Source organism: Papio anubis, chromosome 1 (genome assembly GCF_008728515.1).
Source record: "Papio anubis isolate 15944 chromosome 1, Panubis1.0, whole genome shotgun sequence".
In the NCBI taxonomy this organism is placed as follows: Eukaryota; Metazoa; Chordata; class Mammalia; order Primates; family Cercopithecidae; genus Papio; species Papio anubis.
The window spans coordinates 114678586-114750171 of NC_044976.1; the positions used below are offsets into that span (position 1 = coordinate 114678586).

Here is a 71586-nt window from a genome sequence, read left to right on the forward strand (position 1 = left end):
GCAAATTTGCAACGGAGACAGAGATTTGCAATGGAGGCACAGAGATTTGCCATGGAGGCACAGATAATGGCTAGGAGGAACTTTGAATGATGAGGAGAGTTGACTTTAAGGCAGCAAGAGTGGCTTTCTGAATAACATGGAAAATTCTGGATAATGTGGGAAATAGGTAAAAGATAAAGATGCATGCTTATGACTGTATCCATGCTAACCCGGGAGCACCAAAGCCAAAGAAAATTCTGTCCTTACAGATCCCTAGCTCATAGATCCCCCAAATTTTTGTGTCCTATGGAAAATGCTAAGTTGGTGTGGACTCCAACTCATATTTTAAAGCCCTTAATTGCAATGGTGTGTTTATTCAATTCAGCAAATACTCAAAGTGCTAGCATTCTTGGCTCAAAAAACTGACTTGCATCATATTTTTCATACATCTGCTGACTCTATTCACAATGACTGGAGCAACCATCCACAGTTGTGATCAAATTCTCCTCGAAGCCATCCATACTTGGCAGCCTTAATGTCTATAAATGGCTGAGTCTCCAGGACAATCAGTTTAACTGTGCCCCAAGCTAGGAGCTTGAAAAGAGTTGATAGGATAAGAAGCAGACAGAATAGAGAGTCTTTACTTTCTTCACCATCTCTTCTGGAATCGAAATTTGTCCGCTGCACCGGAATTAGAAAAGCTACCTGAAAGTCTTGCCACTATTCTTGGAATATTCAATAACAATTACTCCCCGGGCCTCAGTTTCTTCATCATAAAATGAGGGAGCTTGATGCTTCATCTGTAAAGTTTCGTTTCATTCAGAAGCCCTCTTCCAAGGGAAGAAAAGAAGGCTTTTTCTATTTAAAAAACAAAAAAAAAAAGACTTTTCCTCCTTTGGTTATCCATTTTCCAAGGTGTCTCTCTCACATCTGAGATTTCTTTCTGCACCTCAGTCTTAGTCATGCCTTACCTTTTTCTTTACCTCAAAGACTTGTGAGAATTCAAGGGCACTGTGCATCTGAAATTACTGTGTGGCATCAAAAGCAAAATACAGATTTAAGATAATGTTTCTTATAGTTTTTGCCCTTTTTTCACACCGGAACACGGATAGAACTCTGGGATCTTCCTGAAAGGACCTTCAGCAATTTTCAGTTGCCAAATAAATAGCTCTAGAGACAAAGGGAAGTGCCTTGATCTATCAGGGTTATTTTGTTGAGTGAATTAATGAGAATTTTACTTATGAAGGTAGAAAAAGGAGATCAGCTGGCAGGAGAAATCTACATTGTTCCGACTCTTGCTTTATATATTTAGTTGTTGCCACAGCACTTTTCCCACTCAGACTAGGGCCCAAGGAGTAATTAATCTTTTGTTTGTTTGTTTGTTTTATTTATTTATTTATTTTGAGACGGAGTCTCGCTCTGTCGCAAGGCTGGAGTGCAGTGGCGCCATCTCAGCTCACTGCAACCTCCAATTCTCTGGTTCAAGCAAATCTCCCGCCTCAGCCTCCTGAGTAGGTGGGATTACAGGCATGCGCCACTATGCCCAGCTAGTTTTTTTGTGTTTTTATTGGAGATGGGGTTTCACCAGGTTGGCCAGGATGATCTTGATCTCCTGACCTCATGATCTGCCCGCTTCAGCCTCCCAAAGTGCTGGGATTACAGGCGGGAGCCACAGCGCCCGGCCCAGGAGTAATTAATCTTAAAGAAGCTATCTTTAGCAAGCAAAAGCATCTTACAAAGTACAGTAACTGAGGCTATCAGTTATATTTCCGAGCATGTAAAGAAAGCATTTTCTAGAAGCTTAGAGGTGGATCCCTGAACACTCTAACCCTCTGTTGAATTAACAGCCTAGGGAATTCTGTTCTGAATTTGGGGGCTCTTCTCTAGGCAGTCAGGGTTTTGAATTCTATTTACAATTCCTCTGCTCTCCATGGCCTGGACTGATTGAACCAAGTCTCTAGATCACTGTAGGAGACATCAACCCTTAAAAATACATTCTTGAGGAAGAACAGACTCCATCCAGTAAGAAACTGTCTTCTAAGAAGGGATGAGAATTACCCTAATGATGTAACTGATAACACAGTTTCTAGTTTTTCCTTTCTTTCCTTCCTTCCCCATTTTTTCCAGCGTCATATCCATGTTTGTTCATGCTACATGAATACTTGAAGTTGATAGAGTTGGCTTTAACTTAGGAACCTTTGCTTAGAAAGTCAATATCCTGGCCTTTCTCAGAATACTTGACTTCCTGCAAATCTTGTTAATAATACTTTGTTTTTTAAAATGTTGGAGAACTTCAGCCATTGCAGCCTCTTGCTAAGAAGCAAAAGCTATAACGACAGAGAAGCCCCAAAGTGCAGTGGAAGCAGGGATATCCGGGGAGAGGGGTACTTTTCTGCCCCACCTCCCCCACCAGAGATCCCAAGGCTGTGCTGGAGATGCTCCCCTGACAGGTGGAATCGTGGAGAGGTACCTGGCAAGTCCTCAAACGCCTCCCCCTTCATTTAGCTCCTCTAGCTAAAGATATGCATTCCTTTGGGTTTCAGGTTTTTCTTCCCTAAAAAGAGAATCCCCAAACTGGGCAAGCAGGTTACATTGACACAATAGCGTGAATGAATTCGCTGGTCGCCCTTTGGATTCTCATTTTGGAATCTTGAAGAAAGAGAGGTGGTGGGAGGAGGGCGCTTGAAACTTCTGGCCATGCCAGTTCAGATCCATCCCAGCTATGACGGAGCGGGAAGTGGATAAAGAGGACCCCAAGTCAGAGGAGGCACTCTGAGAGCACCAAGCGCCTGGGGAGGCCATCCGCAGGTGGGCGCGGGGCCTGGATTCCACAGAGGGGCGGAGTCCCTCAGTCAGGCCTGGCTGCAATCACACCCGAGCGCCAGCCCCCTTCAGCATCCCTGAGTCCCAAAGGAGATCCCCGAAGCGCTGGAAAAGCCGTTCCGCCCAAGATTTCTGGTGCCGGGTCGGCGGCGATTGGGGGAGCTCAGTTCGGAGACCGTACTGCACCCACTGCGGACCTCCTGGGCCCTACATAGCAGGCGGGTCATGCAGGGCGGCGGGAGGAGGGGCGTGGGAGGGCCAAGGCCGCCAAGTCCCTGCTACTCAGCCAGCAAGAGCGCCCCGCAGCCCTCCCGGGACACGGTGGACACTCTAGTCCCAGGCCCGGGCGCCTTCCTGCCGGGAGCCGGGACTGGCCGCAGCAGGCGCTGTCCGGGCCCGTGGGCGGGGTTTGGGGAGGGGCGGAGCCAGGCCCGCTGCCGGTGTCAGGTTGCTCCGGTAACGGTGACGTTTCGCGGCGTGGGCGGGGCCGGCACGCAGGTTGCATATTTTAGGAAGTGAGGAGGAGGCGCGGGCTGGAGCTGCGGCGGGGTCTGGGGCGCAGAGCAGCGGCGGGAGGAGGCGGACACGTGGCAGCAGCAGCGGTAGCAGCCCCGGCGGCGGCAGCAACAGCGGCGGCGGCATCGGCCCGAGCCGCCGGCCGCCCTCCCTCCCGCCCCGCGGCAGCCCTAGCTCCCTCCACTCGGCTCCCCCGGCCCCGCTCGCTCGGCCGGGAGCTGCTCTCTGCTTTTCTCTCTGATTCTCCAGCGACAGGACCCGGCGCCGGGCACCGAGCACCGCCACCATGGGGAAGGGGGTGAGTGTCCGGCGCGCCCGAAGAGGGGGCACGGGGAGCCCTCCAGGGGAAGAGGAGGAAGTCGGGAGGGCGACCGCGGCCAGCGGGAGGCGGCGGAGGAGGAAGCGGCGCGGCGCGGAGTGGGCTGGCAGAGCCGCGCGGCTTAAAAGACGACGCACTTTGGAAATGGAGGGAGCGCAGTAACGGGGGGCGGGGGAAGGGAGCGCCGAGGGGCTGGAGCGCAGCATTGCTCGGGGGCGGGTGAGCGGACCCCAGGCGAGGGCTGCGCGCCCCCGAAGCCGAGCGGGCCGGGGGCTCGGAGAGGCGGTGCTTGGGAAGCCGCGGGGCCGGGAGGAGGGGGGCGACCTGCAGCGGGGCGGCCCCGGGACCGAGCCGGCATCCCTGAGCCCGGCTCCCCTCCCTGCGCCCGCCGTCACCTCCTTCTCTCTCCTTCCTTTTCCCTCCACCCTCCGTGCCCTGAGGAAAGGCGCGCTCCTCCCCTTCCCCTGGGGCGCTCCGCCGGGGCCCCTCCCGGGCCTCCGTTCCCGCCGCGGCCCCGGCGCCGGCGGGGGCAGCCTTCGGGTTCGGGGCTCCTTCTCCTGGAGGCGCTGGGGCTTAGCTGGCTCCGCGCAGAGGCGGCCGCCCTCCCCCAAGGAAAAAACTGGCTTCTCCTGAGTGCAGAGCCGGCTGGGCGGGCTGGTGCCAGAAAGGGTGTGTCTTCACTGCCCTAAGATGGCCTTTAAGGTATACTTTTGAGGGTTTTATTGGGCCACTTTCCGTAAACACAGGATGCACCGATGGCAACTGGAGTTGTCATCCGACGGTGGGGAGAGGCGTGCAGATTTTTTTTGAAGGGACGAGCCCTGAAGGATAGGCAGACCCATCAGGGCCTCAGGGTACAATAAACCCGAAAAAGGACTGAAGGCTGCAGGCAATACGGTGGTAGGAATGCTTTGCCAGTTTCCAGCGTCGCGGAAGCACCAAAGGGCGGTTCCTGAAGGAAACGAAGGGTCTTGGGGCTGGAGAGCGGCGCGGAGCGTGGTGGGAATATCATCACAACGCCCCTTTCCTGCATTTCTGAAGCGAAGACTTGATTACCCGTAGCTACTGCAGGAGACTGGGTCCCGGACCCCAAAGGAGCCAAAGTCCAGTTGAGAAAAATTTACATAAAATAACCTCGGAATTCATGGGTTGAAAGTGACCATGTCATGAGAATACAAATGGGAGAATACACTCCGTTGCCTCCAGGGTTTAGCACAGTGCAGACACTGAGTAGGTCTTTGAAGGTCCTGAGGCTTCTGGGTGTAGACAGAGTGACAGGAGCAGAGGGAGGCTGCACTCCTTGGGGACTCTAAATGAGTTTTGAAGGAGATAATTGAAAGGCTTGGACCTGGTGGGGAGAACAGGCACAAGTGGAAATGCACAACTCGCCTTGCTTTTAAAAGCATACAGCGTGGAGGGCCGGTCCAGGTCAAGTGGCATCAGAGAGCAGAGCGGAGTGCAGGGCGTCTCCATTCCCCTGATGGAGACTGGGTTAGTGCCCTGTGCTTTTACCACACCATCAAACCCTTGGTCATTTCTGTAAACAAGCACTTTAAAGCTCATTGTTTGTCTCTCCTCCCTTAAAAAAAGGAAAAAGAAAAAGTTTACTTCCTGAGCTAATTTGGGGGGGGTTAGAGATCACAGATGTGTGCCCCAGGCCTAGGAAGGTGAAGTGACTTGCTCAAGGTCAAACGGTTAACTAGTGACAGACCAGGCGTCCCTGATTCTTGAACAGCCTGTGGCCTCAAGCCTGAACATACATTTACTCTTTAACATTGAGTTCTTTATACAGAACTCAAAACTTATTCTTCAGATGAAACTGGGGTATTTGTGATGTTGAATTAATAGGCCATAGAGATGGTTTGGGTAATTAAGTTATGCCCACGCTTCTAGATGTCTTTTTTCTAACCACACACAGGCACACATGCACAGTAGTGATGCGGTAGTAACCCACCTGAATAGTTAGTAGAGCTTAAACCCAGATGTCTTACAACAAAATGTATAGTGGCTAGCAAACACAAGATTAAATTACAGCTGCGAACACTGGGATAATGAGCTGCTTGGCTGCTGGGTGGTAGTTAGCGTTTTGAGTATTCTGATACGTTGAACATTAGTTTACTTGTGTGTTTGTCCGTGTGTTTGTCCTCAGTGACTTATTGTGATCGTCCAAATGTTCAGAAGAATATTTCATGTTGGGATTTTTCCACATGGGGATTAAAATGTGGGTGGAGTGGTGACTAAAGCCCTGCTGATAATTGGTTAACCAGGAAGCCTGTGCTGGCAGCTAATTTTTAAGGTCATTGTAAATTTCTTCCCCTCCTCTCCTCAATACCCTTTGTGGCCTAGCTTTTGATGATATTTCGGGTGGTTTTATATGTCCTTAAAAGTCTAGTTCCTAAGCATTTGGTAAGAAAATGAAAGAACAGCTCTTGCTGAATCATTCCTGGATGAAATAGGATTTTGTCCCTTTTTTTCGTACTGGGTTTTATTGCCAATGACTCGGCTTAAACCTTCAACTAGGCCTACCACCCGCAACTGTTTCACTCACCAAAGGTACACACCATAACTATTGAGAAATGTGGGAAAGTTTATTTTCTCAAGTGTGTAAAAGATGAGGAGAGGGAGTCTCACCAGGTCCTTCACTACATTCTGGATTTAGTTTGAATATTAGTTACCTAAAAGATAAATCATAGCTTATGAGTCGTGATTTAAAGAGGGGCAGGGAAAAAAGGTTCCAGTGAAGGTGGCAGTGGGGGATGCACATGTCAGCAGAAATCCTGGTTGTATGGTACTGTTATCAGCTGCCCTTTTGGAGCTCAGCTTGAAAGTGTGACTAAAGCTCCTCTGGCTGCTATAAAGCTAGTACTTTAGACTTAAAGTATTGTAAGGCAGAGGCCTCAGAGTGGAAAGTTGCCCGGGCCTGGCTGGGAGCTAGTGGAGCAGTTACAGGAAGAACTAGTGCCTAGAGCTGGGGGGAGGAGAGAGCACTTGTGCCTCACCCTTTGCCTGTCAGTTGTTCAGTGTGTAACAGTTCCCTGCTTCTTGGGTTCTTTCTGTACCCTTTTATAAGGGTGTATCCCCATTTGGTAACTTACTGTTTGTTAATTTGTAGTGTTCCCTGCCAGTAAGCTTGTAACACTCTAGTGACTCACCTTCAGGTGGGAGGGTAGGAAAGGGGGAGGCCTGCCTCCTAAACCTGGGAAGATGGGGAGAGAGTGGTAAACCTGAGAGCCCAAAAAAAAAAAAAAAAAAGATGCCTTTAAACATCCAGTTGTTCAGATGAGGGCTAACACTTCAAATATACAGATTTCTGGGAACGTTATTCCTAAATTGCATTTAAAAATAAAAGTGAATTCAACATTTTATAGCACAATAGAGTTGGCACTCATCCATGCTCCATTCCAGTACCCTCAGTCATTGTTTTCTGATTATTTTAGCAACACATGAACAGATAAGTGACTTTCTATTCAAATCAGGCTATATTCTTTTAAATATATCTAAACTTAAGAATAAGAAAGGCTTTAACTGAAATAGCTTTGAAGGATTTTGTATGGTAAAGTAAAATTGGTTTCTTCACTCAAAAACAAACAGGTTTAAAAAATAAAATAAAAGCCCTGAAGCTTCGGTTTCTCATCTGGCTCTTGGATAGAATGCTCATCCTGGGGATCAAGTGAAGTAATCTATGTTATGTTTATGGAAGGAGTGCCGTGCCAGCCTGAGTTGTGGCTATTGTTATTGGGCTTACATAGGTACAGTAATTAGAGCCAAGAGAAGATCAAATCTTTACAGACTGGGTTTGCTGTTCGTTCAGTAAGTCATTAGCCCTTTCAAAATTAGAGAGCAGTTTTTTCCTTCACCGTGAGAACATACTAAGATTTGAAAATAATGGGAAATAATGTTAATTGCCCTTCATAGGAAAGTCAAGTAGAGGTGTCAGTTGACATTACTGCAACTGTTATCTTTGCTCAACAAGCAAATCTCTTGTTTAATAGCATCTTTCTGTCTACTTTCACTTTTCAGGTGAAGGACTTTGTTTGCAGTTGATGATCATTTTTACGTTTTCCAAGTCTTGCAAAATAAAATGGGCTTTTCGGCCTTCTGTGATGAGAGGGAGCCTGAACATTTGTGCTGTGCTGACTTCTTCTAGCTGCCCAGGGCTCTCTGCCAGCCAACAGGCTAGAAGAAGAAACCCGAGTGTCAGATCAGATGGGCTCACAGTAATCAGAGTGGCTGGGTTTGGACGACAAAACACCAGGCAAAATGTTTCCCATCCCTGCCAGAGCTGTCCAATTCTAGATTACACTGAAAGTACATGTCTAGTACATGATAATGTGCAGTAGAGAGAACTGTAAAACCTACTCACTCATTTTTAAAACTCTCCTTCATTTATATATTTTGGAGGAAGGATATGGAACCTAGTCAGGTCTGAACTTTCTCACGTTGCTATGAATTGAGTGTATGAGAGGAAGTGTGTATTCTTTGGCTGGAGTCAGAGAGAGACTGTTCTTTGCATATGACTCACCTCATTAGTTGTGCTGAAAACTGTTGTCAGGAATCCACAAGAAGTTCTTCGTATTTATTTGGTGTTTTGGATGGCAGATTGTGTTAGGAAAGAAGTACCCTTTACCCTACACTTTCTCTTTGGTTTGGTTTTTATTTGGGTCCTGAGCAAAGGGATTTTTCACCAATAGACTGCATTCCTTAGTTCCTTTGTGATTTTACAGTGAATCTTTTTATCTGGTTTTAGACCTCACTCACTAGTTCCTTTGTGACTTATGTTGAAATATATCTGCACGTGATCTCTTTCTGGTTTTATTCAAACCCTATTTAGTAATGACTGTTGGCTGTCTCGGTGATTTGACAAGTTGATTCATGGTAGCTTATGCTTTGTCTTTGGGACTTGTATTGTTTGGGGGCCTGATAATCAGTGTAAGATTTTATGACTCAGTGGGCCTTGCTGTGTGGATCAGTGAGCTGTGATTTCTCTTTCTAGTCTGTTACCAGGTAGGGGCAGGTCCCTAATGCACTTTGGGGGTTTATCCTCTTGTGTGTTTCTTTTATCTTCCATGTGATGCTTCCATGGCACCATATTTGTTTTATTATTTCAATTCATGTGACATTTCTTTAGGGCCTTGGACAGCCTTTATCCTTTTCAGCCTGGCAGTCATTTTCCTTCCTAGCCTAAGCTTCAGGGTACTAATTGAGGAGTGATCAGGACTTACTGGGAATTGTTCTGGTCCTCTCATAACGCATATGTCGATTATTAATCAGTTGTCTCAAACCAGAGCACTCTGGTAAAATGAAAAAAAGGCGGTAAGGTGGTCAGCAAATAGGGAGAGTTAAGGAATAAGCAGAAAGTTTTAACCCTTCATAACCCATGTGCCTAATGTAGAGGTAGAATATTCCATTGAAGAAACTGAAGTTTTTTTCTGAGTCTTAATAACTGTAAAAACAAAAGTATATCTAAACTGCACTGATTCTTTACACCTTTTAGAATTTTTATTTTTTGAATGATCATGGATATGTACTACTGCAGGTAGGGTAGGCTGTCAGACTCATTAAGAATTGACATGCAGGCAGATTGGGGAGGAAGGTCAAGTCATTTTCTTTTGGGTTGAGGGAACTTGCTGGCTAGATCTGTCACTGTTCTTTGACCCTTGCTGGCTGATGGGCTGCCCAAGTTTGGATATACTAAACTGGGTTCACAAAGGGACCTACTGCTTTGGCCTTGGTAAATTATATTCTCCAGCATGCTTATTTGGATGGGCAAGAGAAGGAATATGAAGGCATGGTGGCCCCTCAGGCTCACCTCCTCTTCCTCTGCAGAGAACTGCTGCTCCTGCAGTGATGTGCTGCTGCTGGGACTGGATAGCAGCCATGGTACTATGACAGTGTCCTCCCTCAACCCCGGCCATCCCTTAGTCCTCCACTCCCTGGCTACACAATTCCTTGCACATAAACTAAACTACTTAGTCATTTAGGAGCAAATGGAGATGTAATAAACTGGGCCAGATCATTTTTTTGACTGTTATTTTCTTTAAGTTTTCACTGATAAGATCAAATGAAAAATAATGCCAAAGGAGTTTTTTCTTCAATGGTTTGAAAAGAATTTTTGTAGAAAGTGAAAAATGGCAGTAATGTATATGTTAATTAAGACCAAGTTATAATAAATAGCCTTTGTGTAGTGCTTTGCGAATACTTTTATATACACAATGGTGTTGGATGATTTAAAAATGTATCATCCAGGAAAATGAGAAAGCACCCCTCCCCCATACCTATTATATTAAGGGGAGCCCAGACTTGGCAGCCTCTAGGGAACCAGCAGGGTCAGAGTCCATCACACAACTTCCCTGCTAAAGTGGTATTTGCCACATCGTGTCCAGAGGTGCCATTTCTACAGTCTTCTTGGCAACTCTGAAATGGGCTGCATTTGGGGCACTTCCTTTTGCTGTCCTGGCCCTTCTTGCCAGTCAAAAGCTTTTGTTTGTGGCCTTTGGAAATAGTCCAGTTTTTAGATGTTTTATTTTTCAGAGTTGATGGTTTCTTGACTAATCAGACTATGAAAATGCCTTCTTTAGGTTCTTTAATAGTTATACCAAGTATTATTCCAATTTTAGGGATGAGGAAACTGAGGCCAACAGGCAAAGGTCATGTAGCCAGCATGTGGCAACACTAGAATAAATTGACAGACTCAACACCATTAGCAGACCTGTCTGAAGGGATTGGGGGCGGGTCTTGAACTTTCAAGTACCCTCTAGACTTTTTCAGCGGGAATTTCAGAAGTCTGAAGAATTCTGAGCTCCCTGCTGGCCACGGGACATTGTGCTGATATGGTGGGGAAAATGCAGGTTGAGAAAGCCTTCACATCCTGCCCTGTTGGAGGCTGGTGTTTGGCATGGGTATGAAGGCCTTTGGTGGTGGCTGTAGCTTATACAGACCTCAAGCAATACACCTCTGGGATGGAAGCTCCTGCTTATTTTGGGATAATTTCTACATCTGTCATATCTATCCCCAACCCTGTCCCTATTAAATGGCTAACTGCCAAAAAAGAGGAAGGAACATCTTTAGCTCTAGCAGGTCTTGGGGATGTCTCACTCATTGTGAGGACTGTGAGGATCCCGTATATGTTTTTAAGTGAGTGAACCTTGTTACATGTTTTAACCTTGGTTCCTCCTGTCAATAATTTTATCTTCTTATCTCTTGGGCACCTTTTCCCTCTACCCAGATCAAATAGCAAAATGCTTAGTTAATCTTTGAGAGGATAGAATCCATGGGAAGCACAGGATGAAATGATGACGCTGTGCTAAGCTCTGTCACCGTGGGTAAACCCCTGCCCTTGCTGTGACTTTCCACTTCCTAAATTAGAATGGAAGGGGGGGAAAAACCATAACCCAACTTCATTTTTATGAGTGGCCCTTTAGAGAATGGTGTAATCCATTGAGTTTCCATTGTACCTTTCCTCAGAGATGCTCAAAGGGGCGGGGGTGCCCTTACATGGAATATGGTGAGAGTGAGGATTAATCACTCCCAGTCCTCTGGGAGGGTGGAAGTGACCTGAACTTTCTAATTGAAAAAGTAGAAGTGTGTGCCCAATGCCCAGATGAGCAGGAAGGTCACTGTAGTTGATCGAGGAAATGCCGTATTTATCATTCACCCTTCCCATGACCTTTGTTTTTCCCAAATGCCTTAAAAAATAATAAGGAAACATTGCCCTGATTCTACCACTGTTCATCTCACCCAGTGTGTACTCCCTGACTCTGAATTTTGCAGCTTTGAGACTGCGGTAATTGAGACTGATAGGGACTTAGGTAATATTTGGTTCCCACCAGGGTAAGCTAATATTAAGTTATTATTTTACTTGTGAAGAAGAACTAAATTGTATAAGCTGCCTGGTTCTTCTAGACACACATTGCCTGGTGAAAAAACTAAAATTTAGAAGAAAAAGCAGTTTCACTTGTTAATACTTACCATGTCTCACTCACAAATGGCCTCATTTAAAACTTTGCCTTACCTAGCATGAATGGATAAAGAAAAGGGAGAGTTATTAGGGAATCTAGATTCCCAACTAACTTTAGCATTGATAGTGGTGAAGCTATGGGCAAGACATTTATTTTGTAAGTGGGGGTAAAACCTTGGAACGTGTTCAAAGCCTAGCTGCTCTAGTAATCCTCTCTCTTCTGGAGTGGAAGATACTGGAAGTCTGAGAATAAGCAAAGCATCTAGATGATGAAGCTGAGGGGTTATAACTATTTCATTTATTGAAATATATTTCAGTGATATTCAACTTGCTCAGAGAGAATCTGTGAGCTGTATTTTAAAAATCAATACAGGCTGGGCGCGGTGGATCACGATCGCCTGTAATCCCAGCACTTTGGGAGGCCGAGGCGGGTGGATCACAAGGTCAGGAGTTCAAGACCAGCCTGGCCAAGATGGTGAAATCCCGTCTCTACTAAAAATATAAAAATTACCCAGGCATGGTGGCAGGTGCCTGTAATCCCAGCTACTCGGGAGGCTGAGGCAGGGAATTGCTTGAACCCATGGGCGGAGGTTGCAGTGAGCTAAGATTGTGCCACTGCATTCTAGCCTGGGCAACAGAGTGAGACTCCATCCCAAAAAAAAAAAAAAAAAGAAATCAATACAGAGTGGTCACATAAATCTTTCAGAGATCCTTAGTCAATGTCTTTAAAATGGTTTTTAAGTGTTGTGCTTTCTCATTAAAGGTATGAAGGAAATACTACTTTAGCTGTGGTTCCTTTCTGGTAGATGACTTGCCTTTTCCTTTTTGTTTTATTTGTCCATTTGTATGTGTTACTATTTTGCATTTAAACTCTGGCACCAAGAGCTGTACTGAAAGAGGCACCAACAAATGTGGTTGCTCCATAATGGAGAGAATGTCAAGAATGTTGACTATCTTTAGACCTGCTTCATTAATAGATAAGATAGAAACTAAAGAACCCACCCAGTTGGAAGAAGTTATTAGTCAAGTAGTGCTGCACACGTGACCACAGAAGTTAAAAAGGTAAATAATATGTCTCTACATGGGGGCCACACCAGTGAATTTGGAGAAGGATTTCTCCTTGGAGTCTTAAGAGCATATTTTTAAATTTAAGTGAACACTGTATTTTATTTGCAACTATATTAGTTATGACTGAAACACACATAGACTTTTTGATTTTCTTTTTTGATTTCAGCACAATAAAATTACAATCTGGACACGAGTTACTAATTACTGCTTTAGTAGCCGGTAAGGCACTTAGGAAAGTTAGAAATGAGTAAGGGAGAACCACAAAATAATAGTAATAGCACCATATGTCATGCATTTTAAGAAAACTGCTAATGTCTACTTTTTGGCCTTAAGTTGTAGTTGTGGGAGGCTGCTTCAGGGGGAGGTGTCTGGAACAAGGGGCTCTTCTGCTCCTCTCAGCTTTGGAGCACCAAGTTCAGGCTTTGTGTAGATAAGCTCAAGGATTTTCAACAGGGGTGGGGGAGTGGAACAATCTAAATTTAAACTATAGAATCAACATTTTCTTTAAAAATTGTTCCAGTTTTCGAGAGGCGTAGGTGGATCCTGTGAATTATGTGATAATGCACACGCTTTTCCTACATCCTGCTTATGTCAAAACATTTCCAGAGACTTTCATTTGGAGGTTTTATTTTCAGGCTACAGAATGGGGTGGGGGCTCCCTTTTTTTTTTTTAATCTCTTATGCAAAGAATTTTAAGGAGTCTTAGGCTGACTTTTTAGTATGAGAAGCTGGTAAAGGTGAGTGTTCTTATGTAAGCACTAAAGATATTTAAATTTGATATGTAATAATGTATTTGCAAAGCAAAGAATATAAATAATATAAAAGTACTAGCATTTAGATGTCTTGTATCATTTTAATCCTTAAAAACACAAAATGAGGTTGGCAGTATTCTTTATCTCCATGCTATGGAAGAGGAAATTGAAATGTAGGAGTTAGTAACTTGCCTAAGGATACATTGCTGGTAAGTGGTAAAGCCCAGGATTTTAACTCAAGCCTGTCTGATTGAGACTGCGGACTCATAAGCACAATATTGCACTCTAAATTAATAATGTAAAGTTAGTTTCAGTCTTTCAGTAGGGAAGATGGAAGGCTGCAGAATAGGGATTTTGATAGCAAAAATCTCATTAACCCCAAATGGAAGTGGCGCTGGCAGGGCCATTCTGAAGCCTACCGGTGGCTTTGGAGGTGTTAAGAGTTTCCCACTGGTCTTAATGCTCTTGGATGGAGAGAATGTATCTTAAGCCAATGTATTAATAGTAGATTGCTTTGCTTATGTAGTATGCAATATATGGGCATACATTTTCTTGACTATTATCTTAATGACTATTCCAAATTATGACTACCTTAAAAACTACCAAAATCCCCTGCTCCAGAATTTTCAGTTTCAGATGAGGTCATAATTCATAGCCTTACTTTTCCCATATTCTCCTACAGGTTGGACGTGATAAGTATGAGCCTGCAGCTGTTTCAGAACAAGGTGATAAAAAGGGCAAAAAGGGCAAAAAAGACAGGGACATGGATGAACTGAAGAAAGAAGTTTCTATGGTAAGTACTAGGAGGAATTTTGTATTCCATCCTTATTAAAAATCCATGATTTTTAATCCCCCAAACCTCACTGTATTCTTCAGTCAAAGAACTGCTTTATATTAAAAGAGATCATAGCAGCTGTACAGATCTCATCTTGTCGTAGAGGTTAATATTGAACATTTTCTTTTTAAAAGCTGTTAGAGGATAGGAAAAGTTAATGCAGTCACTCTGGCATAACCACAGATCAACAGAAGGAACTTAGGTTGATATCATGAGTCTTTGCTTTTCTCTGTATTATATCAAACACTGGGAAATTCAGCCTCTCCAGGCTATGGAAGCTTCCATCTACTTAACCTGTCTAGAATTGACCTAGTCATCAGAGAAGGCAGATAAGGTTTTACTAGATCCCTGAGAGCTGCTGGGTTTCTCTGAAGTGTTGCGGCAAGTAGTAATGGGCCACCGTCACTCAGCTTCAGCCATTCTCCAGTGAAGAGCTGTCAATGATAGCTGTGTGGTTGTGAAGCCACGAAGCGATGGTGAAAAGTGTACCAACTTCTGCACTGAAGAAAACATCTGCACTTAGTTTAATAAGCTTAATGATAGTAATGAGTGATGCTATTTTTTTGTCATTTTTTTATACTACACTGTTTATTTTCTTTGTTTCTGTTTTTTTTTTTCCCTTAGGATGATCATAAACTTAGCCTTGATGAACTTCATCGTAAATATGGAACAGACTTGAGCCGGGTATGTTCTAGTTTGAAGGCTGTTGTACAAAATCCTAGTTTTCCGTATTGTACTTTCCCCTGTATTGCATACAGGTCTAACTTCAGGGGCTCTAGTAAGAAAACGACAGACACATCTGCGTATCTACTATGTGACATGCACAGAGCTTGGGCTTTTATATGCTACTGTTTCTTTTCCCTGAAACTTTTTGAAAGTGGATGTTATTTTCTTCTCCCTATTTTATAGTAGTTGAGAGCCAGTAAGTGGGAACACCAGGAGTTGCAGTTGGCTTCAAAGCCATGCTTATGCCTTGACCTTTTGATGATACATTTTCCCTTTATTTTTCTACATTTGTTAAATTCAGTTGAATATTTCACCTAGTTGAATCTTCAACAGTTCACATTTTTGCACTTTTCCCAGCTAGTCCGTTGCAATGTGTTATGGTTATACTATCATTTGTTTAGTTATTCCATCATTTATTTGTAAATTGTTTTGCACAAAATTTAAAGAAACCTTTTCATAAAATACACGTTATGTATCCTTGTTATCTAGAGGATTTTGACATTAAATGTGTAACAAATGTTATAAAAGTAAATAGTCTAAGCATGTCTTATTTCCAGATAATCACTGAAAAGTCTGGGAATAACTTGAATAGCAAGCCAATATGTAGTATTTTTTCAGTAAGGCATCAAGAGCCATGGGTACTGTGGTGTTCTGATATATATTGTTTTTTGTCCACAGTTCCTGGTTCATAACCCCCTTAGCCCTTATTACAGTCTTTTGTTATAATGTTGGGTGTGTTAGACCTCGGTGTCAGGCTTCAAGAAACAGGATCTCTCTCCTGCCCTCCTTTCACCTGCCACAAGGCAAGACTCTAATCTTGTTCCACCTTTCTGATTTTCCAGGTAGATAGTGTTGGAATTGAACTGGAGGAAATCTTGGTGGTGGGGAGAAACTGCCACACCTTTGGTCACAGAAGTCATCTTCTGTGTTGATTGTTGTGGTGTAAGAGTAGAGAAGAGGCCGGGTGCGGTGGCTCATTCCTGTAATCTCAGCACTTTGGGAGGCCGAGGCTGGTGGATCACCTGAGGTCAGGAGTTTGAGACCAGCCTGACCGCCATAGAGAAACCCCGTCTCTACTAAAAATATAAAATTAGCCGGGTGTGGTGGTGTGTGCCTGTAATCCCAGCTACTCGGGAGGCTGAGGCAGGAGAACTGCTTACACCTGGGAGGTGGAGGTTGCAGTGAGCCGAGGTTGCGCCATTGCACTCCAGTCTGGACAACAAGAGTGAAACTCTGTCTCAAAAAAGAAAAAAGAAAGAGTAGAGAAGAACGTGGTTTGAGAGCGTTTTTCTTGACACAGGCACTTTAAGCTCCAAGAGGAGGCCTCGACTCGACTCAGAACAACATGCCAACAGTGACTCTGCTCACTGTGTGCCAGGCAGTCTCTGTTGCCACTTCACATCTCACTTAGGTTTTTATTAGAGTCTTAATGAAGTGTGCTCTCTCCGACCTATGCCCATTACTCAAATGCTGTGGGTCTATTTCCTTCCTTGTAAAATGAGGTTAATAATGCCTTAAAAAGGATTGTCATGAGAATTAAACAAGTTAATTAAAACACTGAATTCAGTTCCTGGCATGTAGATAGCACTCAAATGTTTGGTAACATGAGCACAAAATACAGATAAATAGATTCTTTAGACAAAAATATTTTATTTTTTTTAACTTGGTATTTTGAGAGTATAAAAGTGATCATATTTTCCTCTCTTAATGAGAGCTTATATATAATTGCCTGCTGTCAGTGAATCTTGGGTTTAAGACCCATTAGAAAAATAGCAGGCTTTAGTAGAGTAGATTTTTCCAGTGAGTACTTTTCAGTCAACAGGTTTATTGGGAGTTGGCTAAAATGCACATGGAGGTGAGCCCTTGCCTGCCAGACAAGCAAAGAATCAAGCTGTATATTTAAAACTTGGCTGTTAACCCAACGGATTTCTACAGGAAGTTTTTTCTCCTTTGATGTTTGTAGAGGGTTTTTTTTCCCCTCCCCACAGAATCAATACATAGAAAACTCAAAGCTGTTAATTTGCAAAACTGAATGGATTTGTGAAAGTAGATACCTTTTTGGCAGAAATGCAATTTGGCATTAATCCCTTGATCTAAAACTTAGAAGAAACCAGGCTGAATTCAAATTTATTGATGGATCAATTTAAAGAGTTTTAATCTGGGTGTTACGGGTTCCTTGGGAAACGTGGGCATATTGTTTGCCTGAACCCTTTGGAGGCTGGCTCATCAGTAGAATTATTCATGGAGGAATTTGCTAGGTTTTACCTTGGCTCTCTAGCTTGGGACATTTTGTTTCTTCCTTAAATCCTTATTGCAGCTGTCCAGCTATCAGATAGGTATGTTGGCTTGTAAGTGCTGGTACAGTTTGCCTTATTTATATTCCACTGCTTCTCAGGGATTAACATCTGCTCGTGCAGCTGAGATCCTGGCGCGAGATGGTCCCAACGCCCTCACTCCCCCTCCCACTACTCCTGAATGGATCAAGTTTTGTCGGCAGCTCTTTGGGGGGTTCTCAATGTTACTGTGGATTGGAGCGATTCTTTGTTTCTTGGCTTATAGCATCCAAGCTGCTACAGAAGAGGAACCTCAAAATGATAATGTGAGTTCTGTAATTCAGCACATGGATTTGTAGTACACATCAGATATCTTCTCCGTCTTTGTCTCCCACTTATTCTCAATTACCACTCCTTACTTAATGGTTATGAACACTGAGGAATAGTGTCAGCAGCTGTTGCCTTCGAGGCCCATCCATTCTTCCTTCATTTCCAGTTCCTCTCTCTACCACCCACGTTGTAGATGCTCTTACATGTGGGATGCCCACCTGCATGTGCTGCTGTCAGCAGGCAGCTCTGCTCAGGCCCTGGCCGCCACCCACTGGATAGCAGAGCACAGCATTAATGTTGGCACATCCACCTGTCCAGAAATGCTTGGTGGCCATTTTTCAAAATCCACAAGTTGGTTGAAAAACAATCTTTGTTTTGTAAAGCAGGAGAAACTGATGCATCTAGAACATTTCCAAAAGTCCAGTTAGTGGTCAAGTGTTGGTGTGACTGACTCCATTTCTGACCCTTTCTATGTGGTCTTTAGAAGGATAAATAAGAAAACATGAGTTCTATATTTCTGAAATCTTGGTTTCTCTATTAAAAATCTGTTTTTTATTCAGTCAAAAAATTAATTGAATGCCCCTAATTCTTGTGTAGAGCCACGGGCCCTAACTTGTCTTTTCCTTTCCAGCTGTACCTGGGTGTGGTGCTATCAGCCGTTGTCATCATAACTGGTTGCTTCTCCTACTATCAAGAAGCTAAAAGTTCAAAGATCATGGAATCCTTCAAAAACATGGTCCCTCAGGTACCAGACACTTTGTCCTTCCCCAGTGGATGACTTGACAGCCCCAAGCATGTCAGCCTGTGAATTAGTGTGAAGTTAAGGTTTTCCAAATATTACATGACTCCATCAGAGAGATGGATGTCTTATACTCCGCCCCAAAACAACCTGTTTTCCTTCTACCCCAAAAAGTGATAGCCTTTCTTTTCAATGTAAACTCTGAATACAGGCACACTGTTACAGCAATATCTCTTAAACTGGCGAGCAAGCTTTTGTAACTTGTGTAAATAAAAAAGTGAATAGTATAGGTAATTAGGATAATAGACCATTCTTAATTTTATTTTCTTGTTTTGGACACTACCTTCTCTTTGTTGGTATACTAACGGTATAAATGGTTTCCTTTCCAAAGCAAGCCCTTGTGATTCGAAATGGTGAGAAAATGAGCATAAATGCAGAGGATGTTGTGGTTGGGGATCTGGTGGAAGTAAAAGGAGGAGACCGAATTCCTGCTGACCTCAGAATCATATCTGCAAATGGCTGCAAGGTAGATCTTTTATTTTAACAAACCTCATGGCTAGCTCTGCTGTTTGGGCAGCTGGATTTGAGGGGTACAGTAGCCCATGATAAGGCAGTGTATTCACATGACATTTTTCTTCTTTTCCTCACATACAGGTGGATAACTCCTCACTCACTGGTGAATCAGAACCCCAGACTAGGTCTCCAGATTTCACAAATGAAAACCCCCTGGAGACAAGGAACATTGCCTTCTTTTCAACCAATTGTGTTGAAGGTAGGCCGTTTTTTGGCACTTTGAGCACTGTGTGGTATTTCTCTTGGGCATTAACAAAATCAAAACCATAGGCACAATCTCTTGTTTTATTGGCTCCATTTCTGACAACTTGTGTCAAGCACAGAGCAGAGGTGTTTTCCTAGCTGGCAGGAAACCTTGTGGCAGTTTCCCTTCCCTCCACCTGCCTCTTCTGTCAACAACACCAGTCTGGCATGGGTGTTGGAGCTGCTGTCCTGCTAATGGAGAGAAGTCCCTTTGCCAAGCAGCATGTACAACCAAAAGTCTGGCCCTTAAAAGTGTGCTTTTGTCAACTCTTTTTCTTTTTTAGCCATGCTATGTAATTGTGTAAAATCTGTGGCTTCCTTCAGGTTAGATACAATTAGGTACAGTTCTTCCTTCCCTTCTTTTTAAGGCACCGCACGTGGTATTGTTGTCTACACTGGGGATCGCACTGTGATGGGAAGAATTGCCACACTTGCTTCTGGGCTCGAAGGAGGCCAGACCCCCATTGCTGCAGAAATTGAACATTTTATCCACATCATCACGGGTGTGGCTGTGTTCCTGGGTGTGTCTTTCTTCATCCTTTCTCTCATCCTTGAGTACACCTGGCTTGAGGCTGTCATCTTCCTCATCGGTATCATCGTAGCCAATGTGCCGGAAGGTTTGCTGGCCACTGTCACGGTAAGAGGCAGGTGATGGTCACCCTGACTCAGATCAGCTTGCATGAATGTTACATTCTTCTGCTATCCTATTCTAAGGTATTGCCAACTTATGTTTTATTCTGGATGTTTGATACAGTTTTTTTGAGCCACATCATATGGTGAGTTTTGACAGTGAGAAAACCTCAGCATTTGTTTATACGTAAGATAACCCCAAAGCATACATTTTGCTTTTAAATTATCACGTGGTCCAAAACAGTGCAGTGGAGAAAGGAGAAGAACTTGGGATCAAGTAGGGGGATAGAATAGGGTAGAATCCTGTTACTGTTTTTCTTAATAGATTGCTTCTCTGGAAGGAAGGGGAAGCCTCATGTATGGGTTCCCCTTACTATTTCTTCAGACTTCAGAAGAAGGTTGGAGAGATTTAATTTTAGACTAATTTTTTCCACATTAGGGTATAGCAAGAATCTGTGTAGAATTCCAACCTGATTGAGTGAAGTAATAATCTTCCTTATATTTTTTAGGTCTGTCTGACACTTACCGCCAAACGCATGGCGAGGAAAAACTGCTTAGTGAAGAACTTAGAAGCTGTGGAGACCTTGGGGTCCACATCCACCATCTGCTCAGATAAAACTGGAACTCTGACTCAGAACCGGATGACAGTGGCCCACATGTGGTTTGACAATCAAATCCATGAAGCTGATACGACAGAGAATCAGAGTGGTAAGGCCAGGGCTACCACACACCTCAGCCACCTGCTCCACTTGGATTTTTTTTCTTTTAAGAAATTGCATGAAAAAAAAAATTTCTTTTTTAATGCTCATGACAGCTTTTTCTTTCTTTCTTTTTATCATTTAGTGAAGAGTCAAGGGTATGGGATTTTGATTTTTTGCATGTTAGCAGAAACTTTAAATTGCCCTACAAATGTGATTGAAGAATGCCTAAAATGTGATTGGTTTCATTAATTGGGAAATGAGATGTATCACTGCAAATTTCTGTAGGACTTTAATAGGAGAACTGAGAACATAGCCTTTGAAGTTAATGCATTATTGTCCTGTTGTGTTTTCTTGCCTCCATCAGGTGTCTCTTTTGACAAGACTTCAGCTACCTGGCTTGCTCTGTCCAGAATTGCAGGTCTTTGTAACAGGGCAGTGTTTCAGGCTAACCAGGAAAACCTACCTATTCTTAAGGTAGGCTCAAGAGTTAATAATGGGTTGCCTTTTGGAGGGGTGTAGACAGCACATTCGAACTGCCATTTGAGTGTTAAAAGTAGCAGATTACCTTTGTGGTCTGTGTGACTGTTCACTGTAGAACACTTGGAGTGGTCTGTGCAGTACTTTGCTATAACTTACATTGTGTTGCCTGTAGATCCTGATGTATTGTAGGACCCCGTGCTCCATATAAGTTGATTAAAAAGGGAAGCTGCAGTAAAAATCTGACCAAAGTGGGATGGGAAGAGATGGAAGACAGTCTTTATTGGTGAAAAACCTAATTCATCTGCTTTTACTACTCTGAGTTTATGTTATCACCTAACCTAGTGGACAGTGAGAGCTGAGGGCTGTAGTGACTCGATAATCGTATTTGCATATTAGGATACAGTAGATTCCAGTAAATCCTTTAAGCCATTTATTTTCCTGAAATAGCTCAGCTTATCTTATCTTATTGGTTCTTAGCTTGTTTACTAATGATGTAAAAATAAGCTCCAGGCCAAAATAAGCCCAGCCTTAGCCTGTGGAATTCTGATGCAGTTTGAAATGATTGAGATTTTACTGTGCTGCCCAAGTGAAGATGCAGTCTCAGAAGGATCGTGAATTGTACAAAGTCCTGTAGGAGAAGAAAGCTATGTGAGGCTCTCTGGGTCCCACATTCTCTGTGAAGCTGCCTGTAGTAGTTGTGGGTATAAACTAAGTTGCCAAAGGGAATGTGGCTCGGATGTAACTCAGATGCCTTCTGTGGTGAGGATAGGGTTCATTTATTCTGCAAAGGAGATTTTCTTGGCATTGAATTGATGTTGATTTGAGGATAATGTTGTTTATCTTGGGGATAAAACTTGAGATAAGTGTTTCATGTTTTTCTTTACCTCAAAGTGGAAATGTTCTAGGCTTTGAGCATCAGGTTCCACAAGTATCAAATCTTTCCTGATTAAAAAACCCCAGAAAGGTAGCAGAAGCTGTATTCCAAGTATTTCTGGAGTTGGGTCATATTGATGGCATTATTACTAAAAAGTGGGGAGGGGGAAGCAGCCCTATTTTGCTTTTATTAAAATAGCTGGCTTTTATTTAAAATGTCCCCCACTTATTTTGTGTTTCTTTCCAACCCAGCCAACTTTCTTGCTCTGTGGAGCTGCTATACTTCTGAGCATTGATCTGTTCATCTGCATATGCAACCTTAGATGTTAAAGTTCTAAAAGGCTTACCTATATAAAAGTTGTTTACAACTGAAAATGCTTTCAGTATGTCAAAATATAAGTGTGTCATCACGTATCACAGATAATATGTGTCACCTGAAGCGTGGGCTTTGACTAAAATGTTACATGGTTCGGTTTTATTACTGTTGGAGCTGGTAATAGCTTTCAGTTCACATCCTTCAGGCCCAGTTAATTTTGCGCAATTATGATTAGAATGTAAAGTCTTCTACTTTGCCCTTGACATAGGCAGTTTGTCCCCAGTCCTGAGACCCTAAGCATTTTCTTATGAATTCTACAGTAATGAAAGGTGCTATAAATGTTTAGTCTCTCACTTGGTATTTTCAGATAAGGAACCAGAAATAGGTAGTTGGGAATAGCATTGGCTTTGAGACTTTTCAGTAGGCTGGGAGAAGATAGAAGAAATAGACTGCAGTAGGTTGGAAGGGTGTGTTATACCTCTTCTAGGGAAGGTGATACCTTCGCACAGCCTTCTTTCACTAGAAGCTACTGTGGGCCGGGGAAGGACATTGGGGTTTGAGTCTGAAGCACTGTGAACAGCAGTGGTCTGGGCTAGAGGGACTCCTGTCCCACTTAACACCGCTGCTTCCTTCTTGCCCATCCTTTGCTACCTCTGACAAGATTGGAATGTGTCTTGAGTTATTTTTCCTGTTTTTCAGTGATGCCTCAGTGAAATTTTTTGGAGATAATTTATAGATGATGTCTCTGTTCACAGCGGGCAGTTGCAGGAGATGCCTCTGAGTCAGCACTCTTAAAGTGCATAGAGCTGTGCTGTGGTTCCGTGAAGGAGATGAGAGAAAGATACGCCAAAATCGTCGAAATACCCTTCAACTCCACCAACAAGTACCAGGTCTGAAGATAAATGGGTACACGGAGGGCGAGGGCAAGCTGGGGGACAAAGAGGGGAGGTACATGAGCAGGAAGAGGAAATATTCTCCCTTTGGAGTTTTATAAGCTTTAGCTTTAAATTTTACCCTTGATTACATATAGAATGTAATAATTTAGTTGAATATCAGCAGGATAAATGAAGCCTCTTGCAAAACACTGTTGAGCCCTTTTGAATACTTTTGGTTTGGGGTGGGTGTGGGCATGTGGGGTGGGTGTGGGCATGTGGGGAGGGTGCTGGAGGTGTGTGTGCGCAAGTGTGCCCCAATCCCTGTGTTCTGAAATTCTGTATGTGTTATTTTTTAATGTGAACAAGTGTCAGGAATTTATGAATACATCATAGTGCTCTTTTTTTTTTTTTTCTGTAGCAGTCAGAGTATGTTACAGGTTACTCTGAAGTAACATACAGAGTATGTTACTTCAGAGTTCAGAAAGAAGGGATCTTGGGTCTTTTATAGCAAATACTAAATAGTAAGTGAAGCTCCGTTTTCCACCATGGACTGCCACACATCCAACCATCAATGTTTATATCTCAACAATCCTTCACAGTTGTCCATTCATAAGAACCCCAACACGTCAGAGCCCCGACACCTGTTGGTGATGAAGGGTGCCCCAGAAAGGATCCTAGACCGTTGCAGCTCTATCCTCCTCCACGGCAAGGAGCAGCCCCTGGATGAGGAGCTGAAAGACGCCTTTCAGAATGCCTATTTGGAGCTGGGGGGCCTCGGAGAACGAGTCCTAGGTATGCAGACAACTTGGTAACAAAGTACCTGGGCACGTTTCTATCAAGTAACCTAGTCTGGTAGACAGTTAACAAGTGATCCTATGAACCTGTATGTCTTGTTGACCTTCCTCTGTGTCTTTCAGGGGCAATCCTCCTACTTGTTTATTTGCCCCCTATCATTTTGAAAACAGTAAGTGCTGGAGAAATGTTCAGTGTATTGGGCTGTGAGAAACAACGTCCTGATGGTTTGCTTCTGACTTGTACTTAGACCTTTGGTCTCATGCTAGTCAGTTCTGTTTGTTTTTTAAAAAAACACAATGGTGGAAGAGGATCTTTCTTATCTAATCTTTGTTGCTATGGACATAAATAATAAGCCTAATTAAATTAAAGGTAATTAATTCTTAGTGTGTCTAAGTTAGACATACTATTTCCTGACTGCTTTGGAATGGGTGTGAATTTACATGAGCAGTTATGTGCTCAGCTCAGAAACTAGACTAACGGTAAACTTTTAGTCTAAGATGCTATCTATTTTTTTCTACCCTGACAGCTACTGAGGCTGAGAAGTTCACTTTACCCATTGTCTAATGTATTTGGGGAAGTGGTATTTATAATACTTTGTAGCTTGACAGATACTACGTTCATTATTTATATAATGCTTCCTATTCTTCTTAACTTGGGTAAATCTAACTCATGGTATCTTTCGTATGTGTCTATCCAACCGAAGGATTGCGATCTTCTCTTAAGTATTTTTCACTTCACTACCTCCACCACCCCAGAGTGGAAGCAGTCTCTCTTCTTTGAGTCTACATGGCATGTTAAAGATCATTGTAACCTCATACAACATTGAAAAGAATGTCTGACATTATCTTGATTTTTGTATTAACTATACTAGATGATAAACCCCTTGGGCAGAATGCATCTGATCTGTACTTATCCTCAAAAGTAGCTAGTATGATGTCCCATATTGGTGCTCGGTAATATGTTTCAGTTAAATGAACAAGAGAGCAGAGGTATGGCCTTGATGTTTCCAGAGAAGGCAGCTGAGGCACGTAACTCCATGATTTGCCAAATCCAAATAACTTAGTGTCATCATCAGTGGGCAAGTCTAGAACCCTAATATCCTGGTGCTCAAAATTAGTGTTATCAATTCAGTCTTCTCCACATTAAACAATTTCCAATTCCTCTGAGGCCTGGTGTGATGGATTCTCTCTTTCAAATGCTTTTTTTCTTTCAGTGACTCTGTCGTTCATAAATGTTAAACAAAACCCTCACTCTGTTATAAAAATATAGACTTTAAAAATTTTCCAAAGTAAACATTCCAGAGAAAGGTAGGCGGGCTGAATAGGCTGCTGTTGTCCTTCTTACTGCCTGGCGTCACTGAAATTTTCAAAGGCTCCTGTCCTCCTCGCAGGTTTCTGCCACCTCTTTCTGCCAGATGAACAGTTTCCTGAAGGGTTCCAGTTTGACACCGACGATGTGAATTTCCCTATCGATAATCTGTGCTTTGTTGGGCTCATCTCCATGATTGACCCTCCACGGGCGGCCGTTCCTGATGCCGTGGGCAAATGTCGAAGTGCTGGAATTAAGGTAGTGCCCAGGCGCCTCCTTGGCTTCATCTCTTAGTGCCTTGGGACACCCTACTCAGTGAATGTTGCCCTTTGAGGTCCGGATGGCCACTGTTTTATCTCACCTGGAGTATTAATTTCTATCTCCAAAGCTTTACTTGCACCCAGAAAAGACCAAATAGTATTAAAATGATGGTGTAAACACACAAGAAATTAAAAATTTTTTGGAAAGCAGTTGTTTAAAAAAGAAATGTAAGCAAAGTAAAAACAGCAAAAGACTTGAAGTTTTAAAACATTGCATTATTCTAAATTAATGTACCTTATGCAATGAATGGCATATCTTCTGTGTTTTCAGTTAACTGTTTGTTAGTGAGTGTTTGGTGTCCTCTGTGTATCCGTCTTTTTTTAAGTAGCTGAATGTTACTCAAGTGCACTAATAATCCTGTTGCTGGGTATGTGATTTGTTTCCGTTTTTTACTCTCAGGATTTTATTTTATTTACTTTTTGAGACAGAGTCTCGCTCTATCGCCCAGGCTGGAGTGTCATAGTGCAATCTCGGCTCACTGCGACCTCCGCCTCCCAGGTTCAAGCAATTCTCCTGCCTCAGCCTCCAAAGTAGCTGGGATTAGCCAACACCACGCCCAGCTAATTTTTGTATTTTTAAGTGAAGATGTGGTTTCACCATGTTGGCCAGACTGGTCTTAAACTCCTGACCTCAGGTGACCTGCCCACCTCAGCCTCCCAAAGTGCTGGGATTACAAGCGTGAGCCACCACACCCGGCCTGCTCTCAGGATTAATACTGCCCTGAAAAGCTTTGTAGAAGTTATTTCCTCACCACTCTGACTACCTCTTTTTAAAGTATATTCTAAGTACAATCACTGCATCAAAAAATAATAACAATTTTGAATTCTTGTCACATGTTGCTTTTCCTCCAAATTGTGCCAATTTGAGAATGCTAGCCAGTAGCATGTGGTGTCTTCACAGTCCCACCAGCATCAGATTTTTATCTTTTTTTTTTTTTTTTTTTTTTGCTGGTTTAGTAATTTTCGAGTATTTTTATGTGACTGTGTAGAAGGAAAAATAGACATTGTATATGCTAGTGATCGTGTACCAAGATAAAACCTGAGTATTGCCTTTGTGTTTCCTTTCTGTGGATACATATGTTTATATCGTTGGCTAATCGATGTTTATTAGTTTTATATTTGCATTCCTTTACTTTTGATACTCTAAGCCGAATCATCCTTAGTATTTACTCTTGCCTACTGGATATAAGACTTTAAGGTCATTTACTTGGCAGTTGCATTCAACACATTGTCTTGTTTATTACAGGTCATCATGGTCACAGGAGACCATCCAATCACAGCTAAAGCTATTGCCAAAGGTGTGGGCATCATCTCAGAAGGCAATGAGACCGTAGAAGACATTGCTGCCCGCCTCAACATCCCAGTCAGCCAGGTGAACCCCAGGTAAGGCAGGAAGCTCAAATCACAGTCTGCTGAGCAAGTAGTGGTGGTTTAAAATCTTCAGTGTGGTTCTATAATGGTTTGCATCCAGGCTTGCTCTGAGTAGGAAATGTACCTGCACTGCCAGAAAGCAACCTTGTCATTCCTAAGGAGGATTTTAAGTAAGAGCAAGTCATAATAATTAGCATTTAGATGGTATTTACTGTTCTAAGAGCTTGATATGGTGACCTATTATTTGCAGAGCAGGGAAGCTAGGGATTCAAGAGGCTTTTGAAGTACCTCAGAACTGGTGAAGTCATATAGTAAATTCAGCAGTCTAGCTTCTGATTTCATGCTGTTAACCACTGAGCTCTACTGCCTAGCACCTAGCACCTTGACACTTTCCAGGTCCACACTAACAAAATAAAATAAGGAAGGGACAATTACTTAGGTCATTCAGGCAAACACAGGAAACACTTGGCAATGAAGTAAAATAGGTAATAGCAAATTGGTTTCGTTTTAAGGTTTAGGACCCTTTCACCCTATGTTAGGGTTAGAGGAGGGTTTGGTCTTGTATCAGCGCTGCCACTGTCTAAAACTTATATTTCTTTTTTTCTTTGATGGAGTCTCAGTCTGTTGCCCCAGCTGGAGTGCAGTGTCATGATCTTGGCTCACTGCAACCTCCGCCTGCTGAGTTCAAGTGATTCTCCTGCCTCAGCCTCCCAAGTAGCTGGTATTACAGGCCTCCACCAACACGCCCAGCTAATTTTTAAATTTTTAGTAGAGATGGGGTTTCACCATGTTGGCCAAGCTGGTCTCGAACTACTGACCTCAAGTGATTCGCTCGCCTCAGCCTCCCAAAGTGCTGGGATTACAGGCATGAGCCACCACACCCAGCTAAAACTTGGTTATATTTCAGCATGTCTTATAAAGGTGGGGAAAGAATACAGACAGGCCTGCCCCAAAGATTGTCATGAGCCTCAAATGAGATAAAATATATGAAAATGCTCTGTAACCTGTAAAGTACTGAACACTTAATAGCTTTTACATGCTGGGGAAAATTCCTTCTTTGTTTTGTTTACAGAGTGATCTGCATAAGAATATCCCTTCTTGAGGTGATGGACACGTGCTGGTGATGTGATGAGTGACTTTTTTTTTCTTTTGTCCTAATTCTAGGGATGCCAAGGCCTGCGTAGTGCATGGCAGTGATCTAAAGGACATGACCTCCGAGCAGCTGGATGACATTTTGAAGTACCACACTGAGATAGTGTTTGCCAGGACCTCCCCTCAGCAGAAGCTCATCATTGTGGAAGGCTGCCAGAGACAGGTCAGCCAGCACAAGGATCGGGCTGCTTTGGGCACTGTTGGCTTTAGGGATTGGAGTTCCAGTGGAAACACAGCAACGTTGATGGATGCAAACCTCGCTGTATTAGACTCTGTATAAAACAGGCCAGAAGGAAGCTCCCAGGCATAGAGAGGATGACTTGTTAATGGTTTAGCAGTGACAGAAGCACTTTAAAGTCCAGGTGTCCCACTGTGTCCTAGAGCTTGACCCCTCCGTGGAGTCATCTGATATGGGGTCCTAGTATTTGCAGTAGGGATGTGAGTGGTCAGGAGACTACTGGGCATGCATACAGGAATGGGATTTTCTGGAGTGCCACCCACCAGAGTCATTACTTTGAGTAGCCCTTGTTAATGCCGGGGGCTATGTTTGTTGTCACTTGTCAGTTCTGTTATTTGGTGTAGGGCCTGTGTGAATACTTCCCTATGATGGTTCTCAGGCTTCATAAATAGTCTCAGTAGGAAAGGAGTAGTTTCTGTAATGAGTGCTCAGAGGGGGCATGCGTCGCACTATTTCCATCACTAGAAACAGTGATTGGTATTAACCCATTTTCCCTTTTCTGGGGTAGGGTGCTATTGTGGCTGTGACTGGTGATGGTGTGAATGACTCTCCAGCTTTGAAGAAAGCAGACATTGGGGTTGCTATGGGGATTGCTGGCTCAGATGTGTCCAAGCAAGCTGCTGACATGATTCTTTTGGATGACAACTTTGCCTCAATTGTGACTGGAGTAGAGGAAGGTGAGAGCTGTTTAGGGTGTACACCAAGATCTTATTCAGATACTGCCCATTAGCATCCATTTCTGTATATTTCTTGGATATGTTCAGTTTCCAATGTGCTTCTCTCATAAGCTAACAGTAAAAAATCTTGCTTCTTCATAGGTCGTCTGATCTTTGATAACTTGAAGAAATCCATTGCTTATACCTTAACCAGTAACATTCCCGAGATCACCCCCTTCCTGATATTTATTATTGCAAACATTCCACTACCACTGGGGACTGTCACCATCCTCTGCATTGACTTGGGCACTGACATGGTGAGTGTCGCAACAGCCACAGATCAATAGTAGTGAGGTGTGAACTGTGTCTTCATTCACTGGCACTGTGCTCCCGGCATCCATGAGGCTGGTGTTGGGAAAAGAAATTCTCAGGACCAATATCCAGTGTGTGTCCCAATCCCCGCATCACAGAATCAGTATTACTGCTCTTCAAGGCAACAGTTAACATCAGATGGGAATCTTTATTTTTGTGTACTTCACCTAAAAGATTTTTAAATGGGAGGGCAAGAATTTTATAACAAAAGGTTCACCATATTAGCTTCCTTATTTTTAGTAATTAAATTCCTTGTCCCCACCCCTTCCCAGGTTCCTGCCATCTCCCTGGCTTATGAGCAGGCTGAGAGTGACATCATGAAGAGACAGCCCAGAAATCCCAAAACAGACAAACTTGTGAATGAGAGGCTGATCAGCATGGCCTATGGGCAGATTGGTAAGCTGCAGCCTGGAGTGGGAAGCTGGCACATCTAAGGCGTCTGAGGTGATGGTGTCCTCTTCAGGTTGTGATTTATTTCAGAGACTGCAAATCCAGGGTGACTTTCAGGTCTAGGATGAGCCCTAACAGGGTGAGCCTGTGGAGTCTCTGTAAACTATCTTCCATGTGAGAATACATCTGTTGCTGTTTGCCCAGTTACCTTTTGTGGAAACTGGTTTTCTATACTGAGCACCTTGGAACTGGTCTCAACTCTGCCTGAGAAAAGAGGATGTCCTTCCTCACTGAGCCTTGCGGAACATGAGGCATGGTTCTGAGGAATTGTGTGTGCTGACACACAGGCTGCTTTCCCTGGAGATAAACACTTATCTGTCACTCACTTGGATGGAGAGTTAGGCATTGGAGAAAGTATATGTGTTTGAGGGTTTGGCTAGTAGGTCACCACCAAAGGGTGATCCTCCATCCACCTTATGCTGGACTTCTGCCCCCACAGTGGAGCATGACTAGCTAACAGGTGGTCTAGGTGGTGGGCAATCAGCATGCCATTTGTTTTTAAATCCTCTGCCTAGGGTTCTTTCAAGAGAACCTGGTGAAGCCACCATGAATGTCTTATTCTCCTGGATTAATGGGTCACATAACTGTGAACACTTGGATAAAGTAGAACAGATTAGAACATTGTGGAAATTATGGCAAAGATTCATTAGACAGTTTTTGGCAACAAAGTGATTGGCTGGTGGCCCATCCTGACCTTCTCCAAGGAGGCCTACTTTTGAGAGGAAGGAAGACTAGGTCTCTGGTGGTATAGGATGAAACCTTGCCCTGAGGAACTTGGAGGAGTGTGGTTAAATTGGATGCCAGGGGAAGAGGGTCCTGAAGGTGTAAAGGAGAGTCAGAAGGTGCCACAGTGGCTAGAAAAATGGCAGCATGTAGGAATTTTGAAAGATGGAAAAGAAGTTATCATTTGTCAGAGATTAAAAAGTAGGGAAGTGGATTTCCCCTGAGGGTCATGCCCTTAGAAGCAGCCGGTCAAGTAACAGAGGTGGGCATTTTGAGAGCAAGGCACATGTGTCTCTGTGTAAGCTCCAAAAAGTGACTCCAAAAGCAGAGGGCCCTGAGATTGGAGTGTACCTCTGGGGTCCTCCATCCCATCCCTCATAGCCTGTGAGTGACCAGGCAGTTCTTCCCTGTGCTTTTATCAACCAGTGGGAAACACTCCTCCATATGTGCTCTCCCAGGCCCGCTGCAGTAATCAGCTAAAGGCTATACAGGTACCGTTGCATGTGAGGTTCTAGTAATTGGGATGTTTTTCCAACTTAGGTATGATCCAGGCCCTGGGCGGCTTCTTTACTTACTTTGTGATTCTGGCTGAGAACGGCTTCCTCCCACTTCACCTGTTGGGCCTCCGAGTGGACTGGGATGACCGCTGGATCAACGATGTAGAAGACAGCTACGGGCAGCAGTGGGTGAGTGGGCGCCTCTGACCTGACCAATGTCAGAGCTCCTCAAGCCCCAAAAGACTGAGGCCACACTGCCACCGGCCATGCAGGTGAAGAGCCAGAGCTCATCTTCTGCCTTCTGCATTTCAGACCTATGAGCAGAGGAAAATCGTGGAGTTCACCTGCCACACAGCCTTCTTCGTCAGTATCGTGGTGGTGCAGTGGGCCGACTTGGTCATTTGTAAGACCAGGAGGAATTCGGTCTTCCAGCAGGGGATGAAGTAAGTAATGAAGGACATGTCAGGGCCTTGGCTCAAAGAAGGGGACTGGTGATTTGTAAACCCTTTGCCAAAAACTCAACATGTGACACATATAGCCAGGTTTCTGGAATCCCTAGTTTATAGGGCAAATTTAGGAAGCAAGAAATGTAATTTTCTAGTTTTTTCACCTGACCTCCAAGTTTTCAAGTACAGCTAATACATAAAGATGTTGATCTGCCATTTTAATGCATAGCATTAAAAGATAAACCTTTATTTGCATCTTTTAAGCTTTTTCTCCCCCACTTTGATTTTAGGAACAAGATCTTGATATTTGGCCTCTTTGAAGAGACAGCCCTGGCTGCTTTCCTTTCCTACTGCCCTGGAATGGGTGTTGCTCTTAGGATGTATCCCCTCAAGTAAGTTGATCCTCTTGTAGCTCCAAAAAGTATGAAATAGTATGTGTGGCTTGTCCCCCCATTATTTGTGGTAATAGCTGTTATTTTCAGAATTTTTAGTGGTATGTACAAAAATTCCCATGGATCAGAAAACTGGGAAAGCTTTACATGTCAGTAAATCAGACTAACAAATCCTGAGGCTTCCATGATAGCAGCTAGTGCTTAGGATTTGGCCCAAGGTAAGATAAAGCCACACAGGCTTTAGCTCCATGGAACAGCAAACCACATTGAACACTCAGGTCTACTACAGCTGTAGTCCAGTTGTCTTTAGAGGCCAACTGGGGGTACCCTGGAGCTTAGGCGCCCACGCTCAAATCTTGATTTGCTTACCTAGTCACTGTCCCATTACAAGTCCTCCACCTTTCTGGGACTCTGAATCTTCTGCTCTCAAAGAAGGTTGGAGAAGCAGATCTAAGGTCCCTTTTACTTCATAATCAGTCATGGGTAGAGTTGATGAAAGGAAACACTGCTAGTCTTTGGCCTTAAACGCAGTGAATGGCTCTGCATTTCAGATAAAGTTGAATTTTCAAATAGAGGGTTTATCACAAACTCCATTAGCTTTTTGCAACATTGGTTATGTTTGGTGATACCTGGTAACTGATACCTGATTGAGGTTAAGCAGCTGCAACTTGATTAAAACATGCAAAGCCACAGATTGTGGGATCCATTTACAAGTTCCTTCGAAGCTTTTGATTTAAAGCATTAGTCTCCTTTGAATTCCCACTGTCCCCATCCTTGCTTACACCCGTCTGGACCATCTCTCAATCCCCCTGTTGCCAGCACTTCCTTTAGCTCATCTTATCCCTAAAGTAACCAGAACTCATCAGCCTCATTCACTTTCTGTGGGGTATGTGCAGACATCATCTGTGGTGCAAGATGAGACTGGCATCCAGAGTCAGTCTCATTGTCCCAACCTGTCTTTATAGCTTTATCTTGTATCCCTTACCCATCCAAGCTCATGTTAGGTGAATTCGACTTTCTTCCTCTTCCTTTGTATTTGGTAAGGATGCTTCCTCCCCACATCCCTCCTTCTGTTCCCTCCTACCCTGCCAATCCTGATAGTCCCTTCAGGGCCAGTTTCCTTAGAGCTTGTCCCTCCAGGGCCTGTGCTTCTCTGGCATTACTTGTTGCTTATCATTTCACCTCCCTGCTAGGTTTTAATCTAGAAGGCATGGGCCACAGTGTCTTTCTTCTCTGTGCATCCCTAGCTCCCTACACAAAGCTGGTGTACAGCAGGGGCCAGCATCTCCAAATTGAATTCTGTCAGCTTGGGCCATTATGTATCAAGAAGGGGCTGGGAGAGGTCACAGAGCTTTCCAAAAGGGCTGATGGAAAATCACACTGTAAAGGGGGCATTTCCATCTTCTGGGTCCTTCCATGGTGTTTTTTTGTTTGTTTTTTTTTTGGTTTTTTTTGGTTTTTTTGCCACCACCAAAGAGATTGTTCTGACAGGTTCTGCCCATTTTTGGAAGGTGGTTCAGTTATTCGGTGACTGAGTCAAATGAGGTCATCTCTCTTAGCTGCCGTGTCAGACACAGGAAGAAGAGGAGACCCACCAGAGTCCTGCCCAGGGACAGCCTTTCTCACATCATAGCAGGGAGCTGGTGATCATGGAGGCTGCCTGGAGCCTGTTAGCAGGCTGGAGACTGTGTGGCTCAGCCTCTGGGCCCCTTGGAAGTCTTTGGGCTCAGCTTTTTTCAGTCCCCAGGACTAGGACTCAGAATACAGAGCTGCATATCCCAAATGCTGTTGTCAGAGATCAAATTTGGGGAATGAATAAACTGGTTTTGACCCACACTGGCAGGTCTTTATCTTCAAATGCTGGGATATTAGGCAGATGGTCTTAAAAGCTTCTTAAACACTTTAGAAATGAAAGAAAGAAAAAAATGTTCAGTTGCTCTGGGATGTTTAACAGAAAATGTACTCTGCTCATCCTATAAACCAACTCTTATGAAACCCAAACTGAAGATGAGTAGGGATTCCATTACAAAGTCTGCAGACTGATTTCCTCTGCGTCTCTAGGCCCTGGGCACATGGAGCAGCAAGCAATCTGTTTTAAGACATTTTTATTTGTTCTGTTAATGACTCAGTAGTTAACTGTGACTGTACTTGGCTTCTCCTTTCAGACTGATTACTTCGTTGTCACTGTGGTGACGTGCAATTTCTCTTTCTTTATTTGAACTGTGTTCGCGTGCGTATAAATTGGTACCTCATTCTATTTCCAGACCTACCTGGTGGTTCTGTGCCTTCCCCTACTCCCTTCTCATCTTCGTATATGACGAAGTCAGAAAACTCATCATCAGGAGACGCCCTGGCGGTAATTATGGGCATTCTGACTTTGGTTGGAGGAGAAGCGGGGAGGGGCTGTAGTTCTGTTGGCTTTTTGTTTCCCTTGAGGTGTCTGGGCTCCCTCAGTGGTCAGTCTGATTAGCTAAGGTGATTGGACCAGCAAACTGACCATAGTCACATCTTCAGAATGTAGATCTCAGTTACAGTTTGAGGACTGGTCATGTTTTAGACTTTAAAATACAAACCAAGTATGATTTAGTGAAAATTTGTCAGAAATCTAAACCATCTTTCCAGGTAACTTGGTATTCCTAAAAAACATTTAAATAAGTACAGTTGAGGTCCCATGTTGAATTTGGATTTTAACATACCCTACCCCCGTCATCCTCAGGCTGGTTTTCATCCGTTTCCCTCTGTAATGCTGGAGCGTGGAAGATTCACTGTTGTGTGTCTTATCTGTCTCTTTGCCACCCACAGGCTGGGTAGAGAAGGAAACCTACTACTAGCCCCCCGTCCTGCACGCCGTGGAGCATCAGGCCACATACTCTGCATCCGTCACCCACCCCCTCTTTGTGTACTTCAGTCTTGGAGTTTGGAACTCTACCCTGGTAGGAAAGCACCGCAGCATGTGGGGAAGCGAGACGTCCTGGAATGAAGCATGTAGCTCTATGGGGGGAGGGGGGAGGGCTGCCTGAAAACCATCCATCTGTGGAAATGACAGCGGGGAAGGTTTTTATGTGCCTTTTTGTTTTTGTAAAAAAGGAACACCCGGAAAGACTGAAAGAATACATTTTATATCTGGATTTTTACAAATAAAGATGGCTATTATAATGGAATTTGTCTGTGCCCTCGTCACTTCTTTGGTACAGATGTCTATGTGATCTGGAGCTGTGGTTTTCAACATGTGCATCCCTGACCAGCATTTTATCAGCATCACCTGGTTGCTTGCTAGGAAGGTGGGCCCAGACCCACTGAGTCAGAGATGCATCAGCAATGTGGCTTAATAAGCCCTCGGGTGATTCTGATTTACATTCAAGTTTGGAAACCACTGGCTAAGAGGAAGCATTCTGCCCATGCTCTTTTATTTGGAGTAGGTGAGTTTACCTGACATATTTTTTCTGGCTGCTGCCTGGGGTGATAGGGCTGTAACTCCACCTGCTGCTTTCGCATCTGGCTTTTTGATGGAAAAGCACCTTGCCTAAAGGACTTCCAGAGCCTCAGAGTATAATAAACTGCAGATGAGGCCCTTCTCTTCCAATCTGAAACACAGACCTGAAGCCTTCCTGCTTTCCCTCCAGAGATCACCACCACCTCTCAAGTATGTCTAGCCCAGGGCTTATCTGAGAAGCAGAAATCTATCCCACACAGTCTGCCTGGGCATGTGTGCTGAGAAGTGGTTCCCTTCCTTCCATATAATGTGTTCCTAATTTAGCATCAATGACACAATTTCAGCAAGTGGTTATGTGCCAGCAGGCACTCAAGAAAAAGGTGAAAGAGATGTGTTTACTTCAGGGTCAAGTCTGAGAACACCTCCTGCTTTCAGAGCTGCTGTAAAAGGCTCCCCTCAGTCTCAGCCATGAGTGGTGCAGAGTGCTGTTAACTGCTGGTGCTTCTCCCAGGCTGTCATTGCCAAGTGTCACCTCCAAGCAAACACAACAAGCAAACTCCTTACCTCTGGCACCAAACTGATCGTGATCTGCCAGATGATCATAGTGTCTTTTTTCTCTGAAAAGCTTAACTCAGTCCTCATGCTTGGTTGCTGTGCATTTCCAAGCTGGGCCAATGGGGGAGAGGGCAGGAGTGACTCCTGTACACTGGGGCTGTGGTTGCTGCACCCACCCACTCCAGCCGCAGAACCCACCAGGGGCAGGTGGTCTTGGACTCTCCTTTCTTGGGGCACTTCCCCTGGGATGATCTCTACATTTGTCTGCAAGTCATCTTTAAAATGTGTCATTTGCTCAGACCAAGATAAGGAAACTAGGATGAAACTAACAGAACTAAAAGATCTTGGGATTAGAGGGTTGTGAGTCAGGTAGCAGCTAGATCCTCCTGGAAGGCACTTTACTGGCCCAGCTGTGATGGCAGGGCCAGTCACACAAGACGTCTCTTGTGAGCTCAGGCTGGCACACTGGTGGTATCCATACCTCGACTCCCTGTATGTCTACTTTTGGCATCCCTGGAGAAGACCAGTGCACTTAGCTGCTGTGATGGAGGTCGTGGGCATTTCCTGATGCAAAAGGTTTGAAACACTGAGACTTTAGCTTCTGATGAGGGGACCCCAGAGAAAGCTAAGCCAGTGTTTCTCTGACAGCTCTAAGAAGCCCTGGTCTTCTGGGGAAACCCTGGAGGGAGCGAGGCAAAAGGCAGGCTCTGAACTTCCCACTCGATTTTCCACCAGAACATTTCTGCCCTTTACTATGTGACAATCCTTTGAATAAAAAGTTTTACAGCCAAACATTTGATTTAGGAAGAGCAGGTAAGTGAGCTGCTCTTCAGGGGTAAAGCTGGCACCAAAGCCAGGCCTGCTGTGGGTTAGAGCTTTCCTAGCTTTCTAAAAGCAGGAATGCTTGGGCTGTCATTTCTACCTCTACGCTCAAACTCTCCTCCTGGCCCTGTCACTAGCAGCTAAAATCACTCCAGAGGATTCACAAGCAGCTTCTCAAAATGGCCCTCAGCACTGTCAATTCCCTACAGATCTCTGTCTCTGACCCCCCTTTTAAATGCCTTCCTAACACTTTTGACCACATACCTTTTTCAATATATGGGCCCTCACTGATATGTTCAACTTCTTAAGGTCATTCTCAGCATTTAAATTGGAGTCTTATCCCTTTCACATCCTGACCCCTACCCCTTTCTCTAGCTATCACCCTCCCTCATGGACAAACTTCTAGAAGAGTCACTGCCACTCCTAATTGTTCACCTCCCAATCATCCCTCTGCCTCTTCCAGCTCCCATGAACACCAGTTCACAGAAATTGTCTGATTGAGGTCATTCATACTGACCTCCTGATGCATCTTAGTCCTTCCTTGACCTCTGCTGCATCTCTTCCATCCATCACACACTTCCGGAAACCAGACCTCCCACCTTTCTGTCACTGTCTCTGTGCACTCCTTAGTTCTCAGCCCCCTCTTCACCGGCTTGACCCCTCGCTTCCTCAGGGAGGGCCTCCACACCTTGTCTCCCTGCTTCATACTCTTCCTGGCATGATTTCCAGCTCTAATCTGGTCCTCTCCTGAGCCCTGGATGTACAAATCCAGTATGTCCTGGACATCTGCATTTGTTCAGAAAGAGCACAGCATACTTGAGTCTTAGTACCAATGGCAAGCCTAAGTTTGAGGTTCCACAAATAAATATGCTTTAGGCAGTGATGACATTCAGCACCCTACTATTCAAGGCAGAAACCGGAGAGGTGAGCGAGCCCTCTCTTTTCCTGCTCTGCCCCTCACCCAATTACTGTGGATTCCAATGTTGTGGTAGAGAACGTAGACTTTGTGTCTTTTAACATAGACACAGATAGTGACCCATCACTGAATGACAAAGGGCACATAATTAAGCCTCTTTGTGCTTCCTTTACTCTAGAATATTTCAGAGCTGTTAAAAGGATTAAGTGAAATTATGCATAAAAGGGAGTCTCATAGTGGCTGCTGTTCAATAATTCATTCTCTCTACTGCCGGTGTCCTTTACATCTGGGTGCCTGAAGCAGCTTTTTGGTGGTATCCCTAATTTTTGCCTTTCTCTAATCCAGCATTTCTCAAAGTGTTTCTGGACCAGCAGCATCAGCATGTTAGAAATGCAAATTCTGATGCAGACTTACTGAATCAGAAACTGGAGATGAAACCCAGCAATCTGTTAGAAGCAGCTTTCCAGGTGATTCTGATGCACAGCAAAATCTAAGAACTAATGCTCTAATCCACCCTCCAAGCCCACATGGCTGCCCCTCTCCACCATCCATCTTCACACTGGACTCCAACACATAAACCCATTTCTGCTCAGCCATTCAAACTCCTGTGCAGTCCCCTAATGTGCCATACACCCTTTCTTCTGCCATCCTATAAGTCCCTTTGGCATTCTCCCAACCCACCCACCTTACCCCCAACCTTCATTCACTTGGCAAATCCACTCACCCTGTGAATACCCATTAGGTCTGGATCCTCACTTTTGCACACCTTAGTGTAGCATTTCCACTTCTGTTGATTGCCTGTTCCCAGATAGACTATGAGTTCCTAGATGACATGGACCAGGCTATATCCTCCCCAGCATCTAATGCTATGGATGTTTACTGAATGAATGGATGTATGCATATTTTTCTGTTGCCCAAACAGCCATCATTTTAACATTTAACTATCACTTTAAGTCTGCTTCTTGGCTTAGGGCTGCCACTTTAGCCAAGGGAAATCCATGCCCCGACTTGCTACCCATCTGTGAGTTAGGGCCTCTCCTCTCTCAAGACTTTGAAGTTAGAGAGGGTAAGAATGAGTCATGCATGGAATTAGGGTGTTAGAAAGTTGAGTGGGGACCCATGGCAAGCAAAGGTACTAGGTAAAGAGATCCACAAAGACAGAGACACCAAGAGGAACATCAGCCCCGGACCTGCCTGGTTCCAGAGCTTTTTAGTCTCCGTCCTGGGCCTCTAATGCTCTCACAAGAAACCCCTCCCTTCCCCCAACTAGACTGGAATCTCCCATCAGATAGTTGATAAGTACTCTATATTTCTTCAAAGAACTCACAATTCTAATTATCTATATTAGTTATGTAACTATTAATTTAATATCCCTTTTTTTTTCCTGCTAAGCTTTATGAGGTCATAAAGCCAATCTGTTCTTTCCGTGTTATCCCTGGTGCTCAGCTCAGTGCCTCACAAAGAAAACTAAGCACTTAGCACAGGGGGTCAACACTCCCTAGTGAAGGAGGAGGGCATAGAGGCTAAGGGACTTGTCCATGGTATCCTGTGGTTAAGAAGAGGAGGCAAGGCTGGAACAAGACTGGAATGGGTGGGTCTCACATTTCCCACCAGCTACGCTGTGTGCTGCCCTCCTAGATGCAAACCTGAGTGCACAGGATGTTTGGGTGTGCACAGTGGGAGGCATCTCCTGGCTGGGCTCAGGCTTGCTGGTGGGGCTACACAGGATTTGTGCCCACAGACTTTCAAGTGCTGGGTTTCCTTTTCAGCCCCAACCCCTCACCCGTGTGCCTGGAGACAGTGTAAGTCTCAGTAGTGGGTTGGGAGGCCTGGATACTGGGCGTATTAGGTGGATAATGTGGGCAAGTCATGTGGTCTCTCCAAGCCTGTCTGTAAAATGGAGGTGACCCCCGTTCCTACTTCATGAGGCTATTGTGAAGACTAAGTGAAGGAAAATGTGGAAAGGGCTAAGTACAGTGACTGGCCCTTCATCATAGTTCAACAAAAGGTCACTCACCTCCTACACCCGCCCACACACACATCTCCACCCCAAACTGTGCTCCAGATGTTTCCTGAAGATAAACCCAGGGGAACGCACTGCTATTCCCACCTAATGGAAGTAGCTACTTACTGTATAGTGGTTGTTACATGCCAGGCAATGTCCTAAACTATGACCATTTCACAAGTGAAAAAACTGAGCCTCAGAGAAGTGAAGTAACTTGCCTGAAGTCACACAGCCACAAAGTGGCAGAGTTGGGCGAATCTGCCTGAACCCAGACAGGCTCGAATCCTGGGCTCCCAACATGCTAGGGCAGTTCACTAGCAGGGGCCAAGAATAGGAGAAGGGCAGTGTTTTTATGAAAAACAACAGGGAAGGTTAGAGTTGGTGTTAAAACATAAGATCATGGAAAGTTTCTTGGAAATTAAGCACATGCTGTTGAACAGTTACTCAAATGGATTTGCCCCCAGGAGCTGCCAGGTGATCAAGCTGCAACTTGTGTAACTGGGGAGCAAGAAGGTGGGAGGCTCTAATCCCAGGCAAGCTCAGCATTGCCTCTCCTGTTAGGTGAATGGGCAGATCTGCTCCCCCAGGCTGCGGCTGTCTGCGTACAGCGATGTGTCCCTTGCCTCCTGTGGGCTGTAGAGAGGCCTCCTCTGTGTTCATGATTGTCCTTCAGCTGACAGAAGTTTTAACACTGTCCCTTCTGGCCCTGTCTTCTATAAGAAGCAGGGATCTCATCCCTTCTCATCTCTTCCCTTCCCATTTAGGACTCTGATGCAGTACAGTTAATCTGTGCATAGGAAAGAAGAGCTGTTTAAAGAGGTTATTCGGTAAATGCAGAGAATGTCTTTGTAGTATAAATCATTGTTCTATTTAAAACTGCTTGTAGGTTTTTGTTGGTGGTGTTTTTGTTTGTTTGTTTGTTTTAGAGATGTGGTCTCACTCACCATGTTGCCAGGCTGCTCGCAAACTCCTGGGCTCAAGAGATCCTCCTAACTTGGCCTCCCGAAGTGCTGGGATTATACCTATGAGCCACAGTGCCCAGCCTAGTTACAAGTTTTTAAAGTTTTGCTAAAATGACAAGCATCTGAGGACATTATTGCCAACTATATATTGTCCCAGAAACAAACATTCATCCTTTACTATAAAAATCTTCTGTGTATGGGTTCTCTCCCAAAGAATAGACAGCAAAATGCTCACAGCCAGCTCTTCACCCGATGTGCATGTGCCAGGAGAGAAGCCCAGAGTCCTTGCTGGTCACCCAATCCAGTTCCCTTATCACTGGTGCCAACAAGGCAATGTTTTCTAAGGGAAGGGAAACCAACATTTATTGAACATGTACTACTGCCTACAGCACTATTTTGGGGACTTTTTATTTCATTTCATCCTATGAAGTAGCTAGAGGTAAATACAATCCCCACTTTGCAGAGAGGGAAATTGAGAGGTTAATAGCCTGTAAGAAGTGGTTGAGAGTATGTTTGAACACATATCTATAAGCCTTAATCTTTCCACTAGATCAAGCTGCTTCCCATTAGGGACATAAAAGAACCCTGTGTTGCCACTGGAGGTTTTTACCTCAACATACCCTAAAGCCAGAGACTCCCATATACTAATGTGGACTCATCAGATTCTTGTGGGTCCATACACTTGAGCAGCTAGCTAGGTATACTTATCCCAAATGAGTAGCTAATAGATAGGCATGGCAGAAACTTATTAGTTGTTCAACAAACCATACCCATTCTTCTTCCTAAGCACCCACCTTGAACACATTTCTCACCCCAACTTGTGGAGGTACAGCCATGTGACTGTTCTAGGCAACGGAATAGGAGCTCACCTGATGTACATATCACTTGCAGGCCTGGCCCATAAGCCCTTCCACAAAAAAGCACTCTCTTTGTGTACCCACCAGATGCATGGTGGAAGAAACAGGAAGGCCCTCAAGCAACAGTTCTCATCATTGGCTGTTGACTGAAATCACAGGGGAGTTTTAAATATCCCCATTGTCAGGCTGCATCCTAGACCAAATAAAACAGATACTCTGGAAGTGGAACCAGGAATCAGGACTTAACAAAGCTTTCCAGGTGATTCCAATGCGCTGCCAAGGTAAAAAATCATTGCCTCAGGTCAGGCACAGTGGCTCACGCCTGTAATCCCAGCACTTTGGGAGGCCAAGGCAGGTGGACCGCCTGACATCAGGAGTTCGAGACCAGCCTGGCTAACACAGTGAAACCCCGTCTCTACTAAAAATACAAAAAATTAGCTGGGCGTGGTGGTGGGCGCCTGCAATCCCAGCTACTCAGGAGGCTGAGGCAGGAGAATCACTTGAACCCGGAGGCAGAGGTTGCAGTGCAGTGAGCTGAGATCGCATCATTGCACTCCAGCCTGGGAAAAAAGAGCGAGACTCCATCTCAAAAAAAAAAAAAAATCAAATCACTGCCTCAGAGCAATGATTCTCAAAATGTGTCCCTCAACCAGCAAGATCAGCAAAGACTGGGAACGGTTTAGAAAATGCACATCTGCAAGTCCCATCCCAGACCTACTAAGTCAGAAACTCTGGGGAATTGCATTTTAAGTTCTCCAGATGACTCTGATGCATATTGAAGTTTGAGAACCACTGCTCTAGAGGAAGTAAGTGCCAAGACAGAAGGAGCCTGGTCCTGAGCTGCTGCTTGGAGGAGGGGCATGTGGGAGAACCACTCTATCAGGAATAACATATCACACTATTGTGTGAGAAATCCACTTTTATTGTGTTAAGCCATTGACTCAATGGGTACGCATTTATGTGGCTTATGACAACATAAAAGATTGGAAGGTGGGGTCTAAGCAGTGGTGTGCAGGAGCTGGTTCACACCAGCTCATCTGTTAAATTTTCAGTAATTTTGCAAACAAGGTGACTTCTCATTGCTAATATTAAATTGGCCAAGGTTGGAATAGCTGCACCATGGAAACTGCCAAATGCTACAAACCAGGACTTGTTTTCCCAGAGAGCTGGTTGTTAAACATTAACCAGCACACCACTGGGATTAAGCATCAGACAGTAGAAAGGCAGGATGATGGTACAGTGGCCCTGGGCTGTAATGAACCATCAAAGGAAATGCCATCATGTGAGGCTCCCTAGGCCCAGCCCACACTCAGGCTTCTCTTGAAAACATTGTGTCTTTGCCATGTCCTTGTATTTAGAGATTCTGGAAGCTGAGAGAGAAAGACTGTGGAACCAGAATGATGGTCAGAACTATCATTCAGGTTAAGAACTGGTGGGTTTCAAGCAGGGTTTCTCAACTGCGGCACTGTTAAGATTTTGATCAGATGAATCTGTTTGGGGGACGCTACCCTGTACATGTGCATTTTTAGCATGTTTAGCAGCCTCCCTGGGCTCTACCCACTAGATGTCATTAGCCACCCTTCTCCCTCCATTTGTGACAATGAAAAGTGTATTCAGATACTGTCAAATGTTGGTCCGCTGGAGGGCAAAATCACCCCCAGTTGAGAACTACTAATTAAGAACTACCTAGAAAGCAAGAGACACCCCCATAAGTGTGAGCTGGGCCTCAGCCTACCATCTCAACCCCATAACAATTTAGGGAAGATGCCTTTGGATTCAACTGTAATCACTTCCTATCACATTCTATTAATCTCTTTTCCAGTGTTCCCTATCTCTCTGATCACTCCACTCCCTTCTGAACCACACAGCTCCTAGAGCCTGTACCACCACATTAGCTCTTGGTTTGGGAGTGTCTGATGGTGACTGAAAAATATTTCAAGTGTGTTAGCTTCTCTCCTCGACACCACTGGCCTCCATCCCTCTTCAAGATAGTATGGTGCAGAGACTGAGAACACTGGTTCTAATGGCAGCTGGTCTGCCTGGATCCTTGCTCTGCCACACTTTAGCTCTGACTTTAGGCAAGTCTCTTAACCTCTCCGAGCCTCCTCCATTTCCTTGTTAATCAAATGGGTGAAAATACTATTTCCTACTTCACAGAGTTATAGAATAAAGTGAGATAATACTCAACAAACATTGGCTACTGTTTTTCACTAAATGGATTTTAGAGCGCACCCAGAATGGTGGACCCTGTGCCACATGCTGGGGGCATGGAATTGAGCAAAACAAACACATAGGCCCACTCGCTGTTATAGTCTTGTGGGGAAGACAGTGCAATGAGCAGGTCTTAAGATGATGTGTGGTAAGTGCCAGAATAGGAAAATCCCCTGGTACCACAGAAAACCACAGGAGGAGCCTAACAAGCCTCAGGGGTTGGGAGGAGGCTCCTGGGGAAAATAAAGATGGGCTCCAGGCAGGCCCTGCTGGTTGCCTGCCAAATGTACATGCCCTCCCCTTGGTCTTTATCCAACCGGTGCTCCACTTGGGTATCCCAATTTTTCTGGACCTTTTTCCTTTACATTTTTTTCCATTTATTTACTTATAAAAATATGGAATGCTTCATGAATTTGCACGGCATCCTTGCACAGGGGTCATGGTCATCTCTGTGTGGTTCCAATTTTAGCATACGTGCTTCTTAAGCCAGCACTCTTCACTTTTTTGCACTACACTCAGCTCTTCTTCCTTTCTTTTCCTAAAAGGTAACCAACCATTTTAATGTTTATCTTCTTACTTCAATGTGTTCTTGCAACATGGGTATTGTTTTGTGTGTGTGTCTATGTACTTTTAAACTTTTATCATAAAAATTTTCTAAGGTACACAAAAGTAGAGAAGATAATATCACAAACCTCCATGTAGCCATCACCTAGTTTGAACAATTTTACCAACATTTTGCCAACTGTGTTTTATCTAGTCTCTCTACTCCATCCTTACTTCTTTCTTTCAGAAGTATTTTAAGACATTCCCAGACATTGTTTCACCCATTATACATCTCAGTATGCATGTTCAACAGAAAATGACTTTCAATAAAGCTCATAACCACCAAGTAGATTTTTTTTTTTTTTTTTTTGCTATGAGTACTCCTGATCCATTGCTTCTAACTGCTGCACAGTGCTTTTTGTGTGCCCGCCCCGCATCTGACCTATTCTTTTCCACAATAATTGACACTCAAGTGGTGGGCAACTCCCTTCCACCACTAATAAGACTGCAGGAACATCCTCGCTTTGTGAGAATTTCCCCTGGGACAGAACTGTGGGTCACACGATATATTCATTTACATAATTTCACCAAGAAGACCAGACTGCCCTCCAGAATGGCTGCACCAGTCCACAGTCTCACCAGCAGCGTGAGGTTCCCATGTCCTCACACCCTGCCAATCATTGGAATTATCCAGCTGGCCTTTTTCCTTTTTTTTTTTTTTTTCACTTTTCTCAGATCTCACAGGTTTCTATTAATAATTGTTTTCAGTCTAATGTATGTAAAGTCTCATTTAAATTCATATTGTTGATGATTAACAATGATTTTGAGCATTTTATCATATTTCATAAGATTTTAGGGTTAATTCTTCTATAAATTGCATGTTCATATCTTTTACTCATTTTTCTATGGGGTTGCTGTCTTTTTCCTGATTTGTAGGAATTTCTTGTGTATTCTAGATATTAGTCAGTTTTAGACATTGCAAGCATCTTCTCCCATTCTATCATTTGGTCCTACTTTTTGATCACTTTTGTATCCACCTTTCTCTCCCACCTTCAGCTCCAGGGGGATCTCCTGCTCAGTGTCATCTACTCATGAGACTCCTATACCCCCTTGCCAGTGATGGATTTAGGAATACAGTTGTGACCAATTCTCTACTGAGAGAGTGAATTCAGCCAGAGGGCTTCCAAGAAAAATTTCTTCACTCCTCAGAGACATGAAAAGATCTAGTCTCTTGTCTCTCCTCCCACTGAGTGTTCTCTGGATATGACATGGAGCTTCTGTAACCATCTTACTACCAGTTTGAGGATAAAACCCACTGTGAAGGCATGGTACTGTTGGTGGCAGGGTTGAGCCACTGTATTAACCACCCTGGGGCCTGCAACGCCTCTAGTCTTCCCTTTAAGTGAGATAATAAATGTCCTCCTCATCTAAGTTAGATTGAGCCAGGGTTTCTGACACTTGCAGTGAGGATACGGACAGACGCAGCCTCTAAGCCAGGAGTTTCTGAATCTTTTTTTTTTTTTTTTTTTTTAAATCACAATCACCAGTTAAGAATTTGGCTTTTTATATCATGATCCAGTATACACATAACTGAAACAACACTTAACTTCATGGTGTCCAGTGTGCTCAGATAGCCTCTTTTCTATTTCCTTTGTTCTTTTTGTTTTTGTTTTTTTGGAGGGTATGGGGGACAGTAATCCTCGATGTAACCTACTAAATTAATTACACAAGCTACTAATGGGTCATGACCCACAGCTTGAAAAACATTGCTCTGGGTTTTAGGCCTCTGAACTGAGGCCTGTAAGAATAATGGGCTTTAGTCAAGTAAGATCTGGAGCGGGGAGCGAGGATGGTGGGGAGGATGTTTTCTAGGAAAGAATACTGTAAAGAAGCCCTCAGCAGGATGGGGCCAATCAGATACCTCCCTCCCCAAAGGGTGACCACAGGGTGAGCCCTTGATAAACCTTTGTTGATTGGTTGTATTCCCTCCCACAGCTCTCCTCCCAGGATGCCTTTCTGCAGCCTTATTCTATGAATAGATGAGAGCTTTTATCTCCCCTCTGCCTAACCCTCAGGACTCCGGAGAAGGGCGGCGGGCGGGGGGATCCCTGAAGTCGGCTAATTAGAGATGGCTGGGAGGATTACCAGGGCCTTGCTCTGGCAGCTGTGCCCACCTCTAAATTCAATATCCAGAACCTGCAGAGAAAGGGCTCACCTTGAGAAGCCCTGAGACAAAGCAGGAGACAGATAGGGTTTGTTCTCAACAGAGCACTCACCCTCTGAATACAGTTTTTGTTTAAGCCCCAAGGCTGGGAACATTCCACAGCCTGGCAAACTCCCTGTCTCCTCAAGGTCAGTCCTTCCTCAGCATTCCTCTTTGGAAACGTCTCCCACGGCTGGCCCTGCTCCTGCCCCCTGGCTTTGGGGGCAGTTATATAATTCTTAGGAAGACCTAGAAATACAAGCATATGGTGTCCTCAATTCCCAGCACAGACTTGCTGCTTCACATTTTTAGCTGGTGCTGAGAGACTGGCTTTCACACACAGACACACACACGTACACATCCCTGACTCATAACTACATTTCTGCTGCAGTATTGCAGATTTTTAAAAAATTAAATCCTACCTCTGGAGCCACATAAGGGTGAAAGCATAGGACGTTTTGTCCCAGTAACTGTGGGGATGGAAAGGCCGTATCAGGGCCACCGCAGGGCCAGGGGTCCTAGCACCCCTGGCTTTGGCTCTGAGGGTTTGGTTGCTTGTAGCTGAATTCCCTAACCAAAGCCTGTCATGTGTGGTGCCAAGCTCACAAACTCAGCATGCATCTATTACATGTTTGCAATGACTAAAAGATTAGGGAAGAAAGCCTGGTTTGTGGGGATCAGGGATACTTAGAAAATATGTTCTGCAAAATGTTTTATTAGAGGTTCTGAAAATTAAGACACAGAAAGCATTTTACTTAATGAAGAAAATAGGGTAAATATGTTCAAAGGAGTATAGTTGTTAAAAGCAAACTGTTTAGAGTCAAGGTCAACCCAGATTCACTTTCTGGTTCTCTGCAGCTTACTAGCTGTGACCTTCAACAAGTCTCTCTTAACCTGAGTCTTAGTTTTCCGATATGTAAAATGGACAGAGCATTGTGAGGGTGGTTGTAAGGATTAAATGAGATCAGAGACTTTAGCACCATGACTGTAAAGACAAAGGGCTCTATAAATGTAGCTGGTACTACAATTCACTTTTTTTTTTTTTTTTTTAGACAAGAACTGACTCTGTCACCCAGGCTGGAGTGCACTGGTGTGATTACAGCTCACAGCAGCCTCGACCTGACAGGTTCAAGCCATCCTCCCACCTCAGCCTCCAGAGTAACTGGGACTACAGGCATGAGCTACCATATCCTGCTAATTTTTGTAGTTTTTGTAGAGATGGGGTTTTTCCACGTTGCCAGGCTGGTTTCAAACTTCTGAGCTCAAGCAATCTGCCTGCCGTGGCTTCCTAAAGTGTTGGGATTACAGGCAAATGAGCCACTACGCCAGCCCGCAATTCACTTTTAACACAAGTGAAACACATTTCATTAGACAATGGAATAGACTTACGCTAATTTTCTTTTCTCTCTTACTTTACACAGTCTGATTTCCTGAAGAGAGGAGGTGGGAGTAAGCTAATCAGGCCCTGAGTTAGCTGTCTCCAACAAGCTTAGAGTGTCCCACTTACCTACGGGTTGCAGGGCCTGCACTGCCAGTAATGCTGGCTTTTAGGGGTGCTACTGTTGGTGTGTGCTGTACTTGTTTTCTAGGATTGGGACAAGCATCCTAGAGCTCCTGGCTTTAGAGGCCAGGTCTGGGAACTGACGGGTGCAGCAAATGCAAACAGACAGCAAACAGGCCAAAGAGGAGATTCATTCACTGAAGAGGGCCCTGGTACAGTACTGTTGAGGTTTTGCTGCGGCCTGGACACGGCTGGCTCCTTCGACTTACACAATACGTCTTCTCTCTCTCTTTACCTGCACTTATAAGAATCGGTGCTAAGCATATGTGCCTACCACAGTGCAGCCTGTAGATTATCTAGTGAAGAAAGAATTGCTGCCATTTCCCAAATATTAAACGCCAGGTTCTGCCTATGCGTAATTTTCTCAATCTTCACAACACACCTGCTAACTCCAGTTTACAAATGAGGAGACGTACCGGCCGGCTGTTGCAGGCGTCTGGTTTTAAGCGCAGTGGCAGTAGAGAAAATGATTTATTTTAGCATCAGCCACTGTGCTAATCCCTTTAGATATCATCTCATTTAATCCTTTTAACAACCCTGAAGCATTATCCTTATTCTCAAGGGACTTCAGACCTCTCTGCCGTCCACACTGTCCCCCGCTCGGTGCAGGAGTGTAGACTGGGGCTGTTCCGTCTGGTGGTCTCCCCGACAGGGGCTCAGCTGGAAACTGGCCTTTGGGCTGGGACTGTGCCTCTGTACTTAGGCTGGCAGCCCATATTAGGACAGGGCACCGTGAAAAGCACTTTCTTACCGCATATGCACGATTTCACTCGGCCCTCACACAGCCCACGAGGTGGGCACTGCCACAGTGCCATCTCACAGGCGAGGAGGCCAGGCCCAAGCCCTGAGGACGCGCCGCTCAGGTGGAAGCCTCCTGGTAGCTCGCGCGGCAGCCTGGGGGCGCGGGGATTCGTCTCTGCGCTACGGCGGCTGCCGAGGACCATCCCGCGGAGGCGGCGCTTGGCGGCGGGTCCTCGGCCTGAGGCTGGGTGACGCTTCCAAGCCCGGCCGGACCTACGTCTGCAAGAAGAGCAGAGGGTCCTCAGTCGGGAGCGGACCCCGCTGCGGCCCCAGCCGGCCCTGCCTGCAGCCGCCACCTGAGCGTGGGCGCGGCTGCTATCTCCCACCCGCGCGTCGGCCAGTAAAGGGCTCCGTGCTTAAACATCATTCGTTACAGAAGTATTGCAGCCATCACACGGCATTTTAAAAACACGAATGATGATAAATGACTTTAACACTGCTTCCAATTCTGCCCCAAGCACAGCATCATTACCATTTGCATGCGTTTCACTTCATTCGATTTCCATGTGTATGGATTTGTTTCTACACAGCTGTGGTAAAACGCACATAATAACCTGAATCCAGGGTTGTTTTCCACTTTGTAACATGAACATTTTCACTGTGTTATTACAAACGCTTCCTACCTATAATTTTTTAATGGCAGGACTTTAAAAAATTGGGTTGATAACGCTGTCACTTCTCTCAGCATCTCGCAAATGTTTAACATTGAAGTGGCTTCCAAAGCTTCACCATTATAAATTATTCATTTTTTTTTTTTTTTTTTTTGAGGTAGAGTCTCGCTCTTGCCGCGCAGGCTGGAGTGCAGTGGCGCGATCTCAGCTCACTGCAAGCTCCGCCTCCCAGGTTCAAGAGATTCTCCTGCCTCAGCCTCCCGAGTAACTGGGATTACAGGCATCTGCCACCACGCCCACCTAATTTTTGTACTTTTAGTAGAGACGGGGTTTCACCATGTTGGCCAGGCTGGTCTCGAACTTCTGACCTCAGGTGCTTCCCCCTCAACACCGCCTCGGCCTCCCAAAGTGCTGGGATTACAGGCGTGAGCCACGGTGCCTGGCCCATTCTTGTGTATAAAGTCCTTTCAGTATTGAGATCAGTTTCCTTAGCTTACATTCACAGGAGTGAAAGTGCTAGGTCAGAGTGTGAACATTTAAAAGCTTTCGGTATTATTGCCAAATGGCTTTTCACAGGTGACTTAGGGAGGTTTTGGTACTTGGAGCATTGCTACTTATATCCCATTTTTTCCCCCAGGAAAACATCTAAAATGTGCTTTCATTGAGAGATAGTGACCCTTTCTGAGAGTGTCTACATTTAATTGAGATCAGAGCTTGAAGTTGAAAATTTTGTGCCCTAATGGTGGGCCTTCAGACATCAGAAAACAGGGTAGGAAGGTTCTCACGGGTTAGGATTTTTCTGGTGACCCTGAATCGGGAAGACACTTATCCTGCTTTCACTTAAGGCTAACCTAGACTCCCAGCCCTGTGTAGAGTTCTGAGGGACGCCAGGGTCATAATGTGTCCCTGTACCTACTCGAACCCAGGGTACAGAGTTCATCTGGAAGAAGTGAAATAATTTATGAATTCACAGAATATTGATTATGATATCCTTCCTCCTCTAGATGACAAGGTAATAAAGAATAATGAGATGTGATCATGGGAAATAGCCACCGTGAGCAGCAGCCACCAAGGCACATAAACACTGTGGAATTGACTCTGCTGTCAGCATGTGGGTTTCTGGGGTGAGAGATTAAACCAAACTCTGTCCGGCTTCTTGTTTATTCTGTGTAAATCTACTCACTGTCAGGAATCTTCAGGCCAGTGTTGCCACCACTTGTTCTGTCTGTGATTCCAGTGATGAGCAGGAGGTGACCGGCAGGCAGACTGTCTCCCTATGGGTAGGGAGCCTCAGAGTTCTGCAGAGACTGGGGTATAGGTAGAAGATGAAAAAACATCCTTTCTGAATCAACTCTTTGCCTGTCTGGGAAAATCTCTACATTTCCTACCCACACTTTCTCTGCTCTAGGACCTAAGCCTTGGAGAGTTCCCCCCAGTTCATTGACCAGCTCCCTACACTAGAGTCCTTTTGTAGTGGGCATTGGGATGCACCACTCAGATTTCTCTTTAGGATTTGTGAACTTATTCCCTCAAGCTGCTGGGGATTTGCTGGCAGACAGACTTCTCCAGGAAGTGCCTTAGCTGAAGAGAGATGCCTCACTCAAGGTCACACCCCGTTCCCCTTCCTGGAGCAGCCCACATCCAATGAGCTTTACTGGTCTAGCACCCTCACCCCACCTTCAGAGTTCCCTGTGGGGTCAACAGATACCTTTGCTGAGACTGCTTTGCAGTCCAACTTCTCTCTCTGCACAAATTGTTTATCATTTTCCTTCTGTTTCAAAGGTGTTAATCCCAAGACCACTCCTAATAAATGTCCTTCATGGAAGTTTCCATCTCTGTGTTGGCTTCTGGGAAACTCAGCCTGTGACACCAATCCCACATGAAATATGTATGTGCTACTCCCTGGGTCCCTTGTTTGATAAACATTATCTAGCAATAACATGGGGATAAGGTCACAACTCAAAATAGGCTAGCTTACAGCTTTGCAGCTTGTTTTGTGTCACTTCTTTTTTTCTGATTCTCACGAGCCCTATCACACTACAACTCCTATTTCTAGGTGTGGAAGACAGAATAATGGCCCCCAAAGAGGACTGCATCCTAATCCCCAGAACCTCTGTATATGTTAATTACATGGCATAGGGAAATTAGGATTGCAGATAGAATTAAGGTTGATAATCAAGTGATCTTAAAGTAGGAAGATTATACTGAATTTAACAGGCTCAATGTAATCACAAGGATCCTTAGACGTGGAAGAGGGAGGCAGAAGAGAATCAGAGTGAGATGTGACTATGGAAGAGAATCAGGGAGATGTGAAAAGTACTCACTCGCCAGATGGAAGAAGGGGTCATAAACCAAGGAATAAATGTGGCCTCCAGAAAGTGTGAAAGGCAAGGAAATGGATTCTTCCCTAGAGCCTCCAGAAAGAAGTGCAGCCCTGCCAACACCTTTATTCTAGCCCATGTCAGAGTTCTAGCCTGAAAAACTGTAAAATAATACGTTTATGTTGTTTTGAGACATTTAATTTGTAGTAACTTGTTACAGCAGCAATAGGAGACTAAGACACTGGGCAAATCTGCTTCCTTCCCAAGGGCTCACTTATAGGTGAGGCCGCAGCAGGAATAGTGAGGAGGAAGCAGTTGGAACAGAACAACCTCTCACATGAATAACCCTTGGCCCTCCTGTCTTGATGCTACCATGAAAGAAGAAAGCATCTAATATTTCTCTATAATCTACCTCTTTAAAGTGAAATAATAAATCTGAGAATTTTAGCAGTAGAAAAAAGGATAAAGTTCATCTTTATCAATGACTTTCAAGCTTTCATTTTGCAGAGGAACATTTTTTAAAAATAGAGAATCACAGACATACAGTATCTAAGACATAAAAGTGGAGCTATCCTGATTGAAGCCCAAGGCCCATGGTCTTTCGCCTCCCCTGAGGTACTCTAACTTTCGCCTCCCATAAGGAACTGAGGACGAAGGACAAAAACCATCCACCTAGGACACTTGGCCCCTGGACTAGTTAACAGCAAAACAAAAATTAGAACTCAAGTCTCTACCTCAGCCCAGTGCCTAGGCAAAGAGAGTGACTATAGACTGTTCTCAGAACACTTGTGTGACAGGCTTCTCTGGTCAATGAGATTTCTGCAGCATCACAGGACATCTGTGAATTTCCTATAGACAGATCTACACCTCTTCTTACATGTTTCTTGTGGATGTTTCACTTTGTTATACACTGGATCTTCACACCTAGAGCCAGTCCCACTGGAGATGTGAAATAAGCAGCTTACTACATGATGTGTAGTTGTCACACAGTCATCATCTGACTCCAAAGCCCTCCCCCAGCAGTCCGCCAAGATGCCTGACACTCTACCATTGGAGTCACTAAGGTATTGCCTCCAAAAGCCTCCCTTCAAAATTTAAATACATTTCATTGATTGGGAGGCTCACACTGTATCATTTCTAAACATCAGGGCCTAACAAATCTCTGGATTCTTTTTTTTTTTAATGGTACATAAATGAATGTAGCATCTTGCAATCAATGTCATTTTAGATTTGAGGAAATATGGTATGTGACTTGGGCGAATGATAAATAAATTAACCCATTAGCACCTTTGAAGGTTGAAGCAGATCAGAGTCCTCAAAGAATGGAGATAGGAGTGTGTGTGTATGTGTGAGTGTGTATGTGTGCAAGGTACAGTCTCCACACTAGGAGGGATCTGAGAAGACAAGAACAAGCACGACAGGGAAGGGAGGGAGACATGGGAAAGGTTTCTTGGGCTGTGTGGAGTTTATATTCTGACATAGAAATTGAATAAATTAAGATCCTCATTTGGAGACATGGGAAGAGGTTTTTTGGATTGTGTAAAGTTTATATTCTGACATAAGAAATTGAATAAATTAAGATCCTCATTTGTTCTTGGCAGCAAACGAGATTCCAAAATGGTTGCTAGAGTTATGTTACAATGACATTCCTTATTTCAGAGTCTGTAATCAAGCAAATCAAGTTAATCAAGTAAATATAAAATATAGAGTTTTAAATGTAACTCATTCGTTCTACCAAATGGACATCCTCATCATTTCTCTGTACTGGCTAAAAATCAGATGGTCGCTAACATGAGCCTTAAAGAGTAACAGTTGGTCAACTAGACTTTTGTTTGTCCAATAGTTCATTTGGCTAAATGAACTATTAATTCATTTCACCAGCATCTTCTGACTTAATCAAAGGTCAGCAGCCCAAAGGTATTTGCCAATCCTAGGATGACATTTAAGATCTAAAAAATAAAAATATACTTTTGAAATACAGACATGCATTCATTAACTAATAATTATAATGAAGACAAGAGTTTATTATTTAAACAATTTTGTTTGAGAACAGAAGGAGAAACCAAAATTGCAATCCAGGGACTTGTTATTTCGTCTTCCCTGCTGCAAAAATTAGCTATCACTTGGTGTCCAGCCAAGGCCATGAAGTCCCACTTTGCTTGCCTTTCATTATAAATTTGGAGATGTGCTCCTCTGGAAAACAAATTGGCACTAACATATAATAAAATTCTCTGCAAAAGGACAACAGACCTTTACAAATCACACAGAGGAAAAACAACAGTTTTCTGCTAAAAAAAAAATTCATCATGTCACTGTCTGTAATTCACCAATATGGGTGCAAATGCTTGGAATATTTTTATGTTTGGCAGAAAAGATAAAGGTCTAAAGAAGAAATATCACTGATGGCTTAACTGAACAGAACATAATGAACTGAAAATCTCTCAATTTTAGCAGCTCCCTCTTCAGCCCTTAGAGCACTCCCAGTAGTGGTGCAAACCTCGTACTTAGGTTATCCTGCAGAAGCTACTGGCGTTTAGCAATGTGCTAGCTGATCTGAGGGAAGGCACAGGGAGATACAGAGATGCAGAGGTTGACCACTGAATGCAGCCCTAAGTGAGCAAATGGACGGAGAGAGCTCAAAATCTTGCAAACAGGTACCATTTGTGAAATCAGTTCCCCTTGTTTCAAACTCATTAATGGTGAGTTCCTGTATGCTGAGTTTCTGCAGAACATAGCCCATCTGGTTAGAAAAATGCCTACACCATAATTCAGCAGACATTTTCTGAAAACATACCACGTGCAAGGCATTGAATGGGGCACCATGAAGGATACATATCGACATTGTAGAGCATACCTGCCCCCAGGGAGCTCACCATCCATGGTAGAGACAGAAATACCACAATAGGAAGATGAGCAGGGCGACAGTGCTGTCACCCAGCCACAAAGGATAATGGGTGTGATGGGAGTCACAGAAGAGGGAGAGTTGCATCCTGATGCTGGATGGTGGGAAGAATGGAGATGATGTTCGGTCCACATCTTAACAGAAGAGTAGAATTTTAACAGGGAATGACGAAGAAAGTTCATTTAGGGCAGAAGACACAGCATGAACAAAAGAGATGATTGCAGGAAAATGCAGGGGTGTTTAGAGCAAAGGTGAGTTACTTGGGGTGATAGTGATGGAAAAAAAGAGGCTGGATTGTGCTGGTTTGCCCAGATGTTGTCTGGCAGGACTGAGGAAACGGGGAGGCTGTGGAGCAGGGGCATATCCTATCAGGTCACACCATGTGTCTTTGCCACCAATCCATCCTTCACGGGCTCAGAAGAGGGAGGAGTAAATGCCTGTGATAGCCTGATTTTCTAGCAATTACAGGAATCACTGCCCTGCACGTGGTCTGACCTCATGCCTTAGCCTTCATCTACAGAAACTAAGGCTTTATTGTAGTCTAGCAGCCACCACAACAAGCCCACTTACAATCAAAACGCCCCCTGGGATACCAGCCAAAGGGAGCAATGAGGGCAGAGCCCAGCCAACTGAGTGATGCTCATCCACCCCTCAACTTGGAGTTGAATTCACAGAGGTAAGCCCCATATTACATTTAGAACATTTTCAACACCCCAAAAAGAAATTCTATGCCTCTTACCCCCTCGGTTCTATCTACCACCTCCTCAACCCTAGGCAACCACTAGATCTACTTTTTGTCTATAAAAATCTATAGAGATTTGTCTATTCTGAGCATCCCATGTAAGTGGGATCATGCAATAACACCTTTTGCATCTGGTTAGTTTCACTTCACAGAATGCTTTCAAGGTTTATCCATGCTGCAGCATCTAGCAGTATTTTATTCCTTTTTCATGGTCAAATAATATTTCACTATGGATACATCTCATTTTATTAATCCATTCATCAGTTGATGGATATTTGGGTTGTTTTGCTTTTTGTTCATTATGAATAATTCTGCTATGAACACTTATGTACAAGTTTTGTGTGGACATATGTTTTCAATTATCTTGGGTGCATATATATGAAAGTGGAATTGCTGGGTCTTTTCTTCTCCATTCCCATTTCTTCTAGCACTTAACATGCATATCTATTAAACGAATAAATATCTGTTGAATGAATGAATAAAAGCATCTCATCTTCTTAGAAGCCTTTTTGGCAGTTAACTACAAAACACACCAACATTAACAACTACAATTGGCAGTTAAGCCTTGTCACAGTTCGCTTTGTGGCTTATTTAGGTTGAGGTAAGCCGGGGACTCCTCTCACCTGCCTGATCCTTCTTTTGAAGCTGAGGAAGCTGGGGTGGGTAAGCAGAGTGAGCATGGACCTCCCCAAATCACCCAGGAAGACAGAAGCTTATCTCAACTCTGGCAGGTTCTCAGAGCAGCAAAGGCCCCAGAATCTGGCTGACTCACTCCAGAAGACGGAGCTGCCAGGAGCCTAGTCAGCCACGATGGGGCTTCACAAGGATGGCACCTCCATGCTGGGCTGTGGGATGAGGACAAGAAGGGACAGGGGCTGCATTGCCACTGACCCACCAATCTAAAGATGCTCAGGGCCTGGTGTGTGTGCATGTGGGGAGGTAGGGGTGGTGGCCTAGGGCACATGCAACTGTGTGCACTTAGTATTCCTATGAGTATGCTGCTGCCCACAACCCAAGGGTTATTATCAGTCATAAAGGGACACATGGAGACTTGGAATTCTTATCCAGACAGCAGATGCCACGGTGAGGCCTCAGCCCATACCTCGTGCACCCTCCACGCTCCTGCCCAGCCAGCACCGGGCTGCTCAGCAGGACAGCACAAGCACCGGACAAACTGCTTTGGCAGCTGTAACCCAAATTCAGATTTATTCAGGGCAATGGGCAGCTAGGCAGGTTCCCTTCCAGCTGGTGCTGGGTAGGGCCGTGCCCTTCCATGGTTATCCCTATGGCATGCCAGGCTGGGTCAGACTCCTCACAGATGGTCTGGCAACACTTACTCTGACCCAGCACACAGCTTCTGGGGTTCATTGGTCCAAGCAGAGCTACAACAAGCGGCTTGGATTTCTAGGGAAGGAGCAGAAGGAAACTCCTCCTGCCACCCCTTGCCACCCCCTTTCCTCCTCCTATTGACTTTCCATCTGCCCTTCAAGGCCCAGCTGCCCACACACAGCTCCTGCCTCTTGTCATTGTGGGGCCCACATGGACACCCCCTCCTTCCTGTGCTCTCTCATAGTTTGATGGGCTATTTTCTCTCCAGCAAGACTAAAATCCTTAAGGCAAAGAATAGTTCTCCTTCCATAACAGCTTTTTTGAGACTTTCAGAACAGAGCCCCCAATTCAGAAATCAACAAAAACATTTTCTCAGCCTCATCGAGCCACTTTCATGTCTGATAGCCATACCCACTGGCCTGGCCCTTACTCAATACCTCGATGGTTCATTCAGCATGTAGCCAATATTTCATGCCTAAATAAGAACAGTCATGTTTTTAAGATGTCAAAAGGAGCACATGTTCAACAGAGAAAATACAAAAGCATTAAAAAAAAACTACCCATCACCCCACATGCAGAAGTAACTCCTATAAAATGTTGGTGTGTATGTTCCTCTTATTTTTCTACTTGTGTTTATTACTTTTTTCAAAATTGTGATTCAAATGTGCATGCTGTTTTACAACAAACATTATGAATATAGCATAGTGCTATTTGATTGGATTTTTTGCAATTTTAATGGCTATGTAATATTCTATCACATGGATGTCATGTGTTTTATTTAATCAGTGTTTAATTGTTCCTTATATTGGTTGCTTTCCATTTCAAAATTTATAAATAATGCCATGATGAATAATCTTATACAGAAATAATTTTGCACACTTCTGAATATTCTTTTAGGAAACTATGGGATCAAAAATTATAAACTTCTTCAATTTTTTTTTAATTTCCTTTTAAATAGAGACAGGGTATCATTATGTTACCCAGGCTGGTCTCAATCTCCTGGCCTCAAGCGATCCTCCCACCTCAGGCTCCCAAAGTGCTAGGACTATAGGCATGAGCCACTATTCCTAGCCAAACATTTTTAAAGCTTCTTAAACTTATTGCCTAATTGCCCATCAGATGAGTTATAGCAATTTACACTCCTACTGAATTTGCCTGCAACAGTTTGTAATAGGCATCTTTCGATTGGAATCCTCAAAATTAAGAGAGGACAAGGGCTGAGCAGGTCCAGTGATATCAAAAGGTCGAGTAAGAAAAAGTAATACCCAGGCACAATGCTATGCAGAATGGAGAGCTATGTGTTCACAAAAATACCTATATTCGTCAAGAAAATGTTACACCATCCCACACACTCCCTACCCCCAGTGTCCTCTGCTGTAAGAGGCAGGCAAATATATAACACATTTTAGAAAGTGTTCCTTCTAAAGCCAGCACAAAAGCAAGCGTCCTTTCAGTGGCAGAGCGAGGAGGAATCTTAGTGTCAGGAATCCTGAGTCTCAAGGCCCAGCTTGTCTGCCATTCCCACAGAAACATACCCATTGGGTGCCTTCAGCCTGACCCTCAGTTTCCCCATCCAAAAGTTACAAAGATTATGAGAAGCTACACAGTGGGATTATGTGAGCGTCAAACATGATCAAGTAAGCCAAAATACTTTGTAAACAGTCAAACGCTGACCTTATTGCTAAGACTGGATGCTTGAAGGGATAAGCACTGTTCACTTGAGAGAAAGATGTTCTTCCCTGGAGACACTGGAAGGACAGAGCGCTGCTGCAGCATCCCCACAGCACCTAAGAATACAGGAGAGTCGCTATCAGTGACTCTTTTCCACATTGCAGAGACTGAATAAGAACTAGTTTCTGTAAGTCACAGGAGGAGAAAGAAAAGACCTTTGCCTATTTAAATTCCGGCCCACAAGGTTCTGCTTTAGACATGGCCAGTTCAAGGCTTTTCTTGGTCCTTCATGTCATGGGGATTTAACTGCTCTATATTTGCAGGAAGCTTAATTGGCTCCGTTGCTAGAGGATCTGCTCCTACCATTTTCCTTTGCATTCGTGGCAGGCCTCAGAGGAAAAGCTGGAAATAATAATGCTGCAAGGTGAAATGAGGCGATGTGCTGGAAATTGCTTGGAAGAGTATAAAATACTAGGCAAAGGTAAGGTCTGATTATCACCCCTGGTGTGGAAGCACTAGCTATGCAGGAGAGCCTGTGTAGCAGTCAGGTGAATTCCAGTGCCAGATCCATGTGGTATTGAGTCCTGGCTCTGTCCCCTACAAAGTGCACAACAATGGGCACAGTATTTTACCCACAAAGCCTTGTTTCCTCCTCTTTCCAGCACCTTCAGCTCCCTGGACGTGTCTTTGTTCATGTGTTTGCTAACTACCTTCTTCCACAGAAGCAAGCTCTAGGAGGCAGGGAGATTTTCAGCCTTGTTGACTGGAAGATCCCAAGACAAGGAAGAGCACCTGCCTCCAAAATTACTTGTCAAACAAATGAGTGCCTCTGGCACTCCCTTAGGACACTGTCTCCAGGAATTCTGTTTTGTCCCTCCAACCACTTCAAGGACTCAGCTTGATGTCTAGAATAAGGGTGACAAGTTAGGGTTGTTGGTGGGTGATAAGAGGATGGGCAAGGAGGGGGCGCCCCTGGAAAAATAATTAACCTACGTGAGCTCACAGCAACTTCCTTCAGGAAACTTGACCCACTCCTTTTTTCAAAAAAAATAGCCACTAAAGAGATTGTGATTTTAGCATGGAATCTCTGTGGGCAATAATCGTTCCTAAAAGGGAGTGTTAATTTTAGATTGAAAAACGCTCCTTGCTTTTGAAGAACATATACTCAATAAACATAATGTTTCCACTGGGGAAAAAAAAAAAAAGATGAATAGACTAACTCCAAACCAGAAAAGCTTAATTCTTCAAGTGTATATGGCCCCATACAGGCCAAGGCAGTCTCTCTGCCAGGATAGCAGTTCCCACTTCATGCCTCCCTCCCTCTCTGCACCTCTGGAGAAAAGGCAGCTGGCTGTGGCCAGGCAGGGTGCAAGGAAGCCAGCCTCTCCTGATAGAAATTTGTGGGGGCTACAAGTGCTGAGTCAGACCTGGGCTCTGCATCCAGGCCGGGACCCCACACTCACCAGCAGCTGTCAGGCATAGGGATCTGCTCAGGACCAGTTCTGCTCTGCATCTACATTCCTAGCAACATATGTTGAGTGAATGATGGAGGAGAAGCCAGCTTGAATTAATGAGTGAATGAATGAATGGATGTGTGTTGAGGATGTGTGTGATGTGCCAAGTACTGCAGCAAGCACTGTCACCTACTTCATCATGTGCACAGCAATTCTGTGAAGTGGATGATCATGCCTATTCAAGGTCAGGTAACTCAGGCAGTTTGCCAAAGAACTAACCCAGGACTCAACCCATTGTTTGGACCTACCAAATAGCTGATAAAAGCTCAATTTTGGGCTTACTACATGAGGAGTTCATAAGTACTTTAATCCTTTCTTTCTTTTCCTTCCTTCCTTCTTTTCTTATTTCCTTCCTTCCTTCCTTCTTTTCTTATTTCCTTCCTTCCTTCCTTCCTTCCTTCCTTTCTTTCTTTTCTTTCTTTCTCCTTCCTTCCTTCCCTCCTTCCTTCCTTCCTTCCTTCTTTCCTTCCTTCCTTCCGTCTTTCTTTCTTCCTCTTTCTTTTGAGACAGAGTCTTGCTCTGTCACCCAGACTGGAGTGCACTGGTGTGATCATGGCTCACTGCAGCCTCGGCCTTCCAGACTCAGGCAGTCCTTCCACCTCAGCCTCCCAAGTAGCTAGAACTATAGGCAGTGCATGCACCACCACTCCCAACTAATTTGTTTTTTTGTAGAGATGAGGGGTCTCGCCATGCTGCCCAGGCTGGTCTCAAACTCCTGGGCTCAAGCAATCCTCCCATCTCAGCCTCCCAAAGTGCTGGGATTTTAGGCATGAGCCACTGCACAGAGCCTTTTTTTTTTTTTTTTCAAAATGGTTGTAGGAAAGGAAGAGTGTCAGCACTATTATCCGAACCTAGAGAGGGTCTCTTGGCACTGTGCATGTGCTGTGGGATCTACAGTGAAAAAACTTGAGAGAGGTAGTTACTGTATTAAACAAAAGAGTTGGGATCCAGAAGATCTTGAAGGTTTGAAGGAGGAGCTGGAATTAAAGTAATGCCCCACCCCGAATTTTTTCAATTACAAAAATCAAACCAATTCACTTAAAGTCCTGTCAGAGTCATTAACCTAACTCTATACGGAGGGAGGAGGAGAGCTTGCAAGAATCAGTAGTGATTCTTGTCATTAATTGGCTATGTCATAGCACTTACCCTGTGGTAGTCTAATTATCAGAGGGAGGGGCAGGGGCAGGAAAGGGCTGAGTACAAGATCAAGATTAATGTAGCTGTAGGGTAGTTCTCAAGGCCAGTAGGCCAAACTACAGCATTTGGTAGGTGCCTGAGGAAATTATAGGAGTTACATGGTCATTGCAGGTTCTATCTCGTTGTTCCCATCTTATAAAGATGTAGCGAGGATTAGGTGAAATAATATATTAAGAACTTAATGATGCATGGTACATAATAGTTAATAAATATTAGTCATTGCTATTTTTTCTAAGTCTTCCATGTTATAAATTTCTATGATGTATATTTTTATTTACATGAAGTATTTTCCTCTTCAGGTTTATTTTCTTTAGCTACATTTTCAAAAGTGAGATACCTGAATGAAAGGGTACAGGCACCCTTAGATCTCATGATAGTTCATACATATTACCAAATTGCTTTCCTAAATCATTAGAATTATATATGCCATGACCAGCCACAAGGGAACCATCACTAGCACTGTAGCACTGGGTATTTTTTTTTTTTTCTTTTTTGAGATAGAGTCTTGCTCTGTCGCCCAGGCTGGAATGCAATGAATGCAACCCTCCACCTCCCTGGTTCAAGCAATTCTCCTGCCTCAGCGCCCCGAGCAGCTGGGATTACAGGCGTATGCCACCACATCCAGCAAATTTTTATATTTTTAGTAGAGACAGAGTTTTGCCATGTTAGTCAGGCTGGTCTCGAGTTCCTGACCTCAGGTGATTCACCCGACTCAGCTTCCCAAAGTGCTAGGATTACAGGCATGAGCCACCACGCCCGGCCACACTGGGTATTAGTATTGATTTGTATTTATAATAATTGGATTGATTTTTAGGATTGATCCTTCTACAAATACCCATCCAGAGAAACAGCGGACTGGGTTTAGCTGGATACAGGGCAGGGCCAACCAACCAACTAGAATGAAACCAAAGGCAGGAAAGGGCCTCTCAGGTCAGGGAAGACTGATAAGAAAACTAGCAAGGATATGACCATTCTCAGGTGCTCACGGCAGGAAGGAGTGGAGCCATAAGATGCACATTGACCCCCCACCAAGAAGGCTGCAGATAAACCCAGATAAGATGAGAGACCTCTGAGGCCTGAATAGCTTGTTCAAGGAAGAAAGAAAGGACCAGTGGCAGGCAAGAAAAGCTCACAGAAGCCCAGCCCGTGTTGCCTGGCAACGTGTGGAGGAGAGGTGATAAAAGGAAGGGTCCCCAAATTATACTTTTCTGCAGAGGAATAAGAAGAAAAAACCTGTTGGGAAATTCAGGAACACAATACCTTATAAGGACTTCTGGTCACCAGAACTTAGTACTTTTCTGTTGTTTAAGCCACTCCGTTTGTGGAACTTTGGTAGGTGGCCCCAGCAGACAATGCAAAGGTCCTCCTGGATCTAGCCTCCCTTCATTCCTCTCCTCAGCTCTCAGTATCCCCCCTCATTCACTCTCCTAGCACAGCCGACCTCCTCCTATTGCATGGAGACACTAGGCACACTTCCACTTTGGGCACTTTGCAGGGCTGTTCCCTCTGCCTTGAACTTCCTTCTCCCCAAATCTGCCTGACTCCCTCCTACACCTCCTTCAGATCTTTACATCAATGTCACCTTCTTAATAAGGCTTTTCTTGACTACTTTGTTCAACACTGGACCTTCCCCTACTCCCACCTTCTCGTTCCTCTTACCCTGCTCTGTTCTTTTTCCTGATAGCCCCAGTCCCTCTGACATACTACACTATTACACTCTCCTTGTTTATCACCTTTATTGTTTCTTGTCTGTCTCCCTGCACTGGAAGTTGCATGCCATGATGTCAGCAATTTTTGTCTGTTTTGATCACTGATTCCTCTCAAGTGTCTTGTACAGTGTTTGACACATAAAAGGCACTCAATAACTGATGAGCAAATGAATGATCTTGAGTGGCTGATGTGTCTGGTGTCTGTGTGTGTGTGTTTGTGTGTGTGTGTATGACTTCAGTGCTTACTCTATGTCTACCCCATGCTAAGCACTGCTTGAATGCCTGTGGAAACCTCTCAACAACCCTATGGGGTAACAATGATTATCTTCATCTTACATAAACAAGGAAACCAAGACTTACAGAGACTAAGAACCTTGCCTATGCTTCTTCTGTAAGTCGGCACATCGGAGTCCATATTCACACTCCAGGCTTTCTGATCCCAATGCCACACTGGCTTCTTGCTGGGCATTGGCAGGGGCTCTGTTCAGGAGAATGCCCCATGTCCCGTTTCCTAGGGATCAGGGTAGTAGCCCAGGGCAGCTGCAGCCCAAGGCAAGTGTTTCTAGAGTGGCCCTGAGCCACAGCTGGCCACCACCCAGCTGGTAATGGCTCAGGCTTCCAGGCTTGGCTCACTGATGATCAGCAGGGTCCAGATCACCCTGGATCTGCCACTCACACGTGTGCCTGAGAGGGTGAGAGAAAGGGAAGATGAGAGAGGGCAGTAAATGAGGGCAGGGAGCAGCAGGCTATTGAAATTCTAGACTCACTAGGAGCCAAGTGGGCCGGGAGGCTGGTATTACTGACTGTGCTCAGCGGGCACCCAGTGGGCAGAAATCCCATTGCCCAGTTCTCCTGGGGCGGGGGTTGAAGGGCAGACTGTAACTCTGTAGTTGCATTGTGATGGCGAAGGAGGAAACAAGAGCAGCTGATCCGGCCTGGATCAGGAGTGCCCACGTGCAAACAGACAGGCCTTTGTGTCCTGGGCCCAGACAACAGGCTGCATTCTTCCCCCACCTCGGTGACGTCCTTCACGGACATGTCCTCAGAGTGCGTTTTCAAAGGATTAATCAGCTACCGATCAGATGACATGGCATTCCCTCTGTTACCCACTCTTTGCCGTAGCTGTGCCTTCACTTGTCTCTGAGCACAGAGTTGGAGGCCAGCCCCAGCCTTGCCCTTGGGGTGCTTACAGTGGTCCCCGGGTAGCTGCAGGCCTCAGAGATCTCAGCTGTCAGAATCTCAGAACACAGGGGCTGAAAGGGCCCAAGAGCAAGTCCGACCCCTGCTTTTTATTGGAGAGGTGATGGAGTAAGCGATAGGGCCATCACTGGGAGCCAGGGGTCCTGCCCCTGACAGCAGTGTCCTTTCTGGTAGGAGCGTTAAGCTGCCCCAGAGTCTGACAGATACATCAGCCCCGACCAAAGGACCTAAATCACCTCCTGGAGAAGCCTGAGGGAGATGGCTTCTTGATGAAGGTAGACTTAATTCTCACTAGGCTTAATTCTGGCTGGTTTCCAAAGCAAATGGCTTTCCTTGCCCAAGCCAAATGCAGGAGACAGGAAGCACCCAAGGATGTTTATTGCTGTCCTGCTTAACCACACTGTGGGACCCCTGAATGATCAGTTACCTTGTGAAATGCTTCTTTCTCTAGATGGACAAAAACATCCCTTGGATACTAAAATGGCCATCTTCCCTGGCTTTTGGGGATCATGCTCTCAGAAATTAGAAGACTTGGGTTCTACTTCAGGTATGGCAACTTCAGACTGCAAGATCATAGAAAAGGAGCTCTCCTAACCCCTGATAACCACTGATCTGTTCTCCATCTCCATGATTTTATTTTATTTTTTTAAGAATATCCTACACATGGAATAATTGAGTATGTAATCTTTTTTTACCTTAAACTTTTAATTTTGAGATAAATGTAGGTTATGCAGTGGTAAAGAATAATACAGAGATTCTATGTGCACTTTATCCAATTTCCCTTAATGATATTATCTTGCAAAACTATAAAGCCGAGATACAGAATATTTCCAATAGCACAAGGATTCCGCATTGACCTTTTATTCCCATACTCACTTCCTTTCCACCCCCGCCAACTCCTTAATCCCTGGTAATCACTAATCTATTCTCCATTTCTAAAGTTTTGTCATTTCAAGAATGCTATATTTAAGGAATCATACTGTATGTAACCTTTTGTGATAGGATTTTTTCACTCAGCATAATTCTCTGGAAATGCATCTAGATTATTGTGTGTGTACCTGCTAAGTATTATTCTACAGTGCGGATGTCCCACAGTTTGTTTAACTATTCACCCACTGAAGGATATCTGGGCTGTTTTCAGGTTTTGGCTCTATGAATAAAGCTATTATAAACATTAGTCTGCAGGATTTTGTATGAACATTTGTCTTCATTTCTCTGGGATAATTGCCCAGGAGTGTAATTGCTGGGTCATATGGTAGTTACATGTTTAATTTTTAAAGAAACTGACAAATCATTTTCAGATTGGCTGTAACATTTTTACTTTCCTGCCAGAAATATGTGAGTAGTCCAGTTTCTCGCCATCATCAGCAGCATTTAATGTTATCATGATCTGTTTTTAGCCATTCTGATAGGTGTGTGGTGATAAAATTGTCATCTTCATTTTCTTTTCCCTAATGGCTGATGATGTTGAACAACTTTAGATGTGCTATTTGCCATTTGTATATCTTCTTCAGTGAAATGTCTATTTATGTCTTTTGCTCATGACCTAATTGGATTATTTGCTTTTTAACTGTTGAGTTTTGAGAGTTCTTTATATATTCTAGATACTAGTCCTTTACTGCATATGTGATTTGCAAATATTTTCCTCCATTCTGTAGCTTATCTTTTCATCATTTTAACAGGAGTTCTTATAGAATAAAAATTTTGAATTTTCATTAAGTCCAATTTATCATTTTTTCTTTCATGATTATGTTTTTTGTATTAAGTCTGAAAACTCTTTGCCTAGCTGTAGACCTCAAAGATTTTCTCCTAGTTTTAGGGTAAAAGTTTTATATTTTTGTGTTTTACATTTAAGTCCATGATCCATTTTGAGTTAACTTTTGCTTAAGGGTGTGAAACTTAGGCCAATATTGGTTATTTAGTTGGTTGGCTGGGATTGATTATTGCCCCTAGGTGTCCATTGGTGCCAGCATCATTTGTTGAAAAGGCTTTCCTTTCTCTAAGCAGTTGCTCTTGACTCTTGTTAAAAGTCAGTTGGGCATAAAATGTCCAGAATAGGCACATTTATTGAGGCAGAAAATAGACTAGTGGTTGGTCTAGGGCTAGTAGGGGGAGTTGCGGAAAAGTATGGATCACTGATAAAGGGTACAAAGTTCTTTGGGGGGTAATAAAAGTGGTTTAATATTGATTGTGGTGATGGTAGCACGACTCTGGGAATATATTAAAAACCATTAGGTTTTACATTTTAAGTATATGAATTGTGTGGTGTGTGAACTATATCTCAGTAAAGCTGTGACCAAAAGAAATCAGTTTGGCATATTTGAATGGGTCTATTTCTGGGTTCTGTATTCCGTTCAATTGGTCTATGTGTCTATTACTTTGCCAATACCACAAAGTCTTGATCACTGTAGCCATACAGTAAGTCTTAAAATGTGACAGATGGTTTCCTTTCACTTTGTTCTTTTTTTCCAAAATATTTTAGCTAGTCTAGTTCCTTTGTCTTTTCATGTAGATCTTGGAATGATTCTATCCATATCTGCAAAAATCTTTCAGGATTTTGATAGGTACTGCCAGTCCTCTCTATCAATTGGTTTCACATCTGTAGATCCAACCAACCAAGGACCAAATATTAAAAATAATAATAATAATAATAATAATGCAACAAAAAAACACAAATAAAAACCATACAACATATCAACTATTTACATACATTTAATTGTATTAGGTATTATAAGTAATCTAAAGATGATTTAAAGTATATGAGAGGCTGTGCTTAGGTTTTATGCAAATACCATGACTTTTTATTAAGGGACTTGAGCATCCAAGGATTTTGGTATGGAGGAGGGTGTCCTGGAGCCAATTCCCTGAAAATATCGAGAGATGATTTTTATTGCAATAAGTGTATATCAATTTGGGAGAAATTGACATCTTTGTTAAATTTTCCAATTTATGTTTTGCAGGAGATGGGTTTTATGAACATATATATATACACACACACACACACACACACACAGGAAATACATATATAAATTTTCCAATTCATGAACATGGCATGTCCCTGCATTTATTTAGATGTTGTTTGATTTCTTTCATCAATGTCACGTGATTTTCTGAATTTAAGTTTTGTATGTTTTGTTGGATTTACCTAAATATTCCTTTTTTTAAGGCTATTGTAAATGATACTGTATTTCTAGTTGTAGTGTTTAAGTCTTCACTGCTAGTATATAGATGTATGATTGATTTTTGTATGTTTGTCTCACACCCTGTTACATTGCTGAATTAACTGATTAGTTTTGGATGTTCTTTTTGTGGATACCATGGAATTTCTAAGCAAATAAGCATTTCATCTTAAATAGAAACATTTTTATTTATTCCTTTCTGACCTATATGCCTTTATTTCCTTTTCTTGCCTGATTAAACTGGCCAGAACTTCCAGCACTACGTTGAATAAGAGTGGTGAGAGCACACATCCTTGTTTTGTTGCTGATATTAGAGACAAAGTATTCAGTCTTTACAATTAGATATAATGTTAGCTGCAAGTGTTTCATAGATGCTTTTTATCAAGTTGAAGTTTCTATTACTGTTTTTCAAAAAAATTTCTTTTATCATGAATAGGCATTTAATTTTGTTGAATGCTTTTTCTTTTACATCAGTTGATATGATCATCTAATTTTTCTCCTTCTTTTTTAGTCTGTTAACATGGTGAATTACATTGATTGCGCCAGCCTTGTATCTCGGGAATAAACTCTTAATTGGTGACTTTTTATATATTTGCTAAATTCTATTTAGCAATACAATAATTCTTTTTATATATTGCTAAGTTCCATTTCCTATTTTCTTAGAAACTTTTGCATCTATATTCATGAGAGATACTGTTCTGTAATATTCTTTTTTTGTACTGTCTTTGTCTGGTTTTGGTATGCAGGTAACACCAGCTTGATGAAATAAATTAGGACAGGTTCCTTCCTATTTTACTTTCTGGAAAAGATTTTGTAGAATTGAAGTAAATTCTGCTTTATTCTTTTTTATTCTCCAAAGACACCATTTGGGCCTGAAGATTTCTTTGTTAGGAATTTTTTCACTACCAATTAATTCAATTTATTTAGTAGCTTTGGGCTATGCAAATGATCTGTTTCATATTGGGTGAGCTGCAGTAGTTTGTATTTTTGAATAGATCTGTCCATTTCATGTAACTTGTCAAATTTGTGTGTGTAGAGTTGTTCATACTTTTTTATTAACCATTTGATGCCTCCATTGTCTGTAGTGATATGCCCTGCTTCATACCTGATATTAATAGTTTGTGTCTTCACTCCTTTTTTCTTTGTCAGTCTTGCTAGAGAGGTTTGTTGATTTTATTGATCTTTCAAAGGATCAACTTTTTATTTCATTGATTTCCTCTACTGTTTTTCTGTTTTAAATTTCATTATTTCTGTGGTTAATTTTATGATTTTCTTCCTTCTGCTTGCTCTGGGCTTATTTTCTTCTTCTTTATGTTCCTGAGACAGGAGCTTAGATTATTGGTTTGATACTTTCCTCCTTTTTCTAGAGTATGCTTTTAGTGCTATAAATTTTACTCTCAGCACTGCTTTAGCTGTGTCCCACAAAAATTCTTGTTGCATTTTCATTTACACTTAGTTCAATGTACTTTTTAATTTCCTCTGAGACTTTCTCTTTGATTTATGTATTATTTAGAAGTGTGTTGTTTAGTTTCTAAGTGTTTGGTCATTTTTTCCATTTTCTTTCTGTTATTGATCACTAACTTGAGTTTATTGTGGTCAGGAGAACGCACTCTGTATGATTTCTTTTAAATTTGTTGAAGTTTATTTTATGGCCCTGGATCTGATCTATTTTGGGATATGTTACACAGACAATTGAAAAAACTTATGTATATTCTGCTGTTGTTAGGCACAGTATTCTATAAATGCTGATTAGATTTTTGTGTTTTTGTTTTGTTTTGTCTGTTTGTTTTTTAGATGGAGTCTCGCTTTGTCACCCAGGCTGGAGTACAGTAGCACGATCTCAGCTCACTGCAACCTCCCCCTCTTGGGTTCAAGCGATTCTCCTGCCTTAGCCTCCTGAGTAGCTGGATTACAGGCGTCCACCACACCTGGCTAATTTTTGTATTTTTAGTAGAGGCAGGGTTTCATCATGTTGGTCAGGCTGGTCTCAAACTCCTGACCTCAAGTAATCCACCCACCTCGGCCTCCCAAAGTGCTGGGATTGCAGGCATGAGGCACCGTGCCCAGCCTGTATCTCCTTATATAGCTTTTTCAATGGTTTCTTTTGGTATTGTGTTACATATACATATCATAGTCTACTGCTGCCATCAATTTTTTAAAAATTGTACTCTGTGACAGATAGACCATCATTTTATCAGTACACATGAAGTATAGAAACCTTAGCCTCCCTTTATGTCTTTTTATCCTCCCCTTATTATATTTTTCTTAAATGTTTCCTTTGCACATTTAGAACCACCTCAGACAGTATTATAATTTTTGCTTCAGTTATCAAACCAAATCTAAAATACTCAAGAGGAATCTTTACCCATATTTCTGCTTACCATGTTTTTTTGTTCTTCCTGCCATTCCAAGATTCCATCTTTTATCATTTCCTTCTGTTAGAAAACTTTCTCTAGCCATTCTGTTAGAGTAGGTCTGCTAGTGATACATTTTCCTAGTTTGACTTTATGTTCACTGAGCATGTTTTCATTTCCCCTTCATTTTGAGGATGTTTTCCTTGGATATAGGATTCTGAGTTAACATCTTTCAACACTTGAAAACTGTTATGCCACTTCCTTCTGCCTCCATGGTTTCTGATAAGAAATCCACTGTTATTTGAATGATTTTCTCTTATGAGTAAAGTATTATTTTTCTCTTTGCTTTGAAGACTTTTTTCTTTGTTTTTAAAATTCTGAAGTTTGCTCAACATATGTCTTGACATACGTTTCTTTGGTTTTATCCTATTTGGATAAAACTTTTAGAATCTGCTTTAAAAATCTATAGGGGTTTTGTGGTATTTTGCCAAATTTGGGAAATTTTCAACTATTGATTCTGTAAGTGCTTTTTCAGCTCTGCCCTTTATCGCCTCTTCACTCCAATGACAAAATGTTTTATTTTTTGTTATGGTCCCACAAGTGCAGAGACTATTCATTTTTTTCTCAGTGTTTTTTCTCTCTGTTGTTCACATTGATGATAATTTGGGTAATTTCTCTATCTTCAGACTTGCTGGTTTTTCCTCTTTTTCCTTCATTTTCTTATTGAGCCCATTGAGCTTATTACTTTCATTATTGTATTTTTTCATTCTAAAATTTTCATTTGGTTCTTCTTTACACTTTCTATTTCTTTACTACTTTCTGTTTTCATTTGTTTCAAGAATGTTTATAATTGCTTTTAATGATGGCTCCTTTAAAATCCTTGCTAGGTAATTCTAACATTTCTGTCATCTTGGTGTTGGCATCTGATGATCACTTTCTTTTTATTCAGTTTGAGATCTTCATGGTTCTTGGTATGATGAATAATTTTCTATTGAAATCTGGACATTTGGGGTATTAAGTTATGAGATTCAGGATCTTACTTAAGTTTTCTATTTTAGCTACTTTCTCTGACACTGCTGGGGCAGGAAAATGGGGGAGAGGCACTATTTTATTACAGCGAGGTGGACATGGAAGACCAGGCTCTTCACCTGGCCTCCACTGAGACCTGAGATTGGGGTTCCTTATCACTGCTGGGCTGGGGTGGGAGTTCTAACTCCACTGTGCCTCCACCGACAACCTCCTGGCTTGGTGGGGTAGGGTTGCTTCTTACTGATCTCTACATGGCCACCACAGGCACCAAGGGGGTGAATGGCCTCTTTACTCTGTAATGACGAAAAGCCCTGGCTCTCTGTAAGCCCTGACGCTACCCCAGTGGGGAGCAGGAGAGGCAACTTCTTACAGCCTGTTAAATGTTTAGGCTCCTGATTTGATCATTGCTGGTAGGGAGGTTACAAGTTTTTTGTTTTTTTCACAACGGTTGTCAACAGTAAAGCAGTTAATTTCTAAAATGTTTCTGTTTGGTCAAGCTGCCCTTTCTTTGGTTGTCTGGCTAGAGAGAAAATACTTTTGTTGGAGCTTTTTTAGTCTGCATTCATCAGCATTTCTAGTTTGTCAGTTTCTTCAGCACCCATATTTGGATATATAAGGCAAAAAACAACAACAGCAACAACACCATAAAACAAAAAAAAAATCACAGGAAGTTCAACCCCTTGTTGTTCCTCAAATCCTAAGGTCACTAGCTGGTCTGCCTTCTTCTCTCAACCCTCGATTTTCTTTTCTTTCTTTTTTCTTTTTTTTTTTTTAACTTTTGTTTTAGGTTCGGGGTTGCATGTGAAGGTTTGTTACATAGGTGAACTCGTGTCATGGGGGTTTGTTTTACAGATTACTTTTCATTGAGGTATTAAGCCCAATACCCAATAGTTGTCATTTCTGCTCCTCCCACCTTCTACCCTCAAGTAGACCCCAGTGTTTGTTGCTCCCTTGTTTGTGCTCATGAGTTCTAATCACTCAGTTTTCACTTATAAATGAGAACATGTGACATTTGGATTTTTGTTTTTCTGTTCCTGCATCAGTTTGCTAAGGATAATGGCCTCCAACTCCATCCATGTTCCCACAAAAGAAATAGTCTTGTCCTTTTTTATGGCTTCATAGTATTCCATGGTGGATATGTATCACCTTTTCTTTATCCAATCTGTCATTGATGGGCATTTAGGTTGATTCCATGTCTTTGCTATTGTGAATATTACTGCAGTGAACATTT

The 71586-nt window shown here is 43.5% G+C and overlaps 1 protein-coding gene and 1 non-coding gene across 3 annotated transcripts; one reads left to right on the plus strand and one right to left on the minus strand.

Moving 5' to 3' along the window:
* Positions 1-3080: 3080 nt before the first annotated feature.
* On the plus strand, positions 3081-34889 carry ATP1A1 (ATPase Na+/K+ transporting subunit alpha 1). Of its 2 annotated transcripts, none has more exons than XM_021922594.2 (23): positions 3081-3616; positions 14097-14207; positions 14874-14933; positions 17371-17574; positions 18210-18323; positions 18709-18843; positions 18972-19089; positions 19502-19770; positions 20273-20471; positions 20829-20938; positions 22889-23023; positions 23608-23800; positions 25194-25369; positions 26678-26814; positions 27967-28117; positions 28701-28869; positions 29011-29165; positions 29493-29616; positions 30934-31079; positions 31203-31333; positions 31627-31728; positions 33993-34084; positions 34531-34889. In XM_021922594.2, exons 1-23 carry the CDS (start codon positions 3605-3607, stop codon positions 34557-34559), a joined length of 3072 nt encoding a protein of 1023 aa, XP_021778286.2. In that variant the 5' UTR covers positions 3081-3604; the 3' UTR covers positions 34560-34889. The 2 variants fall into 2 exon arrangements, with proteins under 2 accessions (XP_021778286.2, XP_031508118.1); XM_031652258.1 differs by lacking the exon at positions 3081-3616 and adding an exon at positions 12479-12656.
* An 8989-nt stretch (positions 34890-43878) lies between these two features.
* On the minus strand, positions 43879-43982 carry LOC116272025. Its single transcript, XR_004180750.1, has one exon. It is a non-coding gene; the product is annotated as a U6 spliceosomal RNA (small nuclear RNA).
* Between the last annotated feature and the right edge of the window lie 27604 nt (positions 43983-71586).

Excerpts from the sequence above, each read along its gene's own strand:
- ATP1A1 (XM_021922594.2), top strand. Across the intron at positions 20,939-22,888 it reads AAAACCTACCTATTCTTAAG|CGGGCAGTTGCAGGAGATGC; the intron begins GTAGGCTCAAGA and ends CTCTGTTCACAG. Across the intron at positions 23,801-25,193 it reads CCTCGGAGAACGAGTCCTAG|GTTTCTGCCACCTCTTTCTG; the intron begins GTATGCAGACAA and ends TCCTCCTCGCAG.